Source organism: Theobroma cacao, chromosome 10 (assembly GCF_053813885.1).
Source record: "Theobroma cacao isolate CCN51 chromosome 10, ASM5381388v1, whole genome shotgun sequence".
NCBI lineage: Eukaryota > Viridiplantae > Streptophyta > Magnoliopsida > Malvales > Malvaceae > Theobroma > Theobroma cacao.
In genome coordinates, this window is record NC_142648.1 from 4276925 (window position 1) to 4347839 (window position 70915).

General features: G+C 32.4%; 7 protein-coding genes and 1 pseudogene across 10 annotated transcripts in view; 2 read left to right on the forward strand and 6 right to left on the reverse strand.

The window, feature by feature from the left end:
• The window catches only part of BME3 (Plant-specific GATA-type zinc finger transcription factor family protein), a 3538-nt gene extending 2061 nt beyond the window's left edge, over positions 1-1477 (reverse strand). The window contains exons 1-2 of one of the 2 annotated variants that reach the window (XM_018129603.2): positions 1253-1477; positions 380-458 (exon numbers count right to left, since the gene is read on the reverse strand). The gene's annotated coding sequence lies outside the window, so the exon portion shown is untranslated. Of the gene's footprint in view, positions 1-379; positions 459-1147 lie in introns of both variants that reach the window. The other variant, XM_007009792.3, reaches the window with a different exon arrangement.
• Positions 1478-15232: 13755 nt separating this feature from the next.
• LOC18586409 (protein ENHANCED DISEASE RESISTANCE 2) lies at positions 15233-26203 on the reverse strand. Its single transcript, XM_018129668.2, has 21 exons — positions 25685-26203; positions 23580-23654; positions 23414-23467; positions 23264-23329; positions 23120-23181; positions 22450-22580; positions 22326-22372; positions 22148-22248; positions 21383-21478; positions 21242-21306; positions 21081-21152; positions 19694-19840; positions 19273-19598; positions 18327-18390; positions 18035-18210; positions 16857-16958; positions 16667-16717; positions 16437-16580; positions 16241-16336; positions 15767-15868; positions 15233-15568 (listed from the first exon to the last, which is right to left on the reverse strand). The coding sequence occupies exons 1-21, from the start codon at positions 25820-25822 to the stop codon at positions 15476-15478; spliced, it is 2208 nt and encodes a 735-aa protein (XP_017985157.2). The 5' UTR covers positions 25823-26203; the 3' UTR covers positions 15233-15475.
• Positions 26204-33134: 6931 nt separating this feature from the next.
• LOC18586410 (Ribophorin I) lies at positions 33135-37673 on the reverse strand. The gene is made up of 8 exons (XM_007009794.3): positions 37492-37673; positions 37139-37183; positions 35846-36477; positions 35580-35727; positions 34867-35046; positions 34668-34736; positions 34284-34373; positions 33135-33522 (listed from the first exon to the last, which is right to left on the reverse strand). Exons 1-8 carry the CDS (start codon positions 37606-37608, stop codon positions 33400-33402), a joined length of 1404 nt encoding a protein of 467 aa, XP_007009856.1. The 5' UTR covers positions 37609-37673; the 3' UTR covers positions 33135-33399.
• Positions 37674-39099: 1426 nt separating this feature from the next.
• LOC18586411 (BTB/POZ domain-containing protein At5g03250-like) lies at positions 39100-43621 on the forward strand (annotated as a pseudogene). Its single transcript, XR_016023106.1, has 4 exons — positions 39100-39250; positions 39860-39929; positions 40675-41901; positions 42674-43621. The product of XR_016023106.1 is annotated as a BTB/POZ domain-containing protein At5g03250-like (transcript).
• A 636-nt stretch (positions 43622-44257) lies between these two features.
• Positions 44258-46884, reverse strand: LOC18586412 (uncharacterized). Its single transcript, XM_007009800.3, has 4 exons — positions 46703-46884; positions 45932-46054; positions 45127-45229; positions 44258-44773 (listed from the first exon to the last, which is right to left on the reverse strand). Exons 1-4 carry the CDS (start codon positions 46795-46797, stop codon positions 44528-44530), a joined length of 567 nt encoding a protein of 188 aa, XP_007009862.3. The 5' UTR covers positions 46798-46884; the 3' UTR covers positions 44258-44527.
• A 111-nt stretch (positions 46885-46995) lies between these two features.
• LOC18586413 (cytochrome C oxidase assembly protein) lies at positions 46996-49965 on the forward strand. The gene is made up of 4 exons (XM_007009801.3): positions 46996-47153; positions 48183-48397; positions 49441-49567; positions 49641-49965. The coding sequence occupies exons 2-4, from the start codon at positions 48204-48206 to the stop codon at positions 49716-49718; spliced, it is 399 nt and encodes a 132-aa protein (XP_007009863.3). The 5' UTR covers positions 46996-47153; positions 48183-48203; the 3' UTR covers positions 49719-49965.
• Positions 49966-50809: 844 nt separating this feature from the next.
• LOC18586414 (E3 ubiquitin-protein ligase WAV3) lies at positions 50810-56118 on the reverse strand. The gene is made up of 2 exons (XM_007009802.3): positions 55569-56118; positions 50810-53139 (listed from the first exon to the last, which is right to left on the reverse strand). Exons 1-2 carry the CDS (start codon positions 55809-55811, stop codon positions 51211-51213), a joined length of 2172 nt encoding a protein of 723 aa, XP_007009864.3. The 5' UTR covers positions 55812-56118; the 3' UTR covers positions 50810-51210.
• A 5919-nt stretch (positions 56119-62037) lies between these two features.
• On the reverse strand, positions 62038-68154 carry SYTC (Calcium-dependent lipid-binding (CaLB domain) family protein). Of its 2 annotated transcripts, XM_088802750.1 has the most exons (12): positions 67807-68149; positions 66220-66318; positions 66058-66108; positions 65856-65979; positions 65068-65186; positions 64868-64969; positions 64676-64750; positions 64465-64541; positions 63873-64122; positions 63383-63757; positions 62578-62706; positions 62038-62504 (listed from the first exon to the last, which is right to left on the reverse strand). In XM_088802750.1, the coding sequence occupies exons 1-12, from the start codon at positions 67915-67917 to the stop codon at positions 62376-62378; spliced, it is 1641 nt and encodes a 546-aa protein (XP_088658876.1). In that variant the 5' UTR covers positions 67918-68149; the 3' UTR covers positions 62038-62375. The 2 variants fall into 2 exon arrangements, with proteins under 2 accessions (XP_088658876.1, XP_088658877.1); XM_088802751.1 differs by lacking the exon at positions 62038-62504 and having other exon boundaries at positions 62590-62726; positions 67807-68154.
• Between the last annotated feature and the right edge of the window lie 2761 nt (positions 68155-70915).

A 70915-nucleotide genomic window follows, 5' to 3' on the forward strand; every position in this document is an offset into this window, starting at 1 on the left:
AATTATAAAGGAAGTGGGCAGTGCTGAATTGATTGAGCCGTGTGGCGCATGTTAGTATCAAGCGCCAGCTTTGAAAGAGCTTTAGTGACATACCACATAAGTAACTTCCTTTTGAAACTCATTATGGATTTATTTGTTTGAAAATTGAAATTTCAAATTTGGGTTACTCCCAATTGTGAGTATTTGTAAATTTTGAAGGAAAATGTCGGTTTTTTTTTGTTTGCAAAGGGAAGGTGGATGAAAGCTTCCAAAGTAAATTGGTGCAAGGTGGTCCAAGGGAAGCTGACATTTGTTTATTTCCCAAACAGGGGATTATTCTTTTTTTTTCAAAATTTGAAGGAAAAAACAAAAAAGAAGACAAAGGGATTCTGAAGCAAACCTCTGTTACTGGTGAGAAAAAACTTTCGGGGAAGACGAGATAATTTCTAGGAAAATGAGGAGAATTTCGCTTGAGAAACCTGCAAGAAGAGTTAACAAAAAGTGAAATTGTTAGTACATAAGACTACTTTGATAGCTGAAATAATACAGTGCTATTTGTATTTGAAAAAGAATGCAGCAGAAGCTTTTCTTATGTTTCAGTGTTCCAGAAAAACCAAAACCAACAGGGAAGCATTTTATTTTGTACTTTTTTTATTACATTACTCTGTTTGTTCCCCAAGAAAGTGAAGGAAAAAAGGAATTGAATTTTGAGAATATGATTTCCTTTTGCTTAATTGGTAAGACAAAATGTGAACCCAATTCAGTAAAAAAAAGAAATTGAAAAGTTGGTTTTAGTTCATAATTGGGGTTGCCACTTGGAATACTGAAATAATGAAAAAAACTTTAGTTCTCCAATTCAGTTCAAATCCTTCTCATTTCCTACACTTTCTCAGCTACCAAACAGAGTATGCTTGATGAAAAGGGGGAAAAAATGCTTCTCGAACCTAAAATTCTATAATCTTACTCCCTGCCGACACTGAAATTTTCAATGTAACACCAGTCCAAATGTTCAAAAGAAGAAGAACACACTGAAAAAGACTAAACTTGAACTCAAAAACTATAATTCCCGCCCAAAGACAAAAACTTTGATTGAGAATCCCAAAAGACTGTCCCCCCTACGAAAAACCCAATTCCAAAAACCTCAAAAAAGAATGAAAATTTCAGCTACCTAGCAATCCAAACAAGTTCAAACCCTCTTCATGTTTTGATTGAGTTGTAGTGAGAGAAGAAGTATGTATGCAGTACTAAAAGCAATGGCTTTGAACAACAATACCTTGATAAGAGAAGACAGAAGGAGAGAGAGAGAGAGAGAAATGGGAAAGTTTTGAAAGGAGAGAGAGGAAGGAAACAAAGGCTAAAAAGGAGAGGAAGGAGGGACTGAAGGGTTTATGGTAGGTGCGCCTCCTCCTTCATTGCTAGCTGTCTTTTACTCTCCTTCTCCTCTGTCTTGATGTTGAAGTCTTCTCTTTCTCTCTCTCTCTCTCTCTCCCTGATTACCCCCTTGGGTCCCACCCTTCCTCTATTCTTTTCCCAAGTTTTCAATTTTTTTTCACACTCAAATTTGGGTGAAGACAGATTGGAGGCCAATGGCTGGATTTTATACACAAGAGGAAGAAGATAAGCTACTTTTTTTTCTTCTTGGTCAGAATATTTTAACCTGACACAGGAATTTCCTCCCTTTTTTTAATTTTTTACATTTTTTTTAACCGCCTTAAATGGCCAACCAAAAATAGGTCAATACCAAAAGAAAACTAGGTCACGCGTGGAGATGAGAGTGTGGATTCACGTACGTCGTATTTTACTGACGTGGCGTTCTTCCATTGGGTATATTGACGTGGCACTGAAAAATGACGCGTGGATTTTATCCTCCACTTGGTTTTCACATTCCTAGTGGATTAGATCTGCCACCAATTTCCCATAAGCATACAACTATTCCCTCTTTCGGGCTGTCAAACAACCTAACGCGGTTGTTCTCTGCATGAAGCTTTCATATATGGCCGTAAAATTAAAAATAAAATAATTATAATTAATTAATTATTTATATTATATAATTAATTAAAAAAATTGATATATTTAAGCTGAATATGATCAATCAAATCAAATGAGAACGAAGTTTTACCCCCAAGATCTAGTGTGAAGCGTGTGGTATTGGATACAGGCAAAGGCAAAAGAAGCTTCTTTGGCTCTCCATTAATACCATTTTTGTGGTCATGTGTGTTTTTTGCTACATTTGTCTAACCAATTTGAATAAATGTATATTAATTGAGGTGATGGCATTGAATTAAATCCTTTTAATTTCAACTTATGTAATACGGTTTGTAGTTAATTGCATTACGTTTCGTGGAGATAATGAGAGTTGAATAAGCCTTTAATAATACTATTTATTTTATTTGCCTTAGAGAGTGCATCAAGTACATTGGATTGGATACATGTACACCACAAATCACTGCTCTATGATAAAATTATTTAATTTTTGTACGTATATGTATTTTTGAATCATTTAATTCCAATAATTTGAATTAAAAACTATCATTTTTTTGTTGGTATTGACTACTAATTATGAAATTTGATGGGAAAAACTATGATTACCATAAATGTAGTCATTGTAGGTATGATTTTGTTACCCTCAACAGAGTTAAAGCCATAACCAGTGGTTTATAATTTTTTTTTCCAATTTGAGAAGATTGGTCAATGGTCACTAAGTAAATAGAACTCATTTAATATATACTAATAAAAACATATATGAGCCGCGATATCATTATTTTTTAAAATCTCCTACTTGTTCGAAATAGAATTGAAACATCTTGCATAAATATTTTTGAAGTGTTTGACAAAATATCTCGTAAAATCTTTAACTTTGGTAATTAGATATATTTATAAAAAAAAATTATGGTTTTTTGAATAATTTTCTGGGTCCCTCCCACTCATTCTGAATTATTCTCTCTTTTTATTGCGAGAGTAAAAAGGCTGGAAATATTCACCAGCAAGTGAATAGCATTTGAGGACATTCCTCAAAATTAATTTTACTTTGTACTTTTTCTGTGGTAAATGCTTGCAATCTATAGTTGATAGAAATATTTCATCTCTTTTTGCTGTTGTTGTTTTTTTCTTATATATATTTTAAATTCTTATTTTTAAAATTATTTATTTCGAGACTTAACCGGTGTATTAAAGTCTTTTCCACTCTATTTAAAGTTAATTAAAAAGGGCAAACCTATGTAAAAAAAAGGCAAATTTGCTGTCACCGAGTGGGATTTGCCTATTCTATTTTTACAACATAACCCTACAACACCTAATGGAAATTAATTAATTTTTTCTCCTCACACCCTGTGGATGGGAGCCACAGGTTGTTCAAAATTGGAAAGATCATTACCAGCAAATAAAGAATACCAAATTTGGGATTTGTTATTAACAAAAGTGTTGATTTTTATATATATAATAATATGAGGAAAAGGTTAATAAAAGTGACTGCATAACAGAAACATGTTTAGGGTTTATAGCCTCTGAGAAATGATGAACCTCACTCACTCACTCAAGTCAAGACCCCATAGTCCCCCCCTTCTCCTTTCACTCTCTTTTAACTAACTTGAATTGTACTCTTTGCATCAATTCCTTCTAAAATACTCTCTCTCTCTCTCTCTCTTTTTTCTTCTGAAAAAATCTGCTAATATATTTGAAAAAGGGACTACATGCATATCCTTTGAATAACTTGGGTTGCACTCTTTGAATAACTTCCTTCTAAAAGACTTCTTCCCTTCTTTTCAAAAGCAAATTAGGGTGAAACCCATTTTATTTTATGTTGTAGGAGGTTAGGCTCTATGCACTATAAAAATTGGATTTGGTGCCATAAAATCCAACCTATGGGTTTCTCTTCAAACTATGGAAATGGGAAAATAACAATAATTCCATAGCTTGGTGTGGTATGACATCTCATTCTATTGAAAGAAAATATTAGGTCCTAAGAATTAGTTTCTTAATTAATCCATGTGTGTGTGTTTTTTTTTTGTTTAAAGTTTCTTTGTAAGGGAAAATCTATATCCTTATCAATTTTGTATTTGTATGGTGGGGCACTTTTCTTATTTGCAAGTTGAACATTATATGACAATTTAATTGTTAATGTGTGACACACATGTTTAATACAATTAAATGTTAACATAGCATTCTCATAAAGTAATATGATGGACATACCATTTCTTCCCTTTAAAGACAAGAGGAGGAAAGGTGTTACGTCTATCATTTTTTTTTTCAACAAATAACTTATGATTATAACAAAATGTGTTGGGGGCCATGTATTTATAACAACGTATTAATTCTTGACACATATTATTTATGTAAATAAGATAATTTATTTATTACAATTAACTACAAAATGAATGCATATCAACCCATTTTGTGCATGTTGTACCAATGGGTAGTTTTCTCCCTTTTTTTTTACATTATGTTTTGCTGTTCAATGTTTATTGCTACCATTTGCTTCATTGGAAGGGTAGGGCAAGGGTATTGCTTGGAGGTCTTTGAGGTAGGGTAGGAACTAATTATAGACCATACATAACAACATGAAAAAAAGCATAATCTTATGCAACTAGAAACTACCTCACCATCTTGCCCAAATAAAAATTTTTTTATCTAACTTTCATTAGTATACAAATAATGGAAAGTCCTTCCCCAATCCAAAAACCTCCATGTGTTGGTAAGGGGAAGAGAAAAAAAAATATGGCCAATGTATCTAAACCTATGGGAAGAAGCACATGGCATTGTGCCCTAAAATGGGTGCCCATCCATTGATTCGTTGCTTGAATATTTTTCAAACTTTTTTAAATTACAAATCAACTTCAAAAATATCTAAATCACTTGAGGAATTGCCTAAACATACTATTCCATTGTAGCTTTAATTAATAGCAAATCCCCATAGACATGGACTAAAAAAATTTTGACTCATTAACTATGTCCACTCTTGCTGGCCAATTGGATCGTTTAAACCCATAGTTTTTTTTCTTTAATTCAAAGTCTATACTCTCTCTAAAGTTCTACAAATTATACCTAAAAAGACAACATAAAAATTTTTGCATTAATGATCGATTACTAGTTGATGCTCACATGATGTGCTACTGTTCAATAGTCATATGCCCGTACTTATTTGATCCTTTTTTAATTAAATTAAATAAATTATTTTAAAAGAACGTAATACAAAAGTTCAACGATTCACTCATCGTCAATTTACTAAGAAAATAAAAATAATAATAAACTTTGCATTAGGAATTAGTTGTCACATACACATGGGGTTGATGAAAGAAAAGACAGGGCAACCTTCCTTATATTTTCATGACGAATTTACCCTTGGTAACCTTGTTCAATTTATCAATTTAGCATGGGCAAAATGATGAATTCTGTGATGTGCATCGTGCGTGCGAGCAAGTAAGGAGACCTTGTTGAATATGGCACCCATCTCGCACGTTCAAAAACCGTCGGTTGCACAGCGTTGGTTTTTTGCCAACGTGTCACGACACAGATTCACCGTGTTGCGGATGGAGCCCACAACAGCGAATCAAAGCTTGCTCAACTCCAGCTAAGTTCAGTGAAAAGAGAAAAATGGGAGCACGTGAGGTGGGGCCGAATGGCACGTGATTGGCCTTGGGATCCGAACCTTGGATTAACTTTGGTATACATGGACTAATCATTCTCTGCCACGTTGTCAGTGCTGACTTTTAGTAGACGAAAGTACCCACACGGAATCGTTTTTATTACCTTTTTAGGATCTTTGATGTTTCCCTTAGATCATGTGTTCGAGTGGGGGCCACTTTGGAGCATCAAGCCGTACGCAGACAAAATGTGATCTCAGGAACTTTGGTGGGGTCAAGAGAAGGCATGGTGGGAATCAAAATTACTTAAATGCCCTTCAATAAAATGATATTATGTGAAATTAAAAGATGAATTTAAGATCTTTCAACATTTATTTTTTTGAAATCTTAATTACTGATAAAATTATAATTAATATCATTTAAAATGAAGAAAGTAAATAATTAATTCAATAAAAAGAATAATAATAATTTTATAAATATTTATTTATTATCCATAATTAAACTGTTCGGAAGGTGGAAGCTGCTAGTTGTTTACTACTTTAAAGTGAAACTAGAACGTGCAGTTACATGGTCACAGCTGTTTTAATGTATTGACTAAACACAACACATTGAGCTGAGGGTGACAGGGGTTTTGTTGGTCAAAAAACATATTGCAATTGGATTATTGTTTAACTCCATTCAAACCTTCTTTACTTTGATTATCACGACATAAATCTCTATATCTTTCATATGGGAATTTTTTAAATATATTTATATTTGCTTTTATGATACATGAGGGGTGTCTCTTTGACTCATTAACAAACCCATACCCACACCTTGATTTTTTTTTCCTTTTTTTATTTCACAATTATTAGAACAAAAGTTTGCATGTAGATATATTATTGCAAAACATAATTAAATAAAATAAAATTATATTATTTAACGTCTAAATTGTATCGAAAAAGGTGACACATTTTATAAGATGTCACATGTTCGAAATTGGTACATTGAAACAATTTTTCAAAGACAAATCATGTAGCAAAATGTGGATTTGAGATAATTTAGTAATAATATTCAAAATATTATTTTTTATTTTAAAGACTTCACAAAAATTGTCATTTCACTTATGATAAATAAATTGTTATTTGTTTTCAAAATTTTTCTTTTGATTTTCGACACAAAATTTGCACGTACATGTAGTATTTACAGTTGACAAAATAACAAGTTAAATATAAGTGAGAAAGAAAAACACTTGAAATTAATTTGTGTCATGAGTGTAGTCCAAAAATAAATGTTCCTAACCTAAATCAAGCAAGCATAACCCATAGACAAAATAGATTGAAAAATCCATGATTGGATGGTTATTGGCAAGGATACTAAGGTTTATTTATTCTTGTTCTCTATTTTTCTACTATGGTCAGAATATGGATAGTCAAATTATTATTATTATTAATTTTTTTTTTTATGTGCAGGAAAGTGCAGGGTACAGACAGGTTGGTCCCTTTGACTAGGGATCCTTAATCTTCTAGGGTTTAGATAAGATATGGATGAGTGTACATTGAGCTTATGTTACCGGTTATTGCTAAGTGCTGGTTTGCTGTCCCAACATGGGCTACAAAAAGAGAGAGTGAAGAAACAAATTGCAATAAAAGCAAAAAAGAAATATAATAAAAAGGGGAAAAATATAAAAGAATATTAAAGAAAGGTTGGAAAAAGTGTGACCTATTTTTCCCACAAGATTATGTGGAGACTGGAATAAAGCATAAGATGCACTTTTCGGAAAGAGAGTGATAGTGAGAGGTGTTTCCCTCGCTTTACTAAATTTTTTTGTACGTGGTTGTTTTGTTTTCAATGCAAATCTCAAAAATCTAAACATGATCATTTACTTTATATTTGTCGGCTGAATTTGTAAAATTTTTTTAAATTTAATCACATTATTTTTTATATAAAACCTATTTTATATATTTAATATATATATATATATATATATATATATATATAAGTAAGATAATTGATTGAGTCAAATGATTGACACTTGTATTTTTAATTAAATTATTTTTTAAAATTTATATCAAAACTATATTGTTTTTGACATTTGAAGGGTTTTTTTTACTTTTATTTATTTCAGCAAAAATTATTTGAAAACAATAATTTATAACTTTTAATGCTTAGAGGGTAAATTCATTTAATATTTATTAATTACAATTTAATATTATTTTTTGTGTATATTCTCTTATTCTGCATAACCCTGAATCCATAGTTTTTAGAAATCTTTTTTATATATGAATGTTTAAATTTCTATAAATATTCATCTAATTCATTGAACAAAATAAAAAAGTCAAAAAGTCTACTTATTTCTCAATATGCATAGCACACAGTCATTATTGAATAAACAAATCAACTGAATTTAACAACCTTTAGTTATTCATTTTATATATAAAAGACAAATATTATTAAAAATTAATAACTATTTTATATTGATAAGATATTTATATTATATTGTTACCCTATAGTTTACAACTAGTTATCCTAAACTGCCAATAGTATAAGTTATATACTATCTCATTTCTTAATATTTTGTTAGATATCTAACAATCTCTATTAGGATTATTGTTTTTTTTTTATCAGTACTATTTTATAATCATATATGTAGATGCAGGTTTTCAATAATTAAAACCATAGTATATAACTATATTCAATTAATACCAGTTAATCTTTTTTTCTACTAGCAAGAACCATACATTCATATTCAGAAATACAATATAGCACAACAACAGAAACAAAAAAAAAATGGAAACAAATGTATATGGAAGAGCAAACTATCACTATAGTTAGACATATATAATAGTTGTTATATTCCCTTAATATTTAGCTAAGTACAAGTCTTGTATGTTGATATACATCATCTAAGAAAAATGAAAACCTCCAAATTACATATGCTATTCATTTTGTTTGAATAATATATTTTTATTAAAAAAAATTACTAAATGTTTAACAGGTTTCTTTTGTTAAGTACTATTTTAAAACCATATATCTAGAAGCAACTTTTAGTTAATGAAACCAAAGCAAATAACTATCTTCTATTAATAATAGTTTATATTTTTCTCTACCAACAAAAATCATATATTTATGTAATTAATTAATATAATATAACTCTTCCTATAAACTTTCTTGAAAATATCAAATTGAAATCCACTCAAACACAATTTATATTTCCTGTGATTTTTTTCATAACGTGACTACGAGCACTATTCTAGCTTAATTAATAATAATAAATTCATATAAGTATGTCTAAATATATATAAATATAATTGATAATTATAATGGTCGATGAATGAGGACCAACACAAATATTTCCAAATTATTAGTTTCACTCTTTTAAGTATTGATAATGATAAATTCAAAATTTCGTATAACAAATAATTAAGAGATAATTATAACAATAAACATATTATATATATTAAGATATTTATATATAATAATAAAAAAATTAAAAATTAAGGATGACAGGCGTTATCATCCACCACCACCTTGACTCCATGTATAAACATTGAATGAAGAATTAATTCAATTAATTAATTCGTCTATCTAAACTCTAAATACTTAATAATATTAGCACTAAGCAAAATATAAGTCCCTCGAGTCAAGAAGTGACATGGGATTTTGAAGTAACTTATCTGTCTCGATTGTTTAGTATTAAAGAGAGGAGAGTAATGGGGTCGAGATCCTTGATGGTTGCATGGACAAGTCCCAATCCAATGGTTTTTCAAGTCACGTGCACGCATGATCATGTAGTCAAGAACCTGTCACCCTACGGAAATGAGCGGCACCCCAAATGGACCCCACTTTACCACCACCAATCAACTCTTTCAAAATCCTCCGGGCCCACCACATTACCATGCACCACGAAACACCTTACTACCCTTTCCCCAAAAAAAAAATAGTGGCTACAAATAAATACTCGAATTACCGGGAATTAATCTGGCGTGTCGGTGCCGACACTTGGGGCACCGACAGGGTTACTGGGTGTAGAAGGTGATGGAGGTGGTACCCTGTTGCTTAACCGGGTGAAGAAAGGCTAACGAAAAAAAAGGGGGAAATATATCATTAATGGACCCGGAAATTGATGCACGAGAATGAGAAGGGAATTTTAAACTCGTCGGTGCGGGGATTTTTGACTCTCGTGAGAACGCCGTATCAGTAACGGTTTTCCGTTTTGATCCCCGGGTTTTCCACCGTTGACATTTATGGATTTAATTTTTTACATATTTAAAATTTTCTTTCATCTTTTATTTTTTTTTGGGGGGTGCGTGGGGTGGGGGAAATTAATTGCCTAAGGGATAAGGAAACCCATTTCCCTTTAATATTAAGTTAGTAAATTAATTACTCTAGTTAAATAAAAAAGGGAAACTTCGTAATATTGTTTATTATTATTTGTTTTTAAATTAAAATTTAAAGGATTTAAATTGTTTGCATTATATTTTCAAATATAAACATGTTTGATCTAACTTTTTTTTTAACTTAAAAACTATTATCATTCTCTTATAAAAAATAATAATTTTTAAAATTAAATTAAAACTGCTTGATAAATTGTTTAACAAAATAAATTATATAAGCTCTAATTTCGATTAAAATTATCATAAAAAATATTTATACTATCTTCAATCAGCTAATAAACTATAACGAAACATTTTAAGTTTATATACAATTTAAGATGTTAAAATCAAATAATTCAATAAATAAAAGGAACAACTTTCAAACTTATATAGTAGCAATAGTATTAGATTTTTGTTAATTTAGCAAACAATCAAATTATGATGCTTCAATTCCTAAAAAAGAAAAGAAAAGAGGAAACAATGTATTTAACATTAAAATTATTTTTGGTGAAGAAGAAAGAAAACTTATAAATAGTATCTGAATGCAGTTTTGAATTTTAAGTTTTATTTTCTCTTAATCTTTGTAAGAACAAAAAAATTTAGATTTTATTATTCTGCTGTTGGATCTTTTATTTTTTATTTTTTTTCTAAGTAGTTTAGTAGAGAAAGATCGAGGAGAGAAAGATCGCGATTTGCGTTGGAAAATAGTGATTTGCAGAGAGAATGAGAGAAGAAGGAGATTGATTGAGAAAAGGGTATTACTTGAAAAATTGATGTGTTTTTGAAAAAAGAGAAGAGAAAGCTTTTCTCTAAAGCTTTTCTTTAAATTCTTTTTTTAAAAATTTATTCTTAAAAAAAGTAATTTTTTTTTGAAAAAGTTTTTCAAAAATCATGTTTGGTATAATTTTTATTTTTAAGAGGTATATAAGTTGAAATAAACCAAACCAAACAGGTACTATATATTCTTTTTTTAATTAAAATTACTCCTTTCATCTCAATTTTTTTTTTCATTTTTTATGATTCAAAAAATATATATATTTTTGCATACACAGTACTTTTTTAAAAAACATTTCACTTTTCATCGTCAACAATTATTGGATATATTTTAAAAAAAAAATAAAGAAAAAATATTCCAAAATCAAGGGTTTTTTCTCTTAATCTCTATACCAAAAAATTAGTTAGAGTGAATCACCGTTTTATATGACTAAAATAAATACTTTTGAAAATCCATTATAAAAGAACAATTATACTTTGAAAATCGGCAATAATTTGTAGACCTAGTGACATACTGTCATGTTGAGAGCAATAGACAGCAGCATGTGATGGTGCCACGTGTATTTGCTATTTTATTTGTTATATTCATGATGGTGACGTGGACAATTATATGAAAATGGTGATCACCGTCAGGTTCGCCGGGAACACGGACAACTGAAAGCGATGCTTACATGTGATATTTTAGCTAAAAAAATGTTAACAGTAACATGACTCAAATTGAAATAAAAAAAAAAAAAAAAAGGATTGTAGCCACGTGCCACGTGGGTGACTCAATCAAATGACACAACGTGGGGACGACGTTCGGAAATGAGTTTTCGATATACGAAATGACGCTTTTGCCCATGGAGGTGAACTATACGGGGACGGCAGAAACGTGGGGAGAGAGGCGAAATTTTGGGCAGCGAAGGGTTAGCATCAACTGTAATGTTGAAAATGGTGCGAGGTTATGAAGAGAGTGGCATCCCACACTTTGTATTAAGGCCAATGGGAGACAACTTCCAAGGGGTAGGAAACAGTGCATCTTATGAAATTTGAAGCATACTTCCCCACACCATTTATGGCTTCATGATTATAATTTTGCCCATTCCTACCCTATATTTAAAATACCTAAATATTCATAATTGATTGGCCACAATTTTGTATGCTTCTGCTATTATATATAAAAACAAATAAATTGAAAGGACAAAAAATAAAAAAAAGAGGGATAGGTTTTCTTCCCAGCTAATTCATGTTAGCTACACTCAAAAGTCAAAATCGATATCGATAAACAGTAATGAATTGAAGATTTTATATGAAAAGTGATTAGAGAATAATGATACAAAATCATGAATTTATATATTAAATAAAAATATTTATTATTTAAAATAAAACTAATTAATTATAAGTGAAATGACGTAACATTAGTATAAATGGGAAACTTAGTACCATGAATGTCGACTTCCTTCCCAAGTTGCATGTATGGAAATTAAAGTATGATGTGAGTTTTTAAACTTTCACATGTGAAGTTAGAATATTGCTATATAAATTTTTTATTTATCATTTTAATTTATTATGATTTCTAAATATATTTGAATGGGATATGTGGTAATCCTTTAATTATGTTTTTAAAATTTAAAAGTTTCACTAACGATGCATTACATATTTTATATATCATTTAATGTAATAATTTGATTGATACATAAATACTTTATTCAATTCAATGAATTTTTTTCTTTAACTTTTTATAAATTGTCCTTTCTAAAATGTTGTAATTAAAAGTTTAAGAAAAAAGAATTTGTGAATCCAAAACTTGTTTAAGAACTCCTTATTTATATTGTGGATTGAGAATTCAATTTTGAGGATTGCAAGATATTCAAATAACAGCAATAATCATAGGAGTAATTGTTGTTGAATTATACAAGCAAACGTCAAATGTTTGTTGCTTTATTGAGGAGAGGCACATTGGCCCATTAACCTAAGGTTTAGGAGCAACAGCCCAATGGACTTAACTGTTGTTCTCATTATGTCTTTGGCTCTTTGCATCCATTTATCTCTTTATAAAAAAAATGGATCAAAAATAAATTAAGGCAATTAACTACTTGGGAAAAAAACTTATTCTCATAATATATTAAAAAGCCCTTGAACTATTTTAAAAAATTAAATAATTTTTTATTTTTTATTACTTTCAATTAAATTCTTGTATTTTTATTTTGTATCAAACAAGTTTTTACAATTAATGATGCTATTAATTAAAATGTTACTTGTCATTTTATATTAATATACATTGACATAGTAGGTATAAAATATCATGTGACCATGCATATCAGCATGTCACGCTATATCCATTATAATATCTCAATATGCCACCTTAGTTTTACACGTTAAAAAATAACAAGTGATAGTTTGATTAATAACTATTAATCAACCGTTAATTATAAAAACTTATTTGGTCTAAAATAAAAATATAAAAATTTGATTGAATATAACAAAAAATATAAAAAATTATTAATTTTTTAAAATAAATCCAAATTCTTTTAGATATTATTATTATTATATCTCTAAAATAAAGGGGGAAAACTCTCTTCCTTTTGGAGAACAAAGTCCTCTAGCTTCATGATTAATGTCATGATTTAATTGAACTGTAAATTAAGAAACATGATATGCCAACAAATATAGTGCACGAAAAAATTAGAAAAAAAATCTTTTTCCCCCAATATTACATTTCTTAGGACATTGAACTCTATTATGTTGCTATATTAGCAATAATTTCTTTTCTTGCATTAGGGTTTGAAAAGCAAAAAAAAAAAAAAAAGAAGATATACTTAACATACACTACTTTATGGGATTCATGGGCAAAATGGGGTGAAAGAAAACACTAGTACCATAAGCGTATGCATTTTAATTTTTTTTTTGTGATTTCTTTTATTATTATTTGAAACATTATTTGACACTTTATATGAGAAAAGAAATAAATATTTTTAGATACAAATGAAAATTCATTTGATTTGGATTATGTACTAGAAGGCAATTTTTTTCTTATCTCCTTTCTAAGATTCTGATTCGGAAATTTTAAAATTGAAAATTTTAATAATTTGGTTACAAGATATTCACAAAAACAGTATACTCTAAATGTGAATTCTTCTACATTTTTGCATCTTAATAACCAAATTTAAAATAGATGCATCCCCTATAGTAGTTGATCTACAAAATTTTTAAAATAATTGAGTTTACACGTTTTGAGTAATCAACGAGAAATTTTGATAAAAAAAATTCATGCACCAATCATTAAATAAATATTAGAGTGTATCGATAAAACTTTTCATACAACGAGATAGATGGTATTGTTTTATGCGTTATCAAGTCAAGTTAAATCAATCTTTTTAATGGTTTAATTTTCTGAAAAGAATGAAACCTGCCAATACATGTGGGAAAGCAAGTGAAAGGGACAGATTATTTCAATGGAACTAATCTGCAAAATGAGAAGCACATCCAATAAATAGTAGTAGGAACATTTAATTTTCAATTAAAAAAAAACAAATGCTAACAAAAAAAGGAAAATTATAGACATAAGACTCCATTAAATTGTCGAGTTTCCATCAAAGTTGCAGAAACGTGACATAATGTTCCCTATGCTGTGATTTGATGTGTGTCACATGGTTGAAGCGACTTGGACTTTGTACTTAAAAAGAGTACAACAGTTAGTACGTACAATCAATGAGAGAAACATGCACAGCCTGCCTGCTTAACCTAACAACACCCCAAGACAGATGACAATAGAATTATAGCAGTTTGGCAACGCAAAAGCCTTATGAGTTTTTTTTTTTTTTTTTAAATTTATTTATGGAAATTGTGAGATAGTAAAAGGAAAATATTAATGGTACTATATAGGATCAGAATAATGCTATGATTAGGTGGAAAAATGCTAAAATTTTACGTATAAAATTATTATTTATTATATTTATATCATTTATGAGTAGCCCGAGTTGAGCACTGGTATAATACTCCTGAGAATATACCATCCAAATTGCGTTTGTCGATCAAGGATGGGATGCTTTAGTCATGTAAACCCTGTAACCAGTATCCAAATTCTGAGGAGTTATTACAAGGAATATCTCTAATAAGTACATAAAACATTACCCTTTTTTTTTTTGAAGTAAGAAGGGATGATAATTACATTGGTAATGTCTACCATTGTTATATGTTTTTGGATTTATTCCAAATGTTCACTGTTTTACATGGTTGTACAGCATAAAGAGAGGATAGGTACGGACACAAGGGACACCATGAACAAGTAGTTCAAAATATTAATCATAGATCAAGACATTCTAACCAACTCTGGACTTTTAAATATCATTTTGATAACATGGTTTAATTAAGAATTAACTTTTATGAATCCGTACCGTCGTACTACAAGAACTTGCTATGTTGATCAAGTACTTTTATTTACAGTGATATTTTGATCTATAACAAATTTTATGAGATTTTCGATGCAGAGAATTGAGATCAAATTAGGACAAGGCTCGATATAACAAATTGAATTGGTTAATAGGAAAAGTTGTATTGCTATTTCTATAGAATTCTGCTGTAATATAATCATTTCATCTTATAGATTGAAAATGAGCCAATGATCATGGAATAACCACTTTACAGACTATATTACCCCACCAAAGAATCAAGTCAGTGGGTTCATATTTTCAATTCCAACTTGATTGAATGGTTAAGGGGGAAAGTTGAAAAAATCCTATACATGATTTGCTATTTGACTCAACCCTTCCTCTCAAAGAAACATGAAAAAAAGTTTTCTCTAGGTCATGGCATTGCTAGAGGTGCTTTCGACAAATCAAGACGATTAAGCCGGCATGTCCCCAGAAGGGTTTCAGGGAGCTCCTCCTGTGTATTACCCTGCAGAAGTAGCGTGGATCATAATCAAGCCATCAAGTACATTACACCAGCTAATTAAGTCATTCTTCAATTCTTAGCTTTTAACTCACTAAAGGTCCAAATTTTTTCTCGAAACTGAAGAGAAAATTTCATTCAGATTAACAATTTGACTTGTAGTAAGGACCTGCCTGCCTACACATGTAGGACTAAGAGTCTTACCTGTATCACAAATGCCAATTCTATGACCAAATTGTTCAGATATCCGAGAACAAGATTAGATACACCCCGTGCCACTGTTGAGGACCCAACATCAACTTCAACCTGGAATTTAAATATATTTGAGTATTAGCAGATGGTAGCACAATAACAAGTTAAGGAATCACAAAATCATTTCATGAAGAAAGAAAAAGAAGAATCACAAAACCAAAATACTGTAGCAGTGATATATTATGATTGGGGAATCGATGTTTACTGAGTTACCAAGTAACTTTTCCAGTTTTGAAGACTTGCTTTTATCAAAAGAATCTAAAGACTTGATAAAAGCATATCAACATTTGCAATACATATCAGTATCAGTTTTAGTTTCATAGAGAGAGAAAAAGCATTTTCAATAACATATCAGCAGGTAAAAGCAATAACAAAATCAGCATTCACAAGTCATATCATCCTTAGTTTTGAGGATTTGGAATCCACCTCCAAGTAATTTTGCCCACGAAAATAATGAATCTCAAGAGAATGTCCTATTAAGCATGCTTTCTTTCCAACACTTTGCTTGACTATCCATGATCCCTGAAGAGGCAAATTGTTAGGCACAACAGTAGAGTAAACAGCACGAAACCTGAAACTAGTCAACTACAGTTTTTATGCTATATATCAAAGCGTCGCTAACCTTAGAAATGTAAGGTATCAGCTTAAATCTTGAGTTCCTATAGGCATCATCTCCATTTACGAAGTTGTATAGCAGAGGGTGATCTTCCAAAGGAGTTTTTATCATGTAATACATTGCTAGGGTATACATAGGTGCTCCTGGAATCTGATTCATGATAGGGAATAGTTATATAATGCAAATCTTAATGAAAACAAAGACAGTAATTGAGTATATAAAACAATCGAACAAACCTGCATATTAACAATAAAGAAAAATTCTGGCCCACCTCGTGCTGCATATTTCTGCGTGAATATATATACAGAGTTATTTTTCTATCAGTGGTTTGTTTCTGATAGTTTGTCTATGTTTTGCATAGATGTTTAATGACATAGAATCAGTTGTTAGAAATTGGCACATAATGTACATAATTACAGTTCAAACCTGAACAATACCACCAAGTCGGCTGCCCAGATCATCTTCTCGTTTGTCAGATATGAGCCAGTCAGCCCCTACCATTTGCATCAATGTTCCTTTTGCCTTGATCTACTCAAAGAATACAGAGTTAGCATATAGATTAAAGGTAAACCAAAAATTCACATTTGCAGATCTGGAGAAGTTGTCTTCGCAAGTCATTGGATACATTTAAAGGCACCTAAATCAATATTTCAGCAATAAGGATATATTCTTGTTCTCAAGTCCAACTTTGGGGTTGGAATTTGGAAAGATGAAGTTATATGGATTAGGAAGCTATTTAATGTGAACTCAACTTGAATGAAGTCCTTAACATCTGAATTTTGTTCCTACAATTAAAATTCCAGAAATAATCTCACTTCAAAAGGCAAAGTGTTCTCTGTGTGTGTGTCCGTTGTCTCCATATTGTAACTTCAAATTTGGGTCAAATTATTCCTTTATTTTTGCCACCGTCATTGAGATGATTCAAATTTCCTAGTCTGGTTTCTTGTCACCTTATACCAATAATGTTAAGTTCTAGCAAAGTATTAGTTTCAGGAATCAACATTTACTATTAAGTATGGTACATATCCAAACAACCAAATCAAAACATAAAGCTGCTGCTCACCAACAAAATAATCTCCATTCATAGAAACAACGTATGTAGGACTTGATGCTCATCTTCCCAGTGAGAAAAGTTCATCATAAATGCATTTAGCAGTTCAGTATATCAATTAGACACTCCTTTCTTCACAACGTTTATTAAGTTCATCTTCTTCAAACTTATTGGTATTTCTATTTCTAATCCTTAACTTTTAAACCCAACCATTAATCGATAATTGTTTGAAATTTAATTTTCTACCATCAACTTTAAACAAGTTTCAATTTTGTATATGTTTGAAAGCAAGAATCCAACTTTACCAAGAAATGGTTAATATATACATGCACATACAAGCATGTTTATGTACATATGCATGTATCTGTATGTGTTTATTTACATATCTACACACATACACAAACATGTATGTATGTGTGGATTTATGCGGGTGTGCATGTATTAATACAAATTGCATAATTAGAAGGTTTGTGTGAAAGAATGTCTTGAAAGGTTGTAGTAATTTCAGATAACCTGCCTACATTTTGAAAGCAAAACTGAAGCAAATGAATACCTTTTGGTGGTCTTTCAGATAATTTTTACCACGTATCAAAAACGCAGAAGGATCGCCTGCAGACCAACTGCAAGGTAAAGTACAGGTTGGGTCCTTTTGGAGAGAGGTTCCATAGGAGCACATTATGCTGTCTTCCCTAGCCACCTCTTGTAAGTCCATGTAACCCTTCTTTTGAACTGCAGCATGAAAAATTGGATACTTGATGATCACAATATAATTATTTAAAAACAGATAAAGATGCATTTGATCCACTAATTATCTCAAGCAAGCTTGGCTGCATAATAGAACTTACTTGCAAGATCATGCAACTTTCTCACTAAACCAGCTGCTGATGTTAATTTCGGCTGTTGTATGTTCTGCATGTTTCATTGTGAAAAAAAAAGGGTAAATAAATTGTACAAATCAATAATAATGGTAAGATCAGATAAATCTCTTGATATAAAGTTCCTTTGTCAAGTCACATTTAGCACTTGAAGTTACAAATTGGTTTTGATTGCTATGTAAAATAAACTTCATCGAGCAACTTTATAGTACTAATTAAGAATAACAAAAGAGGGATAAAAGTTCCATCTCAGGTCTGCTTGAAACAGTTGATCATGAAAAATCCTATATCAGAATTGCAGTGCTAGATTGACCAAGCAAGTTTCTTGCCAACAAGATATCCAGAATCTATAGTGAAGAAGTTCACTATATTTTTTTAAGAAGGGTGTGATTTGTAGACACTTGAGGTCATCCAATTCCATTGACAGTTGCATGGAAAAATGCAGGGAAGGCAGGCTCCCTATAAAATGGGAAATTTAAAAAAGGTTTCTGCTACCATCAGACCATCAAATTCAGCTTCCAGATTCTGGTATATTACAAGGATATATGAATAGTCAGTACTTGGTCAAGTTATTGTGGTTCATATGGAGGTAAAGCATTAAAAAACAGGCTAGAACCATTGAGCTATGAAAGCATAGATTACAAAAAGGAAAGGATAGCCATTGCTTCACTGGCCTCTCTCCCTCTCTCCATATTTTTGCATTTGTGTGTGTAAATTATAAATATCGTAATAGCTTTGCATTTTACTTCATTTACATAGCAGACACTACTATTCGTAAGAGGAAAAAAATGAACTTTAGAATGAAGACAAAACAAGCCAACTTTGAAGTGAGATAGGAGAATAAAGCACTCAACCAAATAGTTTGTCTAAATTACTTGCAAAAGCAAGAATTTAAACTTAGAGACTAGGTGAGTACCGGGGGGCGCAGTTCTGAACTTGGTTCAGGAGGCCACTCACTCTCCAAGGGATCATAATCTGTGAACTCAGATGCTTCTGGAACATCAAAGAACTCATCAGGTGCTTCGTTCAGGCTCATTAGACTTATACGCCCAGATGCTTGTTTTTCCACCTCATTTTCAATTAAAACATCCTCCTCGATCTTTATTATCTCTTTGGGACTTTGAATTTCCATCTTAAAATCCTCTCTTTCAATTTGATGCAAGTCTATATCCCTTCGCCTCTCTCCAGCAAGGCATTCAGAAGAATAATTTCCTTGTTTAGCTTTGAGCAGCTCCCTTAAGGCTGCATATAGTAAGTGCAAGAAAACATTTAACACAACATTGATTAAAAACCTACCAGGAACAAAGTTCAACCATTATTAATGAGCAGAGGGATACCAGCAACTCTCTCAAGCATACGAATTGTTAAGGACCTAGCAGCTGATGGACGGAGATATAATTTCCAGAACCTCCAATCAATAGCAAGCATGTGTTTCACAAGTGACTGTTTTCCCTGGTTCACGGGAGTGATAACATATCCTCCACCTATGTATTTTCATAAGTAAAAGTTCAAAATGGCAGAACAAATTCCATCAAAACCATCTGTACAGTCATGTTTTGGACAATGGAATTGGGAGAGGAATAATGAATTGAGCTATTTAAAAAACAAAATGAGTACAGTTTGATGACTACTTAAGCAAAAAGAGCAGCCAGCTCAGCAGGCCTTGAAGCCATGTCTATTCCAGTGATTTCTTGTCATCACCCATTTCTATAATCTGGATCTGTACAAGCCTCTTAAAGTTAATGGTAAAACTTCAAGAAATCAGTTGTTTGTTGATCAAATTATCAACATTTTAAAAGTCTGAACAAATTAATAGGATAGCTAAGGTTAGCAAGAGCTCCAAAAATACAAACGTCAGTGTGCCTAATGTTTTGGTCAGCTCTGAATCTTTAAAACTGAATTTAATTCCAGTAACATCAGGGGTAATTAACATTCTGCTTATGATTGAATTGACTTACCTTGATGTTTCAAAATTAAATTTGATTGTCAACAACACAAAGAATATACAATTTGGGGTTAAACTATAGAAGTTGGAGTTCTCTACAAAAGCTAGCAATGTAGCCTATGAGCTAGAATGATTGGCCATAAATGCAGGGCATGAGAGCGACAAACAACCCAACTGAAAAGCGTCAAATTTCCTATGGATAAATATCATCTTTACAATACTCATTCATTATAAAGAAGCGATATAAGAGACTATGCAGAGTGAATGTAGTTTTCTTAACCAGGTTAAGTTTGAACAAGAAAGCTCTTTTGAAGTTATGGTGCAAACCAAGACACAGCATACACTAAACGAGAAAATCTTAGAAGTAAAAAGAGAACAAGTGGCTCCTCCAATTTTGAAACTCCTGGCTTATGGCTTGAGCATCATTCATGATTTACCATTGACAAAGGAAGTGAAGTATCTGTAATAACATTATAAATGGTGCCTATGAGTGTTAATTCCTTTATCTTTTACAGTACTATTGTTGTTCTAGTTGTCAAACTATAGATGTGAGTATATCATCCAGTTTGCACTATCTACATATATATATATAAATCTGAAGCATGGCCAAGATAGGAGGATAAAGAAACTGAATAAGTCAGCTCAATGAGTGAAGCTTGCATGTGTGATGAACAGATGACCTTTACGTTTCTTCCCTATATTTGACCATAAAACTGACTCAAATGCATTAACCAGAAGAGAATGAACTTTTTAAATTTCTAATCCAAAGCATACATTACTTTTAAGGCGAGCACGGACATAGCCACTTTGGGGTAGACACTTCTTGTGAAACACAGAGTGGTACAGAATCACTGTGACAAGAGCAGACACGGAATATTAAGTTAGAAGACAACATTTCCAAAAACTTCATTATAACAAAATTTCCTTAAGAATTTAGTACCATAAGTCCCATCATCCTCTCTTCTCCAATAGCGTTGAAGCAGTAAATCTCTTCGTTTCATTCCCCTGCACAAATTTTGTGATCAATACAACTATACAAAATGTAAGAAGTGAATTCTGTTTGAGAGGCATAGAATCTAACCAAGGTAGCCAATCACTATATAACTGCTTGTGAATGATATCTGTATGACCATCAAGGTGCTCAACCACACTGCCACGATAGAGGCAGAAGTCCCATCTGCAAGACAATTGGTTATTTGACATCCGGAATGAGACAAGTCCAGTAAAACAAGTAGATATTATGGATATTTCTTATCTAGAACAGATACAGCATACGAGGTTTTGTGTAATCAAAAATCATCTGGTAACTGAAATCCAAAATAAGGTCCTCCCTTCTGCTTTATAGAAGATCTAGATCCACCCATAACTTAAGAAAGCAGGATTAGTTTACTGAAGTCGAATTTTTTTTTCTCTCTATAATTTCCTTGGGAAACAAACTGGGGAATGTCTGAGAACAAAAGTGAAAAATCTAATGAAAAAGTAGAGCCTACCACATCAGAAAACTCAACTTTGGTGCAGTATTATTAGAGTGTGAGACGTTTGGCTTGAACGCAAATCAATACAAGTTCAATTAGGTTTTAGAAACCAGGTATAGCCTCCCAAATTTAGGACTCAAAACTAACTACCTTATTTCAAATGAAGGTAACAAAATGGTGGTGCTATTGTTGAGCATTTCAGCATAATTTTCAGTCAATAGAAAATTTTTTAGGGACAGTCAATAGATTTGATACTTAGATGGATGGATGAGCATTTCTATGATATTTATGATAAAAAAGGGAAGGAGAACTTTTACAATACAAAACTTGTTATATATATAGAATGAGAGGTAAACTTGCAGCATTCTTACTCTGATCTTGCAGGACCAAGAGACATGACCGCACGGAAAATGGTCTCTGAGGTCCCATCAACCACACCAACAGCCATTATTGCCGGATGATCATCCCAATGCTGAGAACAAGAAGTTTCTTCAGCCAAAAAAGAAAAGATTGAGTACAACTATCATGAATATCCAAAGGGCAACCTACCCCTCCACGCGAATCCCCATCTTTTGCTTCTTTGAAAAGTCGTAACCCTGTGTTAGCAACACTATTTGTCAATGATGCATGCATTGATCCACTTGAATTGTGATTAGAAACTTACAAATATTACCATTCTGACAACCAAATATCTTCCAAGGTGAGGGTGCAATAACATCAGATGTCATTGCCTCTGCATGAACAGATGAGCGAAATGGCCAATCAACAAAGTTCTTAATTTGTGCTGTTTTTGCACTACCCAGTCTGTTGGTACAGGAAAATGGAATTTAAAATATATACAGAATAACAAACTGAATAAGGCAAATACAGGGTAATCACATGCCACATCTGCTGCACGAATGAATTAGACTGTACTCACTAGTCTATTGGAAGTTACAACATATTTCAACATGTAAAAGACCAGGAAAATTTATTATCTGAGAGAAGAGTTTTCTAGTAGCATTATTCAGGATATCATTTGAAGATGTTTCAGCTTCAGAAAGTAGGAATGGATAGGCCAGAAATGCTAGAGGTTCACTAAAAAGAGTAAATTTGTGGTTATAGCAAACAAAAATAGGGAAATTCCATTCTATGCACAATTAATTTCTCATGTGTTTGAGTTATTAAAAATTTTGCATGTCAATCAACATGTGCAGTAGGTATGTGCTACAAAATATTTCCAGAATTCCATGCATGTCTCTCTATCCATTTAAAGCGTAGACAACTACAATAATTTGCATTTCAACCACCTAAAAGTAAAAAAATATTGTAAACGAAATCAGGAGATTATCAACTATTATTACCTCAGAGATGGCCATCTCTTCTTAGGAAAAGCTACAAAATTCTTTGCTTGACCTCGAGACTCCTAAAAGGAAATCAAAGAAGTAAGGCTTTTCATCATGACAATAGCCATTAAACTCACAGGTTGTAACTTAATAGTGTCAAACCTTTAGTGCAGCATCCTTCAAGCAACGGATCCATATTGCTGCTTCCTCTGAACTCCTTGCTCCTAACTGTAAAGTTCAAATATTAGAATGACTTGCTTGCGGATAAATTTTGATATCAAAATGAATAAAACCAGCTCACAGTTCACACACCTTAAGCTGATCATTATGATCTAAAGTACTGTGAAGGGTGAAAATGAAGAAGACCTGCATGTAGTAAACACTTCATAAGCATTAAATATCGACATTGCAGCACTAAAAATATATATATATATATATAAATTCTTCTGGAAAATAAATAAGGGATCTATGATCACACCTTTTTGTGAATGCTCTCCCTTCCATCGTCTGTAACCCGAATGCATGAATCTATCATTGCACTTCTAACAGGCTCCTGTAAAAGAAGAGTTTCAGATAGAACTTATACTTGATTTTCTAATATAAAATCCTTGCGGATATTGCAAAACTAAAAATAATTACGTCTTGATTCAGCTGGTATTACATATTTTAAATGGGACCAAAATTGGTAGATTCCTTGTATTTCAATGACAGAGGTCTAGTTAATCCATTTACAAAATTATTTATATGTAATTATGGCAAAAAATGTTTGGGAGTGGTACTTGAAATCAAGCATCAATCATTTCACATATATTACTTGAAATGTTTCTGTCCCTTCACCCTCCAAAATAACTTTTGCTATTGTACCCCATTCGCTGCTCCATCCTTGAAGTTTTTTCTTTATCTTCAATCATATTTGCTCTGTTATGGCACTCCAGCTTTGATCAGACTTCTATTTGTAGCTTTCCCGTTTGATCCAGGATGTGAAAGTTTTCGTGACATAATGTGAGCAACATTCACCAGCAAGAAACCTCCTACTGCTATTCATGAACCCATTATGAGAATCTCATAATGGTTTCTTCGGCATTATAAATCATATTCTTTAATTACAGGAAGGAATTGGTACACCAAGATCTGACTTTGTGGCCAACCACGTTCCAAAGATGTAGCTAAGGTTCTATACATGAAAGGGTTGAAAACATCAAATCTCGGCTGCACTTTTAAAGCTATTAAATTGGAAGACAACTGCAAGCCATCTATTGCAAGGTTTAGTCCATGGAAGTTGGATCATCTGACTATAATTTGATCTTTAAGTTCCATCAGACCTATATCCACATGTAGCATTGTTCTCTGTGTCTTCTATCTTGTCTTCTCGGTAATCTCATTTCATTAATAAGAGGTGTCTTGGGTCTTCACCACATGGCTAGATCTCACTTCTACTTATCCAAAGTGTTTCTGTTTTCTTTTACATTATCAACACTAGAACACATCAAACTTTATTCAGAAATGTTGGTAGATCAGTTTGGTCTCATCTAGATACAGGACTTCTAAATTATCAATATTTCACCCCGATGAACTTGCACTTGATCACAAGAATCGTTAGGGGTAGACAACCTCCAAGATCAGCACAGAATGGTAACGAGTATCATTCCACCAAATTATAGCAGTTCCTTGTATAGAAAAACTGAGTACCATGAACCTGGCTGCAAAGAATTTCACAATTCAACTGGCAAACCTTATGTGCCAGTTGTGTATTCAAAGAGTGCCAATACCATGGATTCTTAACAATTTCTCAACTCATCTACGATTGTAAAACATGTAACATGATTTATAATCAGGAGATTTAAGAAAAAGGGTAAAATTAAAAAGAAATAAGACAAAAATCTCATAGTGTTATTGATTTCAAGTTCATCTATGTCCTGCCATCGACGAAACTCAGAACCATAAAAGATGTTACCAAGATACAAAAAAGAAGAGGTGAAGCCTATGATAGCTCTGCAATTGTGGAACAGAGGATTCCTTAAATGTTAAAGCCTTCAGCAGAATTTGAGAAGAAAGAGCCTAAATTGGATAAATACAGTAATTTAAAATGAATTGCTAGTCCTCTGCCTTTCTATGTTACTTGTTTCCTATGGTCATCAAGAAACCAGCCATAAGATATAAGGATTAAATTCATTTTTTTTTCTGTTTTTTTTCAAATACAAGAATGAAAATTGAAAATGAGCAAAACCATTAAACCTAATATAGACAGAACCAACCACTCAAACAAACCTGAAATCCAGAATATATATATATATAGAAACACATACACATTCATTTTACTCTCAAATTTCGAAGGAAAACAAATCACATCAGAATATAAAACCAGAATTCAAACACCATTGCCTCATTACATCAGAAAATCCATAATTCTCATCAATACAGAACATGTCCTAATACCAAAAGACCAGAAAAAAAAAAGCCATGACATTTTTAGATTCTGCAAAATGGGTTCTTTTCAAACATATCAAAATCCATAATTCAATCCCAAAACCGAAGAAGAGAAGAAGAGAAGGATAAAACATGAAGGGAAGAGAGAAAGGATACCTCTTTATCAGAAATGGGGATTGCTTTATAGCTCTTGAGAACATTGTTATGAAGAATGAAGTAACGTTTGCGTGAGAATTGTAAGCCAAAACGATTGGAACGTATAGTATATAACCAACCTTCCATTTTAGCTTCCATTTCTTAGAATCATTCAAAGAAAAAAACAAACCAAAGCCTTCCTCTTCTTCTTTATTGTATCATTGATACCACTACCTTCTTCTTCTCCTCCTTATAAAGTCTTCAACTTGAAACCAGAATATTTATTGCATGGCTATGATTTTTATTTATTTATTTACTTATTTATTTATTTTGGCTTTGAATGTAGACTTTGAGGGACCAACGACAAAATGATCCTCTGATCCCAACTAAGGGAATCAGAGAATCAAATTGAAGGAAAACCAGACTTCTTTGAAATTTGCAAGGAAAACCAAACTTTTCTTCTTTTCTTTTTTTTTTTGGTTTTGTTTTCTTCGTTTCCTTCTGAGTTTTCCCTTTAAACTCTTCTGTTTTGTTTGTTTCTTTTTTTGAAGTGGTAACTAATTTTGGGGACCTAAAAAACAGAACATCGACATCAATAAATCATTGTATCCAAGCGTTAAATTACTAAACTGCCCTTTCCTTGGAAGCCCACACACAAAAATTCTAAAAGCTTTGTTTTTAATTTACAATTTTTTTAAATTATTAATAAAAACCTTTCTTTATTTAATGGGTTAAGAATTAACTAAAAAAAAAATGGTAAATTCGATAAGTAAATTTCATGGTTTTCATTAAGCTTTGAGTTGGACACGTGGCCAAGTGCAACACAAGGGTCGTTAAGAATTAATTAGAATGGAGAATTGGAAGAAATTGATGTCTAATTACTAGTTTTAATCATGAATTATATTCATTAATGCAATATTTTATATTAATGTTATTATTGTTATTATTATATTTACATCCAAATATTTAACTTAAAATATTATAAAAAATTAATTAATTATAAAATTTTCTCTAATAATATTAATTTATTCTATGCATGTACTGGTTAATTTTTTTTATGTTCATATATATTTTATATAAGGAGTAGCTTGAATTTTCATTTAAAAAAACAAAGACAATATTTTTTAAAGTTTTTAAATTATTTAAGAAATTTAATAATTTATTACGTTCAATCAAATTTTTATATTTTATTTTTAATTAAATAAATTTTTATAATTAACAATCGATTTATTGTCATTAATTAAAACATCATTTGTTATTTTTAATACCACATGATGCTGACGTGATATTGATGTAAAAAATTAAAATATCATGTAATTATATTATATCACGTCATTAACATTACGTGATAAATAAGTAACATAACTATTAGTTATAAAAATCTATTTGATTAAAAATAAAAAATAAAAATTTATTAAAAAAATTTCAATTAATTCAAAAATATTTTTACATATTAAGAAAGGAGATACTGTCCTTTTTGTATTAAAAAAGAAGAAATGGCAGTCCTTCCAAAGATTGTCCAAATTCCATGCAAAAGCTTCTCTGGCTTTTTCCTTTCTTAATTACTTGGTCAAAATAATTACCGAAAAAGAAAAAGAAAAAGAAAAAGAAAAATCCCTATAATCACAGGTTGGAGAAATGGGTGTGAGCCAGTGACAGTTGCATAATTTTAGACATGAAAAAGACTTGTGGTAAAGGTTGGCAGGTAATCCTACTGTCTCAGTACTTAGATATTTGACTTTGACTAGGTTTTTTTTTTAAAGTTAAGTGATTAAAAAGATAATTAAAACTTAATTTGATTTTTATTATTTATCTTTTGTTTTATATTCATTTTTTATATTTTCTTTATTTTTTATTAATTAATCAAAATATAACTATGAATGAGTCAATAAGAGTTAAGTAGTGAGACTAATTTGTGTTAATTTTTTTTGAAAGGTAATTTTTAATGATAAAAATAATTAGTTTGAGAGAAATATAAACTGCTTACATAAAAATATATATGGTTAATATTTTATATTATAACGTACCAAATAACTACTTAATATCATGCTATCATAATAAAGATTTAAAATAATAGTGTAATTTCGTAAAAAAAATGACAGGTTTTTTTTTTTGAGAAAAAAATTGACAAAAGACAAAAGTACGTAATTAATAACAACCGATAAAATTATTTTTTTTTCTTCAGTAAAAAAACATCTTAGATTAAGAACCCATATGTTGTTAACATGTCTAACTTAATTAAATATCAACCAATCTAATATAAATAACAAAGATACATGTTATGGCAAAGTAAGATGGACCATATTTTACTTGAAAATAAATTAAAATTTAATAATTAGAGAACAAAAAGTAGTACAATAATTTTTTGCATAACATCATAAACCCTAATAAATTATAAATTAAAATAAAGAAGAATGTTGAAAATTATGTTTATTAATTATTACCATTAACTAAAGATAACCACTCATTTAAATTGTTAGGTAAGAGTTTGGTAATTATTTAAATCAATCTTATTTTACAAAAATTAATATTAAATATATCTAGTTTGTTTAGGTATTCAGTAAATTCAAGTGTTAAACAAAAACTGCCTAATTAATAATAGTACTTATCAATGGACATTAATTAATTTTGACAGCTTTGTAGGTAATAGCAATTAGATACAGTTAATAATGATCTTTATGCCATTAAAAGATAATATCAAAAGTAAGAATAAAAGTCATTCCTATTGAAGAATTCATTCAATGGTTCTTTCTTTCTATTTTTTGAGTTGGCATAATTAAAGTTAATAACAAGTACTAATATTCAAAAGTCAGATTTGTTAATTTAAAGAGTATTTGAATTCTATGTTTTACATATATTATCTTTTTAGACAAAATGTTTTAAAAAAGTCACTAAAATATTTTAAAAAATTTAAATAAATTCTTAATTTCTCTAATCTCTATAATTATATTTTGGATGCTATAGACTTATGACTAACAATTAATTAACTACTATTAGTTAAAACATCACTTCTCGTTTAATGCTCACATGATGCTTGCATGAAGAGTGAAACTGTTATATGATTATGTTATTATGCTATATCAACATGTCACATGTTACTTTTTAATATGACATGTCAATATATTATATTAATATCATGTGATATAAAACAATCAATGATGATTTGATTAAAAATAGTTAATCAACTGTTAGTTAAAAAAATTTATATGATTTAAAATAAAAATATAAATATTCGATTAAATGTAAATTAAAAAAATAAAAACTTATTTACGAGAAACATTGCCAGTATGATGAAACCAAGAAAATTAATGAAAAAAAAAAACTAGGTTGAATTCTGGAATTGGTCCCTAAATTATCTTGCAATTAAAAACAATTAAAAAGTCTACCAACTTTAAAGCATTAGAACTATTCACGTGGGCACTTAATTATTATGTTCTAAATTCAAGACTTTAAAATAAAACATATATATTTTACTGTATTCAAATTGCAATTTTTTATTCAAATCTCACCCAGTGTACAAACTCTAATTAAACGAAATTATCTTTTTCTATTAAAAATGATTTGAAATATAAAAAAATAATTAAATAAACTAAGAAGGGCAAGATAGGAATTTGATTCATTGATGAAAACAACTAATGTTAGAAATTACACGCCATCATTTTGTTAAAGGGAAGACATCTAAATTTTATAAACTATGTATTGTTAATTAATTATTTAGCAGAAAATATCTATTGATAATTCTTTTTTTATTTTAAGAAAAGATGCTTACTCAAACTTGACTTTTCGTATAAGGAATACCGAAAAACTTATTTGACTGTCTAAATCTGAACTGACCTGATTTAATCAAAAAAAATTAATGACCTGAATATATTTAATCCGAACTCAAAAAAAATTTTAATATGAATAGATCGAATTTGAAATCACTCAAATACAAAATGATTTAAACTAGAATTATATGAAAAATAAATCAAAATAATTTAAATCTGAATAATTTATTTAAATTCAATTTAATTTAATTTTTTTAAAAATTAATAATTTAAATATAAAATAACTCAAACTCAAAACAACCTTAATAAAAAAATATCTTAAATTAACCTAAAAGGATCCGCTATGAAAGGAGACACTCACCTACCACCTTAAAGAATCGAGGAAAAAGAGGATATCCTTGTCATAGACTTGTGTCAATGTCATTGACTGAACCTTTCATGACATGATACATCTACTCTTAATTTCATTACAATGCCTTTTAATTTGGTATAATATCTAAAAAAGAATTTTTAAATTATTTAAAAAATTTAAATAAGTATTTATATGTTTATTGTCCTCAATCAAATTTTAGAATTTTTGTTTTTAATTAAATAAATTTTTATATTTTTATTTTAAGTCGAATGAGTTCTTATAATTAACGATTGATTTAATTAAAATTTTATTTATCATTTTATGTCATGTGACGTTCACGTGACGTTCACGTGATATACTAACATATCATAATTAATAATGATATGACATATTGATAAATCATAATAGATAATAACATCACATACTAATTTGACATGATAATATAAGTATGTGGCATTTCTCACTCTTTACATCAACATCATCTCAGTGCCATTTTGATATAAAATAATAATTAATATTGTCACTAATGATAATTAGTCAATCAATAATTATAATTATAATGATTTATTTGATTTAAAATAAAAATAAAAAAATTCGATTAAACGTAATAAAATAATAAAAACTTATTTAAATTTTTGTAAATAGTTTAACGGTTTTTTTAGCATTATGACTTTTAATTTATAAAATTTGGAGCATATAAATTGTGTTGTTTTAGTATAATGTAGAAGTAAAGAATTATATCCTGCACTGAATAATATTAAAATAAATTATTGATAAAAGTATATGAATTCGAAGTCATTTATGTCAACACGAAAACCATATATCTTATAAATTAAGCCAAATTATTGTTGGTGGAGTACTGTGAATTGAGGTAACAAAATTTCAAGCAGCAGCTTCAAATTCCAGCCCTCCAACTTTAAATAACATTTAAAGAACTATGTTTGAATTTCTTAACTTACCTGAAATTGTGCCTAAAAAGAAGAGTAGATTCAATTTTTTGGTAATAATTAACCTCATTTTAACAATTAAAGGCTTGGCACACTAGTTATTACCTCTTCTTAGGAGATTTATTCAAGGTCTGAATCTTCTTTCTTTCTTGAACCTCCTGGTATGTACTAGCAGAGATATAGATTTTTGGATGAAATAGTTAAAGAAATAGGTTAAAGAATCAATAAATAATACATTCGTGCCAAATTTATACTTGAAAGAAGCATATAATTGCGATATTGAGAAAAAAAATATAATATCTAAATAAGTTCACGAATTATTAAAATAAATAAATAAATAAATTATTATTTTTTATTATTTTTAAGTAAATTTTTATACTTATATTTTGAGTCAAATAAATTTTATAGCTAACGTTTGACTAAATGTTATTAATCAAATACTACTTATCATTTCATGCCACATGAATTGATGTAATATATTGATATATTATAATGGATAGTAATCATGTAATTTATTCACCGTCCACCTAAACTCTAATAAAATAAATTCCTCACGTATTTACGAGGAAGGGAGAATGATATTTTTTAAAAAGAGAAGATAAATGAAAAATGATTTATCCGCAAATCAACATATATATATTTTTTGTTAAATCATAAAATAATTTTTATTTTACAAAAAAATTTTCTTTACAAACAAAAAAAAATTGAAATTTTTTTTTCAATAACCTTTCAATTCCCCACCCTCGTGGTAGGTAACAAGGTGAGATCCATTTAATTGTATGAGTGAGATTCGATTACCAAAGATTGCTCTCAGATTTCTGTGCAATAGTATAAAAAGAAAAAGAAAAATCATTTTCATCTCGTTTACTTTTAACCACAAGAAAAAGTCATTTTCATCTCGTTTACTTTTAATTACAAAGCTTTAATTGGAAAATTCATATGGTTCCACACAATGGAGTAAAGAGAGGAGAGTGTGTGAAGAACGAAGTGGTAGACTTTTAGTAATGAAGTGACAAAGTGCCCAACTAAATCATTTAATTTGTCAATGAAGTATTCATCTTATATTAAATAATTTTCAAGGAGTAGTTGATTAGTTAGTATATATATATATATAAAAGTTTGGATAGAAATCCTCAATTCAAACTAATAGCATTTTCCACTTATAAATTGACATTATTAACCTTTTAATTATAGCATGTCATGCTCAGTTTAATGTGTAAAATCCTTTTCATGAAATGGCCTGGTTTTGTCCCAGAAATCTTCCCAATTCAATGTTTAATACCCCACCCATGATCAATTAAAGGGACACAGAGAAAAAGAAACTCTGCCCCCATTTCTCATGGAAGATAGCAACCGATTTCAATGCGCAAATTTCCAACCCCCACATTGCATTGAATAAATGATGCAGTTAGTAGTCTCACAGGCTTTCCAAGTACAGAATTTGCTACCAAATTGCGACGCTCAAGGAGACTTTCCAAATCCGAATTTGGCTTAGTTGCCAGAAGACTCTGTCAATTTTGTAAGACAGATTGGTTACCAGGATCCATTGTTTTCCTAGCATGTTCAAAACTTGCTTGGTGGTTGAAACTTGGAGTCAGCTACAGGTAAACCAACATCCCCTAAACCCCATCCCTCCTTTCCCAGGATTCTTCTATCCACCAACATAGAGACAATCAATTGGTAGGTTTATTATGCTATGCTTTATCCTAGAAAAAGCACAATCCAGATTTAGAGTTATATTGGGCTTTGGGTATAGTTGCAATTAATTGTTGTCGGATAGGCTTTGGATGGGACAGTGCTTTGATTCCTTCTGCGGTAAATTCAGCTAACTGAATGCGTAGTTCCTAGTACCTTCTTCAGAGTCTTGAGAATTTAATAGAGCTTGTTGGGACGTGCAAGACTTTGTCTTTCATGCTTTGCCTGGGGAAAATGGTTCAGTTACATCAAACATGAAGCTTTAGACCCTGCAAAACAAAAATAACCTTATGCTCATTTCCATCACGATTGTTTTCAGGAATATTCGCCCATCCGAATTTCCTTTTCCTCTTTCATTTGACCTTTTTCTCCCTCTTTTGGAGACATGGGAATTTATAGAACTTAACCACAGAACTGAAACTTCAGAAAAGTTGATGAATACGTATGTTAGGCTTCATTTGGTCTCAAAAATAGTGGAACCCTATGTAGCAAGCTTCTTCATCTTTTGCTGTTTCACCATCAAATTAGGCAAAGAGTACACAATTAAACATTATATACGGTTATCCATCCCAGATGAAAGACCTAATAAAAGCATAGATGTCAAATGGTACTAAGAACTAAGCCCACCATCGAATCTAATAAAATTTTAAGAAACAGCAACTCCGACGTGTAACCCACCACAGCACTTTGGATATCACCACGAAGATAAATGTCAGAAAAATAAAACATGTAGCTCACTGTTGAAACAATTCTGTGTCATTGTATAACAAGAGTTACAACAACAAAACTTTAAAATGGCAAAACTATTTTCGTTGGAGAAAATGTTCAGAATTTTAGTACACAGAATAGTTACTAACAATGTCCTAGCTCCAGAGTTGGTGTGTGTTCTAACCAAGGTAAAGTGGGATCACTGCAAGCTATAGAGTGACAGTTTGGAACTATCTGCTAATTTACCTTCAAGAATCCCACAATCTTTCACTTACGTATGGAAAGATCAATGTGTAGGTAAGCTATGCAAGCAACGAAAAACAAGAAGAATGCTGAGGCCAACATCAGAGGCTCTGCAAGCATGAATATTGGCTTGAAGGTATAATAAACCTGCCAAGAAGGGTAAATGAAAAGACATGAGATTGAAGAACATTGTGTTCCAGTAACAACAATGGACAGGTTTTATATTATTATTCATTATAGCAAGAAGAAAGATAACATGTTTAAGATATTACAGGTGACAGAACTGATCAAATATGAACATGAAGGCTTGTTTACAGAAGGAACCACAAGGTCCACATCATAGTGGTTAGCATACCAGGTTTGACCAAGTTTTTAAACTCAAACAGTCCAAAAACAGACACATTAAAGAGCATGAGTCTCCTACTCACAGCTCTAATCGACCAAACCAGTCCAAATGTAATAATTGAGGTTATAATTTAATAAGGACAAATAGGGCATCTTCCCAGGTTTAGCGAGCACATGTACATCAGGTAATGAATTAAACAAAGCACAAGCAACACAAGTGATTTTTTCCATCAAAAACAATCTCTAGCATATTGCTGTTATCCTAGGACTTCAGTCCATATCTTAAGATAAATTGATATAGAGTCTAAAAAGTAGCTATAAATAAAATTAAGTGGCATTCTCAATTGTATGCCTCCTCATGTTCTACATGTTCTCCAGCAATAGTTCGCTTAATTAGGGCAGAACAGAACAGCCTGCAGAAAGCACTTTCATATGTGTTTCAATCATGGTACTCCATCCACTAATGTTTATAATATCCTAAAGTGATAGAATCATTATGGACAAAAACAAAATTGATACCAATGCAGAAACACATAATACAAGAAGAAAAGTTGACAAGTTACCTGGAAATGAGAATTGTGCCCAGGAACGACATTTTTCTTTTCCAAGACCACTACAGTCCTCCCCACAACATCAAGGTAAGAATATTTGGTCTGCAAGATTCAAATGTAACAAATCTCAGTTGACACAGAAGACAAAATCTTGATGAACTACATGCATAAAAGCAAAGCATTCACATTGCAGGAGAACAGTTTTCAATGCACTGCCTCAAAGCAATCCAGTAATTTTATTAAAGAAAATAATGATATCATCTGAAGTTTGGGCATTGCCTCTCTGTTAATGGGCACAAAGAATGTATATGCAACACCCACTGTCTCTATACATGTACTAAATTATATGAGAACAAGCAAGAGAAAGAGATATATTATTATATTGGGAATAATTACCTCAAGATGCTGGTCCACGGGGAACGGAACAACAGCAGAAGGGTCTTTTGATCCCTCTGGTAGCACAACCTGAAGCATACATATTAATTCCAGTCATAGTTGAATTATATTTCACCATTTAGGACAAAAGATTAAAGCAACAAATATAGAGCAATTATGTTTTAACAATATGAATGCAAAATCATTATACTAAACCTACTTTGATGGTTAACTTGTCTACCACTGTCTCCATAAGGGGGCATCCAAAGGTAAAATTGACGTAACGTCTGTCTTCAGATGACTCAAAAAGAAAGTCTTGCAATGGTAGCCCATAACCAATGACAAAAGTTGCTTTCCAACCTCCAAATAAAGGATATCGTGGTTCAATTTCCAGCTCTGACTGTAAAAGCATTAATTTAGTCAACATACATGAAAGCAAAAACTATGAGAATGAGGCATATGAAAAAGCATTAATAAAACCTTTCCTATTATGTTGACCTTTGCGTCAACTGGAAACATGATAAATGCTGCACTAAGATGTAAATGCATAATAAAAAACTGAGTACCGAGCCAGGAAAACGAAAACAACTTGCATTTTAATACACAAGATTTGATAGACTTCTTGCCATTCTAAATGCATACTATTCTACAAGGAATCAATGGGGAAATGGAATAATGCCCATCTTTGCAAAATATCACGTTTCCAATTTATTTCAAATGGAAAATCACACGCCATCAAGGAGAATTACAAATACAAGCGTTTCAAACATTTCCTTGGTTACACATTCAACAAACTGGAATAAAAATGTATTATTTTTACAAGTAACTCATAAATCACAAATTCTAACATTCACAATGCAAGTGATTTGATTGTAAAAAACAATATTTTGCTGCTAGAAAGAGAGAGAATAGAAGAGAAACACATTGGAATACCTTCCGAGAATCTGTACGCAGGTGTGATGATGAGATGTTTCCTATTTCATCCCGGTAGTAGACAGAATGAACCCTAGGTGGTAGTCTTGCCAGAAGGTATCTGAATGAGGATACACCATTAAAAGATGGCTTTGATTGGTAATCAACCCTGCGAATGGTACACAACAGAAAATGAATATACAAATAAATCTTAAAAAATGAAAAAAAAAATTCTTGTTTTCTTGATGAACTTTCAAGCTGCATCATAGCAGCAGTAGCTACTGTACCTTGAAAATACACCTTTGTGTCGAGCACCGGCATGAACCAACTTGTACTGCTCTGTGACCTGAAGGTTGCCCCAATGAGATATTTCAACTTCCCGAACAAGCTCCTCAACAACAGCAAATGGGCTATTATTCTCAAAATGTACAAGAATTGCAGAAAAAGAGTATGGAGTATGATCCTCATATGGCCCATACTTTATTTCAGTGCCTGCACGGTTTGTTGGTTCCACCCTTGTGAACGAGTCCACCTTAGTACTTGGTGTCTTAATAAAAGTTGTTTGTTGCTTAATATGATATGGTGACAATACCAAAGCACTATCACGATAATATACTAACTGAGATTCTGATTGGCCTATCTCCGCTGGAAAAGGTTCTAGGGAGTGTGTCAACATATACAACACTTCTAGTGTTATGCTTTCTGCAGAATTTAAGGGATTAGCCAAATAAATAGTAAAATATTTAGTGTCATTAGGTGCGTCAGGCAGTTCCGTTGGTTTTACTTCCAGACGGACAAAAGTAGTCTTCTTCCGCTTGCCTTTAGTTGCTAATGCTTCAACTGTTGCTAGATGATCAACTTGGCTGGGCGGGAAAGCAAGAACAACTTCTGAAGCAGGCGAACTGCCAGCATTCTCGACCTAAAAGAGAGCCATACATTAATATTCATATTAAAATACATGCAAAAATTAGATATGTAGAGATTACACAATTCCCCCATATTATCAATGCAAATACTTTAGAGATGCCTTGAATTTGTTCGCCTGAATAAACCAATGTAAAATTATAGGCTCCATTTTGATGTTACTTTGGCTAATTACCTTTTTTGCTATTGTACATTTTGCTTCCCCAAAAATTGCTAAATACAAAAATGCATTTGATTGAAAATGAATAAATACCTAAAATACAACATACATTGAAACATAATTGTTTCATATAAAAGTAAATCATGAATTTTGCTATGCAAGAATGTTAAAGCTTTTTAGGTTTAATTCTTCAAAAATATTAGTTTCAATTTTTTGTAACTAAACCCACTATGTTTTTCACTTTCCAAAGCAAAAGGTAAGTAGGAGAAGTGCAACCAAACAAAGCCTCAGATAAATTGGCAAGCTCTAAATGGATCTACATGATAACTCGGGAGGCATAAAAAGGAATTGAATTAAAAAAATCTGTACATCTTATAGGAAAAAAAATACTAAAAATTCAGGTAAATGTGAAAACCAAGTTTCAAACTCGAATATAAAACCTCATCCTATACATATATATATATCAATAAATTTGCAGTATTAAGAAAGAAATTACCTTCAAAGTCAAGTAAACTTTAACAATGTGTGAACTCAAGTCAATCTGCATCAACCAAAAAATATATTTTTTAAAAAATGAATCAAACAAGAAGCAAAAAAATGAAAAATTGCAAATAAATAAGATAGAAAAAACCAAAATCAATCAAAATACTGAGATCAAGCATAAATATTACAAATTTTTACAATTGAAGCTTATAAAATATATAAATAATAAAAACTCCTACTTGAAATGATTTCCTTAACCAAAAAGACTAAAATTAACGAATCACATATCATAGTTTCGACAATTTCGAATAGATGTAAGATTAAAGAAAATGAAAAAAAGTACAAAAACAAAGGTTTGGCGCTTACTCTACGCTCGGCGTTGGAGATTAGGAGGTCATGTAGAGCAGAGGATCTGGAGAGGAAGAATAGCAGAGAGAAGAGTGTGAGAGCTAGGGCTTCTCTAGCTCTGATCGGACCCTCCATTGCAGTTGACGAGAGAGTGAAAAGACTGGCTTTCTGCCAAGGTCGAGGACTAAGGAGAAACAGAAGGGGAGAGAGCAAGAGAGAGAGAGAAGGTTGGTTGGGTCCGGTCAACTCTTTTGGGCTTTCCAACTATTGGGCTAGCCTTTTTTTCTTTTGGGCTTTCAAATTTTTTTTATCAATTTATAATAATATCTCTTTACAATTTCAGGATAATATTAAGAAATTCTATACATAAGATTATTATTTACTGAATAATTATAATCCGACATAATTAATAGATAATTTCTTAAGAAATGCCATTTGAATTTTGGATTACGTGGTCACTTAATTTTTTTTAATTTTATTTTCTATAAAGAAGAGTAATATTTACTTTTGTAATTAAAAATAAAAAATTCTATTTAATATCATTATTGTAAACACTGAAAAGAAAAAAAATTATAAAGAGCTCAAGTGCTAAGTCTTTCTATAAATTATTGTGAATTAGTATTATATTATCTTATGTAATTATCTTGTCATTTAAATTGTAAACCTCACATCTCTCTATACGAGTTCTTTTTATTTTCATTTTTTTCCTAGAAAAAAGACAATTAAAGAGAGCCTAAATTGTTAATTAAAGGCTTGACATTTTAAAAATCAAGAAAGAAAGTTATTTAATAGAAAAAAATAGAAAATAAAAGAAAAAATAACCTTAAAGAAATTAATCCAATAAGTAACAGTTTGCAAATGGTCGATTTAGTGTTACAATTTCAAAAATCGAAAGAATTAAACTTGCTTTACGAAAAAAATTGAATCCAATTGAATGAATATGTTTAATCAAATTGATCAAAAACTGAACTATTTCCATTGATCTCACTGTAACAAAATTTTTACAATATTTTACTAGTTTTTAAAATATTATATATATATATATATATATATAAATTTTAACACGTTTAAATAAATTTAAAAATAACTAACATTCCAAAATTATTATGAAGTAAAGTAAAAAAAACCGTTACTATATACATATAAATATATATTGAATTTTAATTTGATATGTTCAATTAAGAATTTTTTCAACCCAAAATCGAACTAAACACCTCAAAAACCTTCTAATCGAAAAAAAAAATCAAACTCATTTCGATTTATTAATTTTTTTGGATTCAAAATGATTTTGCTCATCCTACAAACAAAATCTAAGCAAACAACACTTAGCTTAGAAGTGTAACTTATTTGATTATATTAATTGCTCTCACTACCAAACGTTAAAAAAAAAAAAACTGACGTAAATAATTTAATTAAATAGTAACACAAAAATAACAGCAAGGAACCGATTTTGCTCCCGGATTTTCCCCTTTAGACTCGGGACTTTCTCCATTTTCCTATGTTTCCACTTTGCTTTTGTCACACATAAACCAAAAAAATAAAAGGAAAAGAAAAGAAAAGAAAACCCCAAGTTTCTTTTATTGATTATTTTGATGAGTATCATTCCACAAAGAGTTCATTGTTTGGTGTAATGTAGAATATGTTTCTTTGTCTTTCCTTGTGTGTCTTTTTGATGGTGACAAAGGAAACGTTTGGTTTTTAAAGTGAAGAAAAACATGGCATGCATCATGAGGCTGGGATCTAAATCTGAAGCCTTTCACCTTGATGGCCAAACCTGGTTTGTTTTTCTTAATTTGTTTGTTTCCTTCTTGCTTTTGCTGTTTCTATGTTATGAAAAGATATGGGTGTTTTCATTTTGATAAAAGCATGTTAAAGTATGATGAATATAGAACATGGGTTATGATGACCATTGTTTCTTGAGTTGCACGTAACTTTCTTTCAAACCCCAACACCTTCTTATGAGTTAGAAATGGAGTTTTGGCCTTTAGGCGTCGTCCCAATGAGAAATTAAATATGGGATACGTGAGGGTAATTGTTGTTTCACTTTGGAAGTCAAAAGAGAGGAAGATAAGAGCGTTTGAAGGGAAGAAATTGGAATCAAAGAAGTTCTCTTTTAGCCTGGTTCTTTATACAAAATAACTGAATAGAGAAAATAGTCATTTCTGAGGATAATTATGATTGTTGAAAAAATGTGTGTTAAGCTGAATCCTCATTATTGGATGCTGGTCTACCTATGTGTTTGCTAAGTAACTTCTTCTATTCTCTGAATCTTTCTTCCTGGCATTAATTTCATTATTGAATTGGCAGCTTATTTCTTCGATAGTTGGATCTCAAATTTGTCTTATGCGCATGTCATAACTATATGTTCTCTTTTCTTCTCTTCCAGGTTGTGTTCAACTGGTCTTTCAAGCGATGTCATTGTTGAAGTAGGGGAAATGTCCTTTCATCTTCACAAGGTGCTTTTAACTTTGTCATCCATTTGTCACATTTATATCTCCAGAGTGTAAACATCATGCCTTGTAAGGAATCAGTATAAAGTAATTCAGCGTTATCTCAGAAGTCAGGACCTTTTAAAATGTACATATGATTGTTGGAGGTTTTATTTGGGGTATATACTTGGTAAAAGTTGGCTCTTTCTCATCACGAAAACAAGAACTGCGTTCCTTTTTTTTTTGGCTCTAATGTTAAGTGTTAGGAGAACTGATATGCTCATTTTGGAAAAATGAGCTTTAATTGATTAAAAAATTGTAGCATTCATATATACAAGTTGCATAGTTTATCTTATTACTTCATCAAAATATTGAGAGTAAGTTCAGTTTATAGTTTCTTACTGATTACCGCGTAGGATACTTTCTGGTATGACTGGTAAATGAAACCAGTTTTGGGATGATTAGTAGATTCATATTGTTGTACAAGAATGCTTCCTATTTTGTTTCATTGAAGATATTGTCAATAGAATGCCTTATTCCCTCAGCTTTCCTAGTTGCTTCTTATTATTTCTTTTTGGCATTGTACCATAAAAGGAGAAACATTTGTGCTTACCTGCTTTTTAGAATTGTGGTCGACATCTTTTTTTTAATAGCAGAACTGTGGTAGACATTAATGTGTCTGTTTTAATAGTTCATATTAGAATGTCTTTTTCTTTTTAAATTTACTGATCAGATTGTATTTTCCCTTTCCCCATCTTGTCATGTTTATCAGTTTCCGTTGCTGTCCAGAAGCAGAGTAATAGAGAATCTTATTAAGGACTATTCTGGTGGGGATGAGAAAAAGTGTGTTCTGCAATTCCATGACCTGCCTGGTGGAGCCAAAACCTTTTTGCTTGTAGCCAAATTCTGCTATGGCATCAGATTCGAACTCACTGCATTAACTATTGTCAGCCTTAGGTGTGCAGCCGAGTATCTTCAAATGAGTGAAGATCATGGGGAAGGAAATCTCATAGCACAAACAGAAAATTTTCTGAATGAGATCTTCGGTAACTGGACAGACTCTATCAAAGCTCTTGAAACCTGTGAAGAGGTTCTACCATATGCACAAGAGCTTCATATTGTTTCACGATGCATAAATTCCTTGGCAATGAAAGCTTGTGCTGATCTGAGTTTGTTCGGTTGGCCTATGTCAGGAAGTGGTACTGCTGCACAAAGTCCAGAGGACACTGTCTTATGGAATGGAATAAGTGCAGCAGTCAAACCACCACCAGTGAGTGAAGATTGGTGGTACGAGGATGTGTCCGTCCTTAGATTATCTCTGTATAAAAGGTTGATTCTAGCTGTTGAATCAAGTGGCATAAAGCCAGAGAGGATTGCAGGTTCCCTTGTCCACTATGCGAAGAAGCATCTTCCTTTGTTGGGTAGGCAGTCGAGCTTCCAGAATTGGGACCATGCTGCCTCTGGATCAACTGTGTCTGCCCTATGCGATGCAGATCAAAGGAATCTCCTTGAAGAAATAGTGGCATTAATACCTAATCAATCAGGTGCCACCCCAATAAATTTTTTGTTGAGACTTCTACGAACATCCATGATTTTACATGCTAGTTCGTCATGTCAAGAGAAGTTAGAGAAACAGATTGGGGCTCAGTTGGATCAAGCAGCTTTGGAAGATCTTCTGATACCGAATATGGGGTACTCAGTGGAGACCCTTTATGACATTGACTGTGTTCAGCGGATTCTTGATCACTTTGTTCTGTTAGATCATGAGGCAGTTGACTCTGGTTCTAATTATATAGTTGATGAGGGGCAGCTTATGGGAGGTTCCCATCCAATGACCCCAATGACATTGGTAGCTAACCTGGTGGATGGATATCTGGCTGAGGTGGCACCTGATGTTAACCTGAAATTGCCAAAATTTCAGTCACTGGCAGCTGTTATTCCGGACTATGCCAGACCCTTGGATGATGGAATTTACCGTGCAATTGACATATACCTTAAGGTAAGATTCTTCACGTTACTTGGTTGATTCCCAAAATAGATCATTCATTTGGATCACCAGATTTGAAAACTATGATTATGCATTCATACCAAGAATTTGTGTATGGCATGTCGACATCATTTCTGACAGTTTTGTTGCATTGCAAAGGTAAATGACTGCTTATTGTTCAACTTTAAATCTCAATTAACATTTGATATTGTTCTAGAGTATAATAGAGATATAGGTAAATTATGTGCACAAATTTTCCAAAGGATAACAGAAATTTGTCATTTCTTTTATCTACCAGTGAAATTGAAATTTTTTTAAACTTATATAAAACATCCATGGATTGTTCAAACTGCTGTCAGTAAGATTTGCAGTTGGGGATCACATCGAGGAATATAAGCTTTAGTGCCCCCAAATATGAATTTTCTTGGCATGTTTCTTCTGTTCTTTTATTTTTGAAAGTTTTGATTTTTGAAGAAGAAATGGAGGTGAACATGCTATCCATTGGCACTGAATATTTGTCTTCTGATCTCAAATGGTTTTGTTTATTTAACAGATATATGTTACTGTCAATTCCATGAACGAATCATCACCTACATAATAATCTTGATATTGCCATTACACTTTCCTCATCCTCAAGATTAAAAGAATGGAACAAAAGTTTTCAGTTGCCATTAAAATTAATTTTCTTTCTCATGTTTTTTCAAAAAGATGCTTCCAAGTGCATGTTAGGCTAGTCCTTCCACCCTCCGTGCTAAGTACTTAATACTGTGTTTCTCAACTTCAGGCACATCCCTGGCTGACAGACTCTGAGAGGGAACAAATATGCCGCCTCATGAACTGCCAGAAGCTCTCATTGGAAGCCAGCACTCATGCAACCCAGAATGAGAGGCTACCTCTCCGAGTCATTGTCCAAGTTCTATTCTTTGAACAACTTCGGCTCCGCACATCAATTGCTGGTTGGTTCTTTGTCTCTGACAACCTTGGAAACTCACAAAATCCAAGTGGGAATCTTGAGATTCCCAGAAATAATGCGTCTGCACATGTGGGAACTACTCAAGACCACTTTTTGGCAGTTGATGACATAATGGAGCGGGTTTCCGAGCTTGAGAAAGAGTGCTTGAGCATGAAAGAAGAACTTGAAAAGCTGGTTAAAACAAAGGGTGGTTGGAACATTTTCTTGAAAAAATTTAGTTTTAAATCGAAGTCTAAGTCCTCTGATCCAAAAACAGCAAAGTCTTCTGATTCAAAAAAACCAAAGCCCTATGATTCTAACACAGCAGCAACAGCTTCATTCACAAATGGAAGAGGAAATCACAACAAGGGTGAGTCCGGATTACAAGTTTTGAAAGAAAACTAACAAAGGGCAAGCCTTCTGTTTAGTGTTGTGTTTCTTCATCTCTTTCCTTCTGGATGCTAGTTAGTCATTAGTCATTCGTTGGTTTGTAGTTGCCGTAATTATGTTTAGACATCTTTAGATCATGATAGGTTCTTCTCAGTGATTCTTAACAACTAAAGCTGTCATTGTCTTTTCTTCCGTACTGATATTTGGTACCTTATGGAGCTCCTATTTCTGAAGCTTATTTTCCCCCTATTTGCCCCAATCAAAAGTTTTCTTCTCCTTTGTTCATTGCCTATGTTGAGTTGATGCTTAAATACCAGTATAGTTTAGAGGGTTGCAGAGATGAAATATTTGAGCTAAATGATTTGAACTCTCTATGAGATCTTAAGCACTGGCAATTTGTACAATTTAGAGAGGCCATAGGAGTTCTTGTCTTGATTTCTTTAAAAAATGATTAGATTAAATTCTTTCAGGTAATAACATAGTTGCAGCCATTCTATTTCTATCCATGAACAAATGGCCCTGGTGCCACCATTTATCATCTTCTTGAATATACAGTCATTACCAGATCCCTTAATCTACAATAACCTGTTTTTGACTTCTCAAGCTTTCAATTGTAGCAGTAACCTTTTCAACTGCAGATCAGTTCTATAGATTTTGAAGCTAACATCAACTAATAAAAAGTTAATTACACATTTAATATCTGTAATAAAATGTCATTTCATACCTAAAGTTTAAACATTCACAATTAAATACTCCAATTTCACAAGTGACAAAAAAAAAAAAAAAGAATGCACCACATGTTTAATTCTTCTTGGTTGTTTGTGCAAATATCAAATTGAGTATTTCACTACAATTCAAGTCCTAAATGTATCATTAAAAAAAAGTCCAAAATGTATAATTAGTTCATTACAAACCTACAACATTGTGCTACAACTGCCAAAGATGCAACAGGGATAAAAACTTTGGTGGGAAAAAGAAGATTGGAAAAGATCAAGAAAAGAGAACAATCAAATGCATCCGTTGGCATACTTCAAAAAAGAAATCATGTTGCATTTGCAGTCGGGAACAGGATCCCCGCACTTATTGCAATATCTGAATGTTTAGTATAAATACGAAGATAACAAAGTTCTAACATTTATCAGATGCAAGGGATTTAGTACTCAGTCCAATGCTTCCCATTTCTATATAATAACTGATTTAAGCAGAAAGCAAAAAAGTAGTAAGAAACTACGCTCGCCGACTAATTAAAGTTCTGGTTACTATCACTAAGCACCATGTCACCAAAAACATGTCATCTCAAAAGCCATCCCCACCCATTCTATCCTGCATCTCAGCTCTCCTCTCCTCTTTCAGCTTCTCCACAATTTTCAAAGTCTCAGGATCAAAGAAACGATCGCGCACAAACTTTTTCTCCTCCGCTTGTATCTGCTTGATAATACTAGCATATGGGTTGGGTGGAGGTTTCTTTCCTTGAAGACGGGCAATTTGTTTCAACCGAGCATATGCCTTCTTCTTCTCCTTTTTCTCCGTCACATATTCCATCTAAATGTGATACCAATAGTTAAAGAACTGCGGATAAAACAGAAGAAAGCAATGTTTTCTAGGTTGAGATCCCCTCCATTTTTTTTTTGACCAACACCATCAAATACACCTATTATCAACATCCATGTTTATAGAATGCACCATGAATTATAAGTTCATGGCATATGAATGGTAATGATGAGCCTATTAGGTACTATAGGTCAAAAAGTAATGAAGGGGAGCCAGACCCCTTTTTCTCCACTTCTATTTGCTTAACAACCATCAAAGAATGGACTGGCAATTTAGAAACAGAAAAAACAAAGAGAGAACAAAAGAAGTCTTGAATCATGAGCTCAAGAATGTAAGAAACATACATCAGCTACAGCCATCGCTTCCTCCTCGCTGACTCCCTGCTCTTTCAACTCAAGCACCCGCAAACCGAATAGACGGGCTGGAGGTGGATCAAAACTGGATATTCTGCAAAGGAAACAAACATAAATTAATCCACTCATCACGAGTCTCTAATATGAAACCAAAGCAAGAGATTATTCAATGAAAGTAAAAAAAAAAAAAGGAACAATTACAAGAAGCAAAAACATAGAGATTATGTTATTCTCAGAAATATCTGCTTGGATGTCAATCAACAGGATCCACTTCTACGAGACAGATAAAACAACCAAATTTCCTACATAAGGAATATTTACTCAGTAGATTCATATAAAGAAACACCAAGAAGTTCTCGTCTAATTGTATCATGCTCCCAAACAAACCCAAACTTACATAGTTTCTTCATTTGGTGATAAAAAAGCTCTCAAATTCCAGTCATTTTCAAATTTCAATATGCAAGCAAATAGTTTTATCTGAACACATTTGCAAACACAAAACCCTTCAAACCAAAATTTTAAGCATGGGTTTACCTGACTCAACTCTTTGCATAAGATCATATTCCAACTATTTGATATTGGCATAGTATGCAGTTAGCATCTAAAAGACCAAACTCAAAATGCTTGCTTTTGTTTCTGATGTCGAAAGGTTTAAAATGAAATACCAAAATTTCATTATTAACACAACGATAACGAAAACCAAATTCACTCTGAGAGTGCATATCTAATGGGCTTCATACCATAACAAACACAAAAATGAATAATGAAAGCAACAGCATATATAGCAAAATAATACTTGATGGCATCTTCATGCTTTGACTCTGGATATTTCTCAAAGAATTTTTTTGTGTACACATCTTCTGGGAGACTGATCCTCTTAACCTTTCCATCAGCACGAGGAAAGGTTGCAGGTGGCGCCCTGTATGACATGACCAAAAACACAATTATATTAAGTATCATTCACAAATGAACGCAGCTAACATCTACGCGGACAAATGCTAAAGACAAGCCTAAACCAAAAGCATAGGCATCATAATCAAAACTATAGAGCTTCACATACAAGCCATAACAAACAATTTCATCGACAAAATGAAGTCTCTTGATCATATTTCACATATTACAAATTACAAACTCACCCCTTGATTGACAAGAATAATTTCTCTTCAAACAAATAAGTCATCAGATAATTTTTTTTTTCTTTTTCAGGCATTGCAGATTAGCAAGTGACAACATTTAAAAAGAGAACCCGAAAATGAACAAGTAGAGTCACTATTCTAAAGCTACGAAGAGACCAAAAGTTTCTTGGTTCTGCTTTTCAAGGAAAACACAATGTAATCAATCAAAATTGTTACATTTTCTTCTTTAAAACAATCTGGGCCATTTTGATTACTCCATTTTCATTACCCAAATAAAAAGTTAATTTCTTTGAACACTTCAAAAGAAACCCAGTTGTTCGAATCCCAAAAGAAGGGTTTTAATTGCAAGAAAGTAATAAAAGAATACTAAGGTTAATCCCAATAAAAGGAAAGAAGGGAAAAAGGTGGAAAAGGGTGAGAAAGAGACAAACTGTTCCATGGCTTTGAGCCAAGCAGGCTCAGGTTTGGCTAAACCTTTGACGAGTTTCCTTGCTTTCGTTAACAAATCTCCTTTCATGAACGACATGTCTGCGTTCCCTTCGCTTGCTTTGCTCTTGTCGTTGATTTCTTCTCAGTTCACAAGTATGCAAGGAAAAGTTGCTCAACAAAGGAGTTTCCCCAAGCGACGTCGTTTATTTGGGTTTTAGCAGCTTCGGCTTGGGCTTTTCTGCAACGTTTTTATTTATTTATACATGGGCTGACACCTTGTAAAGGGGCTGGAGTTGCAGGTGGCAGCCCATTCTTCTTCTTCTTCTTCTTCCTCTCTCAATTGAAACTTTTCAAGCTTTGATTTTCCTTTTACCGTCTGTTGAAACCCAAATTTTTATCAATAAAATCCAAGCAGATTGCGAAAGCTCTTTCCAGCATTCCCATATCAAGAAGGTATTTAGACAAATTCCTATGCTTTTTTTTTCTTGTAATTTTATAGATATTGCAACGTTCAAATTTTACCCTTCCCCCCCCCCCCCCCCCTCCTTGAAAACGCAATATTTAGCAATCAATTCGGATTTTTCCCCCTTTTGAATGTGTTTATAAGTTGAGAAATGTAAAAAATAAGCAATACTCGCTAAACAAAACATTGAATTTATTTATTATATTTAAAGGGTATATTCAAAAGTTCTTTGTTCTATTTTTGTTCTTAAGAAAAATGAAATTTTTAGTATTCAATTTGGGTTTTTGATGTGTTGCTGAGATGAGAAACACGAAAATAAGAAATACCCATATAGCGAAACATGTTAAGTATATACTTAGAATGTGAATAAGGGTAATTTGAAGTTAGTTGAATAAAAGAAATTGATTTTTACTGTTTGGTTGTTATTGGAAAAGAAGAAGGAAACGTTTGGTATAGAAATATTGGAGAAATCTTGTGAATGATTTATAACTTAAAATTTGCTTTTCTAATAGGTAAATGAGGTTACATTGGAAGCAATTCTTATGCTTTCAAGACCAAAACTTGTAAGCAGATTTTTTTTTTTTTTTTTGTTGAGAAAACAATGGGCTCAACTTAAGTCTTTATCCCAATCTGTTTCAGTTGGAGTTTGTTTCTATTTATAAGGTTATGGTGCTTGTTGTTTAATTTACATTGACATTAATGCATTTGAAGTGAAGTTGAAATCTGAAAAAGCTTGGCATATTGCGGTAGATGTCAATGTTAATGGGTGCAGGCAGGCAAGGAGTTGGATGGATTTTTTGTATGTTTTCCTTGAATAATCACTTATCTTTTCAAATTACAACAAGCAAAAAGGTTTTAGCTTTCTGGGGTTTATTTTATGGAAGTCACAATGAATGTTGCATCTTTAATAAATTCCCATTTTTCTGGTTTACATTATTTTGAGTCCGTTTTGGCTATCTGAATTGAATTTGGCAAGTTAAAGTTGCATGACTTCTCTCAGAACTGATGCTTTGATACAGGTTGTTTCATGATTTGCAAAAATGACATCCATTGAGGGAAAGATAGGTCAGCCTCAAAAAACTAGTAATCGGACTGCTAACACTGCCAAGGTTCAGAGTTCAACTTCATCCTTTAGAAGGTGGGGTAGGAAGTATCCGTTTATCAGATATGGGCTTCCAATGATTTCGTTAACTGTGTTTGGGGCAGTCGGCCTTGGTCATCTCTTGCAAGGCAGGTTAGTTTTGGTCCTTGGATCTATATTAATTACCTAATTGCAAATAGATTTTGGGAACCACTTCTGCAGATGAGACTTTTTGTTTCATCTGGGAGTTGATACATCCAGAGTGAAAACAGAAAATGATAATTTTCTGTTGTTGATCTGATATGAAAGCTTTATTAGTATTTGTTATGTAACAATTTTAAGCTCTATTATAAGATGATTGATAGGAAAATATTTTTTCTTTTGCACCTTTTGTTTTCAGTTCATTTTTGGATTGCTACGAAGGCTTTCCACAGTTAAGCAATGGTGTTAGTTCCAAGGATGGCATTTGTACTTAACTTGTAAAGCTAGCTAAAAATTTCAGATCATCATATGGTTGGAATTGGAACATGTTTCATATTTGGAGTGGAGATGGAGACTTCTCAATACCCTTTGTTTGCACTCAGCCTAAGACAAATATTATTCTTTGTTAAGGCTGCCCATCTTGGCAAGGTTTTAAGGCATGATAAGTTCCAAATTCACTCTACTTTAGGTGATGGATAAAATTTACCACCCATCTTTGAACCGATATGATTTTACTATTATACTTTTTAATTTGATTCAACAATGGTCAAAAGGTAGAATATTCTAAAGAATTTATCATTATATCCTCGCAAAATATTGTTTTACCATCAACTTTTGACCATTTTTGAGCCAAATTTAAAAGTACTATGGTAAAATTACGCCCATTTAAAGATGGGTAGTAAATTTGATTCATCACCCTAAGTAGAGTGAATATGATTATCAACCAAGTTGACTGATCTAATTCAATTAATAAGTTTATTGATTAATGTTTGTATTACTGCTAAACTTATATATATCTGGACTTTACTTGAGGACCATCTCTAAGCATTCTCCATCAATGCTATACCAGAGAATTTCCAATTATTATTTGACTTCTTTATAGGAATATCTTTTTCGTAATGACTGTTGCAACACCTCTAGTCTGTATTCAAAGTTATTATCATTAGTTTGCTACGGCAATTCCTCTTCTAATGTAATGGGACTTTGTAGTTCAGCAAGGATATTGCAAAGGTGAAAGATGATCAAGAATGGGAAATTATTGAGACCAGGAAAGCACTATCAAGAACAGGGCCCATCGATGCATATAACCCAAAAAAGATTTCATTGGAGGAAGAATTAAAGGTATAGTCATTTTATCTGCAACCTCAAATCGATCGGAATTCATAGCTTACTTGCCTTTCATTCTCTTTTCTAGGCTTTGCAAGTGAAGGTTGATATAAACAACTACGACTACAAAAGAATTCCTAAGCCAAATGAAGGCAAGTCAGGATAGGTTTGGGCACTCTATCCAAAAGCTTAATTTTGTAGCTGTAATAAACATATTAGTATTTGGTGGTAAATCTAAGTGTTTATGGTTTCACTACATCTTGATATATACTTTGTGTAATCTAGTCTGCTTAGAATCTGCCTACGCATGCTGCTTTTGGTTGTTGCAAAATCTGCATACAGTTTTGATAGATAGGCTGATATATGTAACCAATGATATGGTATTCCCTTTGAGAATTTATAAATTAGCCAAAGCTTGTTGCATGTCATAGATCCATATTAATGAGAGATGAGATGGGTTTTTTGAATTTATGACTTACCACAACTGATGGAAATTGATCAATGTTTTCTTTGATTTTTGATGTAAAAGAACATCTCCAAAGCTTTGAATATTTTCTCTGTTTCTGGGTTTTGGTTTAAAGTGGATGAAGACGATGATGAAGATAAGACTACAAATGAATGAATCAAGCAATCTGTTTAGTGTTATAAGATGGGATATCTTTTTTGAAATCTATTGGAATTAAAACTGAATTATAACAATACCTTAAAAGCTTGGGTATATTTTACCCTAATCTACATTCCATGAATTCTTTGCAAGATGCACTAGTTTAGGATATGGCCTCAACTTACGTATGCATACATGTAACCAAGATGTCAAAGGGGAGGTGGGGGTCTTGGTAGGAAGATAACAAGACAAGAGCTGGTGAACAGACCACAACAGTAGAGAAAATAGAAGTTAGAAGTGAAAGGTAATGATGAGCACATCATTACCATGACTCCAAGGGTCCGTAAGGTCCTGCAGCGGGTGGACCTTCTGATTTTAACCGCAAACATGCAACAAAAAATAAAGGTGCTCTTGGACCAAGTGAGATTCTGATGAGTTAACAGTTTCAGACCATGTTCAGTTCTTGTATTCTTTGGTGAAAACATCATAACTTGGCATAAATCTTATTCACCAAACCGCAGTTCAAAGGGCCAAGGCCTGAATCAACTTCCTACAACCTTGGATCCTTGCATTAATCATAAAAATACTTGCTAATAGTGTGCGGTTGCTCTGAGAGAGAGAGAGAGAGAGAGAGAGAGAGATAATGTACTGAATTAGCAAAAGAGTTAATATAAAACTTTATAAAAAGAATAGAAGCAGGTAATTATATATCAGCTGAAGTGCTCACCCAAATCGTTTCCACAATTACAAACATATACCCAGTTTCTCCCAGAGAGAAAAGACATTTCTCTTTATGTACACCTCCAACAACAACACAAACGAAAATACAAATGGTGTGAACCCTACCTACCCTCCTCTTTTCTACTCCCAAATATATTCTTTTGCCTTTTCCCAACTTCTTATTCATTTACACATGTAAAACAGACAAAAATCATAGCCAGAAAGACCCTGTTATCCTTCCACTTTATCGCCTCCCAAAACAAAATTTTGCAAAATATAGGGGAAAAAGCTCTGGAAAAGCTATTTGAAGATGGTTGCCACAACCTCCAGAATATTACCTTGGCTTTGGTTGTGATGCAAGTGACCATAATGGTTGGACAAGCCTTTGAGTTGATGGACTACCAAGTAAGGTTGCCTGAGATCGAGTTAGCATCTCAACCATTAATGGGGTTTGATAAGCCTGAATCAGACTTGAACCATCAGTGGAATCACCTCTTGCTGTAGCTCGTTGCCATGAGTGTGAGCTCAGTCCTGAAAGGATATATGCTCTCCCAGATGCCTCATAGACATGCCTGCTTGCCATCCTCTCTTGCATCTCCTTCAGCTCAGCATCCAATGCAATGCAAAGTCGGTCATGAGATTTGGCTGAAACAGTCTCGGACAACACCCTTCTACAAATTTCAAGGATTGAAACAGCACGTGCTAGATCTCCTTGCTCAGCTGTGGTTCTTGCCTCTGCCATTGCCTCTGCTGCTTGGAACCTGTTGCGTTGCCTGTCTACTTCAATTGATACTACTTCCTGCCCAGCTATTTCAGGTCTTTGAATCCTGACTGCATCACTCTCCAAAGTTGTCATTTCTTTAGTTAAGGGATCCCTATAAATGCATTTCACCTTTAGCAGCGATGTGTCGCATCCAGAAGAATCTGCTGGGACTTTAACTGCTACCAAGAAATCCCTCTCTTCATCAGCATAGAGATCTCCAACATCAATAAATCCAGTTCTTCCATCAGATGTCACGCGGCTTGGATAACTTCCTGCTTTAAGCGGGCCAAGGCAGAGACTTGGATTCATGCACTCCACCCCCACTTGCAGCTCTTGAACCACAACACTTAAAAGTCCACCGATGCATTGTGCAAATGCATCCTGGATCACAGCTTCAGTTTCAATAAAAGAAAAAGTCCCTCCAGAGATCTCTGAAATTGAGTGCATTGATGAAGCATCATGATCTGCACCAAAACCAAAAGCATGCACTGGAATTTGGAAACCTGTGTTGTCACCACCGTGCATTGATAGAGGGACAAGCAACTGGTAATTTGGTTGAGACTTGTTTACACCAACACCATTGACAGTATATGTATCCTGCCCATCGGACAAAAGTATTATGCTGGCAACTGGATTCTTTTCTCTCCGGTCTTCCATTACCTTGGCACCTTTTCTCAGGCCTTCAGCTATGTTGGTACCACCATTTGCAACCAGAGAGTTAACAGCTTGAAGAGCCTGCTGCCGCCCTATGTCAGACATTCGACGAAGGGGAAAGAGGCGGCGAGCTGTTGAAGAGAAGGCAATAACTGAAAGTCTATCGTTGCACCCAAGGTTTTGTATTACAAACCCCATTGCCCGTTTCAGTAATGCAAGCTTGGTGCCAGCCATGCTACCACTGATATCAAGCACCGTGACTAGGTCGACTGAAGCACGAGGATTTTGAGAAAGTTGTGGCAAGCTAGCCTGATTTCGGCTGGGATTTTGACTTGCAACTGCACCAGCAGCTTTAAGATGAACCAGAATGGTGAAATTATCATAAGAACTGGACCTTGGAGCAGCTGAAACCTCTGGGTATGTTTTGATCTCCATCGTTCTGAGAGACGAGCAATCTGATGAATTCTTACTCTCAGCAATCACAGGTTGGTGATCCAAGGATTCATCATCATTGAATATGCCTGGCTCAGGAGCCTGAAATAATGGTACAACATGTCGTCGACTTAAATCTCGACGAGATGGAGGCAATCGGCGGACTACAGTCATCAAAGCATCATTTCGAGGCCAACCTACTGGATCGATTGTCGCCCTGCCTGGGGGAGGATCCAAACAGGGGCTCTGCATGGGGATTTCTTTCCATTTTGCTCTACAAACTGGACAAATTTGATTACCATGCTTTACATTGGAAGCAATACAATGGAAGTGGAAAGAATGTGAGCATTCTGCAGTGAAAATAGCATGACCACCTCCTTGCTTCATCTTCGTCAAACATATTGAACATGTTTGCTGAAACAAATATTGGAAACAAAATTAGCATCTACTGCTCTGGATTTTATTCAAAAAAAAAAACCTTTAGAATGCATTCAGCAACCAGAAGAAAAAAACAAAGCACATATAGTATCAAACATAACCCATTTCATTGGTTGCTATGTGTTGTATTTTCATAATCCGTGAGTGACAAACCAAAAGAGCACAGTACAGAGTGTTAATGATACTAGATAGTTGTGCAAATTTAAATACAATTTGTCCAATCAAAATTAGAGAAGGATATAATTGGAGAGCTATAAACATAAACTTATTTCTAGCGCTTGACCAATGACCCACATTCTAGTACATGAACAAGCCTCAAAAACAATTTGATCACAAGGATATAAGAACAAGCCCTACAAATATATCAGTTGGAAATATTGTGTAGATAAATATACGCAGCACCAACACCTAGGCTGTGCTACTTTACAAACAGTAAAGAGCATCCCAAGTGACTCAAAAGTAAAGAGGCACAAGTTTTATGCTCACTAGGTTAGCATAGGAAGGAAATATGTTCAAAAAGGTTGCAGTGCTTAGTGTTTTATGTTACACCTTTTCTTTTGTTCATTTTCAATAAAAACAGTAAAGGCAAGAAATCATCAAAAAAAAAAAAAAAAGTTCGCCAGCCAAAAAGAATAATTAAAATTGTTGGGTATTTTAGGTTTAGGTGTGAATGAATTTTTTACTTTGGGCCAAACCTAAAAGTAGCTTCACCAAAAAAGGGAGACAAATAAACGAGGAGTAATTAAGCAGCCTAATAAGCTCAAAAAGAAGTCAATTTTAGGTATCCAACAAATAAAGGGCGTATCAGGGAAATAAAGCTAAGAATCAAAGGAGTAACTTTTGAGAAATAATCAAGCAAACTGTTCATTGATACAGATGAACCAGAGCTTTAGAAGAACTGGGGACAAATGTTGAAAGCCCCATTTTATGACGAAAAGGAAATCATAATATGCTTTTAGGTATTTCTTTTTGTTTCCTTTCTTTTACTTCTTTGATGAAATTAAACTGCTAGAGAAAGGTTGCAACTTTAACAGTCAGCAGATGAGGCCATCAAGCAGGGCTGCTTCCTTTACTTCCTCACAAGGGCAGGAGAAAAAGGAAAGGTAAATCTTGTAGCCCTTTTTTAACTAGTAAGGCAACTTAAAATGGTCCTGAAAGAGACTTGTGCGTTAACCCCACAACCCAAAGCTCAACAACTTAGGTCAATAAACCCACTTAATCGTACGTAAATGATAAAATAAAACCAGAATGATTAGACCACAGTCCAACCTTAATTATTGAATTAGACATTTTCCTAAACACATAAGAAGGAAAAAGATGCTATAGCTGGATAAACAGAAAAACACATCCGCCAACCAAGAAAGAAAAGATTAATAAATTTCATTCAATTTCATCATCGGATAGAAACAAAGACAAGGCCATTATTGACAGAGCAGGCGTACAAAACGAAAACAGGAAAACAGTATGAAAAAAACATTGAGAAATTTCAAAGCCTCCATCTCTACAGCTTTCAAAGGGAAAATACACAAACTAAGTTCTAAATATAATTGGTTCTGGAAAAGCAACCAATAGATTTTCTTCTGGCAATCAATAAACAGAAAGTCTCCAATCCAATACAGCAATCATTTGAGTAATAAAGCATATCCAAGTATAGATCTTCATTATCCGAATAAGGACAGAAAAAATGATGCTCCCATTTTTTCCTTGTGCTTTCTTAATAACCAACATACAGAAGCTGGAAAATATCAGCATCAATAACTGAAATCACAAGCCTAGAAAATAATACTAATAGCAATTACAAACACATACCATCGACGGCAACCTAGCTAGCTGCCTTTAGCTTTCCATTTTCTCAAATAAACACAAGACCAAATACCTAAAACTAGATTACCTTTTCTTTACCACCCATGTTACTTCCTCAGTAACGAAACAGATACTACTGTACCCCCTCAAATTCATAAACCATAAAATTGAAAGCCTAGAACCCCAAAACTTCATTTCTCTCCTTTCCCCCTTATTCTCTTTGCAACAAACACGGCATAGCCTAAAATGACCAAAAGCCCTCAAGCACACAAGACTAACCCCATCAATATACAGAAAAGAAACTTATAGCAAGCAATCAAACAGAAAATCATCAAATATACACAAACAGCAAAAATGCAAAACCGAATCAAAACACAGTCTGATACAAAAAAATTCTTTCGCTTTCTGTTTTTCTCCCCCATTTTCTAACCAATCGAAAACAACACAACTAGAAACCATCCAAAAAAAAAAAATAATTACCAAAGGTTTAATTCCTTTACAACCAAAGACAAAGCATAGCTCAAATAGCTCAAAGACATAAAAAAAGAAGGAATGTTTAAAAGAAAAAAAGCTAAGAACTTTAAGAAAGGAGAGAACCAAACCTTGGATGATTTGCTAGCCCTTCTAGACAAACTTTTAGACAACCTTAAACCATGAGAAGAAGGCACAGGAGTCATTGGCCTAGAAGAAGCCATACTTTCCCAGTTTGAAGGAGATAACAAAGCAGCATCAGATAATCTTTCACTAGAAGGAGGTGCAGAATAATCATCATCTAAAGTTCTGGGCAAATAAGCACAAAGATTCAAGCCTAAAGCCAACTTTGCTTTTCTCCATTTACTACCCATTTTGACCAAAAAAAACAAGTCTTTTGAACTTAAAAACAAAAACCCAAAGTTAACTAATGGATCTTGAAGTTGATTCTTACGTCAAGTTGCTCCCTCTCAGAGTTTTTCTTTGGAATGGGAAAGAAAGAAAGAAAGAAAAAGAAAAAATGGGTCTTTAAGAAAAGTAGAAATAGAACACGAAAACCAAGAGAAAAATATAAAGAAAAGAAAGAGAGAGAGGTTTAATGGGGGTTTTTGTTTTTGTTTAAACTTTGTATATATAAATGAAAAGAAGACTGATGAAGCTGTAGTTTTCTGTAGGCTAAAATGTCAAAGGGACCAAGTCACAGCAAGGAGAAATGGCTGGTTTTTAAGAAGGGGAGGATTGCTAGCCTTCTTGTTGGTGTTGTTGGCAGCCATTAAGAGAAAGAAGAAAGGTCTGAAAGGCAGAGTTGAGGTTTGAGTTGAGTTATGGGATTTATTGAGATTTGAGAATTGTTTGACCTTTGTTGGGTGGAGGTATTGGTGTTGGGACTTGGGGAGAGGCAAAAGGAAGGCCATTAATAAAAGCACGTTTTGGTTGAATAGGGGAGAGCACAGATTTTGCTGCTGCTTTTTGAATAATGCTTCATTAAACAATTACCATATCACAAACTGCTACTGCTGTCAAAATACTGTATATAATTATAAAACCTTTTGATTTGTTTTAGTATTAATTTATTGGAAAATCTTCATCACTGCCTATTGATTTTCTCAATGCATTACACGAAAAAATTAATTTTTAAACTACTTTTAATATTATTAGTAATTAAATTTAGCGAGGAAAGTTTGTATCTTGGAACATTTATCTTTATGCTACCAACTTCATTAGTGTCTGGTTCTGCAATGGCAAATTGGGTATTACCTAATAGCCCTTTGGCAAGGGGAAGAGCCTGAAAGTTCCCTCTTTAAAGGGGTTCTGTAATTCTAAGTGTCTTTCTACCATTTGCTGAAGAAAATCAGAATCATTGACTTAAAACAATTGGACTTTAAAAAGTTTATAACTATTATGCTCCTAGACTAGAAAATTTACTTCAGAATCCTTTGCTAAAAAGTTTGTGAGATTCCTATTAGTGAACAATTTTAAGAACAAAAATTGAATTGAAAAACATAATTTAACAACTAGTTTGGTGACATTTTCAAGTATTGTTTTGATTTTTCCAAATTTTGTTGAACAAAAACCCCAAGTCTTGAGTATTTTGATGCTCAAATTTAAAAAATTGACATTGAGTTTCTCTTGGTTTTTGTTGATAGCTATCAAACTTTTGTCAGTCTCTTTGGAACTTTACCAAATGGGTGAGACATTGCATCATTCATTTCTTTATAGTATCAGTGTATTGTTGCCATATACCACTGTCTCTTTGGCTTGAAATTTCATACTTGATGCCATTCTCTTTGTTGCTTTACTATATGGAAGTCATTGCTGCAGGCTAACCTCCAATGGCGGCTTGTCTAATCCCTACCAACAATTCCGCCCCCTCCTTTGACCTAATTAAATAATTTTTATTTTTGTTAATGGACTATGTTTTAGGTTTATTCAAAGATACTGTGCTTGTTTCTAGATGGAGGTTGATGATGCCAAATGGGGTACATGGACATGCATGCATGCATGCATCCATGAGTGAGTTTTGATGAATGGTGGTGAGAGGAGTGGGTCCCCATGGAAGTGCCCATGAATGATGGGTGTTGTTGGGCAATGGGGGCATAGAGTCAAATACTCAAAAAAATTGGCGGGATTTTGGCAATGATGTTGAATGTTGCATGCACTATTTCCACATGACATGATGAAAAATTATGCCACACGTGCACATCATCACTGTAGCTTTGCTGGCTTCTTCCCATGTCAACCCTGTTGACCATTCTAATTAGATTCTCTTCACATGGCTTAGATTTCCCACGACTCTTTTTTATTTTCTTTTTTTTTTTGGGTTTCCGCCACATTTTTTTAAAAATTTAGTAATAACTGAAAGAATTTTATTAAAAATAAAAAATTCATATTGTTATTAATTAAATTAATTGTTATTTTCTTTGAACCCTTCCGTATGGAATTTATGTAATTACTTGTCCATTTTCTTCTCCTAATGGGACCAGTTTGTGGCACCTTCATTTTCTAATGGGAAGCTGCATATACTAGCCTGCATTAATTTTCTGCATAATCTTATAGGTGAAAGAGGAAGATTTTAATAGAATTCTTGTCCGACAAAGTTCCCTAATTAAATTGCCAAATAATGACATTGATTTGTGGTAGCTAGCTAAGGCCATTGAATTAAATAAAAAAAAAAGTTGAACTTTCCTAGGTCCCATTGCCCACCATAAAGATATACTAGAACTTTTCCACCTTAAAATGATGTGTTCAACTTATTATAATTGCTCTTGATAAGCATGATTTTCATTTCTTTAAACTTTCTTTTGGAAACCCAATGATATCTATCCTCTCAATTTTCCCTTTTGAAAATTATTTTTTTATTTTTAAAAGCTGTTGTGGATCTTGCTAACCTTGTTGTTATTGTTCCTTACAAATTCTTGGTCCATGAACCCCCCCCGCCCCCCCCCCAACCTCCTCAAAATTTGGTATTCAATGGTCAAATTTTTTGGCACACATAGAAAATTTCAACATTGCCTTTGAATTTTGAAATTTATGCAAAATTTATGTAATAACTTTTGATTTTGATGAATATTTCTCGATATTTTTGAATTTTTTTTGCTTGAATCACTCCTCGATTTGGAGCGTGAAATTTAGAATATTTCATGTTTAATTTTCCTTTTAGATGTATTGACTTGACTAAGTCATTGGTGTTCATATTTGTATTAGTCTTCCATGCATTACTATTGATAACCTAAATAAGGAAGTGTTCAAAATCTTGTGCTCATTGACATTGTGATATGACTTGGCTTATTATGAAATTTCAATGGAAAACACGATAAAAGAAAAAAAAATTAGCAAAATAAAAGGGATTATTATGTGCATGACAGAGTTAATTCACTATATTGATGGTAGGAGAAGATTTGGGAAGAAAAGAAAAGGATTCTAGAGCATATGTCTCCTAAGAGGATCATTAAAATCATTCTTAGGTCACCAATACAAGTCAATATGAGTTGAAGTTGGGGCCAACCCACCCTTCATTTTCAGAATAGTATAAGCATAAATATGTGAATTCTTGTTCTCTCCTTGGAAAAAAAAATCTAATAAAAAAGAAAAAAAAAAGTCCTAATACTGTACCATATCTCTCTTGGTCTATTAAATTGAGAATCGCATTTTTACTTTGAAATTTAATAGGAAGATCCTTTTGTGGTGGAAGAATTTTTCTTCATTTCAATGGGCATCTAAGAATAATAGTAGTGAGAATCTTCAAAACATTCATCTCCACATGTAACTGTGAGAAATGAGCAAATGGGTTTGTTTTTTTTTTTTTTAATGTCAACTCTAAATTCAATAAATCATAATAAAAATATATCCATAAATTAATGGATCAAATTTATATCCATATACTAGTATGAAGCTATATTTATCTTAATTATAATTTCCCACCTCATTGACATAAACTATGTACATGAGATTTAAAAGAAAAGGAGTAACATGATATGGTAAGGGCATTGAGTGGAGTTCCCTATTCCCACTTACTTTTACACCCTTCAAAAGACAACCTTTTAAAAGGAAAAATGCCCTATCTTTTTAGAATGGCAAAAAGTTATTCCTCTCCCCCACTAAAGAACATCAACAAGGAACCAAGACAGTGACTTGTTTTAATTTCACCCCTCTTTTTGAGAGCACACATGCCTCACACAACTACTAAGAAAAGAGAGAGAGAGAGAGAGAAATTGATGAGAGGCTCCTTGCAATGAGTGGAGATCCATTAACAAAAGAATCCTTCATTAAAAACCCCTTTGTGGGAAGGGATAGGATTCCCCCCCTCCTTTTACCACCCTCTAAATTTGCCAGACTTTCTGGGGCAAGTCAACTAGAAAGCTGAGACCTCTCTTTTAATAACAAAAAAGAAGGAAAAAAAAATCTCAATTACAAAGGAATTCCCCCTCTCATGGTGCCCCCCACTAGGGTAGTGATTTTAAGAAGTATGGAGTATGGACTGTCTTGCACTTCCAAAACATTGACTCTATAAATACACTTATTAAATAACTTAAACCAATACCATATTATACTGCTATTACAATCCCCGAGGGACATCGATGATCGATTATCGATAATCTCTTTTTGGATTAGCAAATTAAACATGATTAAGTTCACAGTATAGTGTTTAGTGAATCAATTTTTATTCTTAAACTCTTTAAAATGAAATATAATAAGATGTATCATAAACAGGCCTGAGGCAATCCTTAATGATGATGTCACATGCATATGATCATCAACAAGTCAAACCTAATCCATGCAATTAGTGGGGTCCAATTCATCATAAAATTGTGTCCTCCAAATTTTGCTGAGGCTTTTCTCTTTTTTTTTTCCCCTTTAAATTGTCAGCTTATGCTTTGTTGTGAATGCATGTAAATGTCAAATCATTTTACCTCTTAATGTCTGACAGCCCACAAGAGATGAAGCTCTTTGCTTATTGTGTGAATGTTAGAGCGCAAATGACTCCATCAATTAGGGTTTTTCTTTTTTATTTTTCTCTTTAGTTTTTTTAATTAAATTAGGTGTTGTAAAGTGAGATTGATTTTGCAAAGATAACAAGTGATTGGTAAAAGCTGAAGAGCTTTTCAATGATGACTTGATGAGATAATTAGATAACAAGAAAAAGAGAGTTGTGATTGAGAGAGAGAGACAGAGAGATAAAGTTGTTTGAAATAAACTATGTAGTAGTTATTATAGATTTCATTGTCCATGCAAACTCACATATAAAACAAAAGACAGAAAGATTAGGGCATGCTACTTATTGACCCCTCTTTTGTATTGATTCATCCAACAAGATCAAATTAAAGTAGAAAAAAAAAAGGTATAGCTTAATAATGTAAAGCATTAGGTCTAGCTATCAGAACTTGAGATTTTTTGGCTAAGACCAATGTGTCAAGTGCATGTAGTTTAGGTGACAAAAAAGGAGCCAAGGTTATAGCAGAAAGTCTTGAACTTCAATCCTAGAGCTACTTTCTTTTAAAAGGGTAAATGAAACTCACTTAGATGGTGTGAGGGATGATCTTAAATGCTTTGGAAAACTGCACAAACAAAAACATAAATCCATTATTGGTTTAATGGTTTCAAGTTATTATGCAAAAAATGTAATTATATTAGGAGAATATAGATGTAAGGTTCTTTCATATTGTAAAAAAAAAAAGGGGTTTTGGTATAATTAAGAAACCACTTGGAGAGAAGATTGAAGAATTGATTTTGTTGCTAATTAATTAAGAGAAAAATATTTCTACCAATTTTTCATTAATGTACTAAAATAAGTTTTTTCTTTTGTCCCAAGAACGTTAAGGACAGCTTGAACACTTTGATTGCTGTCAAATTTTATCTTCTTTTCTTTGTACAAAGTCAAAATTATAATTGATTGGATTATATATATATATGTGGCATACTTTTCAATTGACTGTTCCTTTTCCCTTGGGAGAAACTCTTTTCTTTACAGTCATATTAAAAAGGCCAAGTAGGCTCAAGTTTCAAATATTCTTCCCTTAGCTGCCTTTGGGCTTTGGGCTGTGTTTCCATGAAAACAATGTCTAAATCCAATTTAGAACGATATTCATAAAGAGATTATGGCATTTGTATATTGACACTACTAAATTTTTTTGCTCCTTAATTTGCTACTGATTGATTAAGAGGTGGGCGTGATTTGGGTGAAGATTCTTGATTGGACTTGAGCAAGCACAAGATGTGTCCAACTAAGTGTGCTTAACTTAAGCCATGAAACATTGGTGTGAAGGACCCGGGCACCATCACAACCCAATAATAATTGGTCCCAAAACGGATATCCCCGAGCTTCCTTTTAGCAGAAGATGAAAGAACAATTCATCCCACCATGACAAAAATTTCTGCATTGCTCATTAGATACAGCATCTGTAATGCTTGGACCGTTAAGAGTACCCTCAAGCTAAACTTTAAGGTTATTATCACTCTGTCATCTGCTGCATGGTTCTAACTTCAAATCCATTTTGCTGAATTTTCAATTACACAAACTTAGGATCATGTAATGATCGGGTTGCCTACTTACAATGCACTCAATTAGATAAATTTTCATGGTTGAAAATATAGAAGAGTATATATGCATAACTGTATATTATTATCCCAAAAAGTTATAAATTCAATATTGGTTTACTAATTATAAAGCTCATCATTACCTTCATTCTTAACCCAATGCAAAGATCGACCAACTTTGGCAAAAATGCGGCGGCTCTCAAAATTTATTTGGGATTATATACATTTCTGTTCTGGTTTCAGCCTCGTGCTGAACTTTCTGCAGTAATCTTTGTTCTTGTGTATTTTGTGTACAAGTTGCATCCATTGTGTTCTCATCCTGTTCCTCAAACTCCTAGTAATCTTCAATATTCTTGCAATACTTGCAATACTGATTTGCTTCAGTCATATCTTCACCCTGTTTCTCAAACAGTTGTCCATCTTATTTCAACATGTATCACTCCGTTCTTTGAATTGATTAGGTGGTATTTCTGGTTGATGCGCCCATTATGGACAACATCAGTGAGATTGATATCCACAAATCCCAAAAATTCCTACATTGAAGATGGTTTGAGAAACTAACATTACAGATAAAATGCCACAATGAGAATGGAGAAAGTTGCATACCTTCGACCGGAAGCTAATGCCTGTCCGCTTGCTCATAACATCAATATGAATATTCTCATTTAAAGGAGGCTCCTCAAGCATAAACTGAAATTCCTCATTCCACAGGGGATCACGGGTTCTCTTGATCATCTGAAAACACCATTTTTGTACTTAACCAAAAAAAAAAAAAGATAAAACTTTCTGTGGAAGAACTTTATAAATGTTATATTGACTGTTGAATTTCAACTATCACTATTCACTAAAGCAGTTCAGAAACAGCAAGAGTCACATTATGATAATGAGGGAAGGGTATACAAAATGCTCATAAATGTTTAAGAAGGCTTAAGAAAGGGATATGCATTCGCCTTCCATTGATTATATCCTCCAAAAATGAGTGGATTAACTAGAAAAGAATTCTTTTAAAACATACGAAACCTATTAAAGGATATTTCAAATATATAGAAATATTCTCTCTAGGGCTTGGTTTAGTGAAAAATCAATGTCAAGTTTGAAATCCCTTGATCTAACACAAAGGCTTCACCTACCAGAAGATGGGTCCAAAAATAACACACCCCTTTTTCCTAATTTGCAAGCTTTGGGGACAGTTGCACGTAGCATGCCAAGTTAAGAACAGAACTTGAGATTCAAGAATAAGTGAAGCAAAACAGAATGCAGGTTAACTAGTAGGCTTTTTAGGTCTCCTTTTCACTTTCTATGACTCCATGATGCAACTGTGAATCTCTTTTCTGTACATTTGCATGCAACAATTTTTAAAGGATAATTACAAGAAATTATATATATATATATATAAATTAAAAAAGTTCACCTTTGTCTTTTTTGTTTCTCCTCTGAAAAGGACCACAGCATAAGGATTATTGTGGCGCTCACCCTCAACATCCTCAGCTCCTTGAACCATAACTGAAAGCAGACCTGCTCCACTGAAGAGCTCACTGTCAGATGGCCTGTCAAATCCACTTTCCTGCCTCCCATATCCATCCTGAGGCCCATCTATTTTAATGCTTTCTTCTCTAAAAGGTGCATATGTCAGCTCGACCAGAATATTCCCTCTTTTCTTCTTATCTTGAGGATCAGTAATTATATTTGTGTGCTTCAGCAAGTCAAGATTAAATTCTGTTGTCTCGTAGGGTGTAAGAGTTTTCAGGGGGACTAACTGCATTCCCAGATGGTCATGAGTACCGACCTGTGAATAAGAACACAGTGGAAGAAAAACCAGCTTCAATCTTGGTTGAGATAAAATCTCATCTGTTACCTTTGAAATTCATTCTATTATTAAGTAAAATGGAAGGTGAAATAACCTTGTCCCAGTCATATACTTGTAAATGAAGAACTTGAGATTGGGGGTCCTTCACAATAAGCTTGAACTTCTCATTCCATTCAGGATTCAAGTTCCTCTTCTTGATGGTTGTTTTCTTTGCCGGCAGGCTCTCTCCAGTTAGAAATAATTTGACATAAGGATCTGATGTGCCTAGAATGTCCTTCTTTAGTAGTTTTTGTGCCCGCACAATCTTCACGTGTAGTATTCCAACAGGCTTCTTTACAGCCACTCTATAGAGGATCCAAAAAAAAATACAATAAATTCAAAAATCATTATTTTTAATAAGAAATGAATGAAAAAGGTAATGATTTAAGCATTTAGATCTTGTACATATGATTTGCCGAGGACCCCATATGTATGTGAAACTTCAACTCTTCAAGAAGCTTGTGACGATGTTCAATAAATATCACATCATCCACTCTTATTTTCATGGCATCTTTTCTTTAAATTTTATTATCGAGGAAATTTCACCAAGCTCTTAAAAGTTAAAAGAGGTATGTACATATAAGTTCCAGAAAGTTCTGTAAGAAAAATGTATTAGATACTGACATAGTATATTCATAGGAACTTACGTTGCAGCATCAAGAATAGGTATCTCTAGTGTTTGTGGCCAATGATACAGGCTTGCTACTTGCTTTTTAATTGTTTTCTGCAGGCAACTAAGATTGTTAGCTGACTCCTCTTCAGACAAAATTCTAAGTACATAAACCCTCTGCAATTATCCAAATTCAGGCAACTAAAAACAAACCAACTCTTTTCATACAGAAATTACCAGTACAGCACCTGGACAAACTGATAAAGGCCAGGAATAGCCATAATATCCCCTCCAAGTATAGTCATCCCAAAGTCTACCTCAGGCTGCAGGTAGGTAGTAAATATCATCATTGGAAAATGATTGAAGCTTTCGTTTATTTTTACAATAGGAGATAATCATTTTAATTCTATACTTTCCAATCTTCAAAAAGTTTAACTAACCTTCTCCAGCAGAGATACTACAACAGCTGCAAAACATGGTAAAGTAGGTACAAGAGGTTTCAAAGTTATCCGTGGTGCCGCAAATATTTGTAAATCTACTAACTGTGAAGAAGCATAATCAAACTCGTGGAGAAACACATCTTTCATATAAAAATAGAAAAGATATATTCTTCTGTCAATTCTATCTTCAATCTTCTGACCTGAAGTGTGATTCTAAAAGATAACAACTTCAACACCAAAACTATGTTTGGATTGCCAGCCCATCTAACTGCTGGTTCCATGACTAGTTCATTCTCATTCGTTTCACAGACTTTAAGACCTGCAAATGGTGCAGTACAACATATTGAGAAAAAACCACGAAGAAATATAGGGACGTATGCTCAGTACCTCCAATGCTTAAATGTTTGCACTTACTATCCTATGATTTTGGTGAATAATAAACATCCAATTCTTTTAGAAGAATTCTATCTTACTTACATGCTTTCCAGTCAATGAACATATTGTAATTCTACCACAATAATATCTTGAAGAGTGTTATTTAGACATAATTCTAGGCTTAAAGTGCATACCTGTATGTTATCCCATTTATTCCTTTATGGGTTACAATGCACCAGCTTAAAAAAGATTCTTGGCATAGATTTTCTGACAAAAGCTCAAAATAAAAAATTGATCTCTTTCTCTTTTCCAAAAATTTTGGCTCAGCTTGTAATTAGATAAAATGATAAATACACCATAGGAAGCTCAAGAATTGGAATGGGATTTGCAAGTTATTTTTAATGCTTCCCCTGCTTTGTGATAATGGAATCCTAAATGTGACAATGGGCTTAGGTACTTTGTTCTATGAAATAACACTTGTGATTTTCATGGCATCTTCATGGGTAATGAGATGCAAGTGAACTTGGCTTTTAAAGGCAGACAGCATATTTAGTGCTATTATTTGCATTAACTCTCATCACAGTGAATGTACTAAACACTGCAGAGCAATTACCATGAATTTCTGGAGGAAGAGTTCCAAGACTTAGATTATCAAACTCAATTGCTTCTATCTGAAACTTGCCAATATACTCTGCAAATATGGGTTCTGTCATGCTTCTTATTCTAGCACAAACTGCCTGTAGATTAAAATTAAACTCTGACTTGATAACTAAAAATAATAGAAAATCTCAAAACTATTTAAGTCATCAAACAACCTTATCAAGGTATGGCCACATATAAGTAACAAACTTGTTCAACCAATCTACCTGCATCATTGCACAATTGCCATCAATATAGCAACTAGAGGAAAAATAATCAGTGTTAAAATGTAAGTAATTTAATAACTACGATAAATAATCCTATCGTATGATACTTACTCTATCATAATCAGGGCACTTTACCCATAATGGAATATCAGGGAGAAGATCCAGCAAAGCACTATTATCTAGCTCATAAAGCGGCCTATGGATTGGTTCCTGTATCAGTTAATCCAAATATGAGCTTAAAACAAGCATAACTTAGCTGGAAAATAACATCACTATCAACATTAAATTTTGAGTCTCAAAGTTCACTGAGTTTTCTACCATGCAAGACAGTGAGTTAATCAGATAAAATTACTAAAATGAACAATTGAAACCATAGAATCTGAAAATGTTCATCTGATGTTTCAAGGAATACAGAATGATTCCATTTCTTGTTGAGAATTCAACATCACATCTGCCATGACTTTATTTGATATGATACAATCTGCCTTTATCCATTTCAAGGAAATTCAACAATCACCAAATCATCCAAAGATTTAGACACTCCATCCCACCTTAAGTGACAATCAGCATTTCTTTCTCAACTACTTGAGCTAAATGATAGCAATGGAACACCTAGAGGCATCATTAAGATGATAATATAATAATTGCCTTAATATAATTAATGTTCAAAACTTAAAAAACATGAATGAGTACACTATATAAAAACAATATAGACCATAAATAAATGACATGTGCATGCATGATTAAGGACGTCTTTAGAATAAACTTTAAAAGCAGGAAAACGAAAAGATGGTCCATATCCGTTCGTACAAAATTTCAATTTATTTGTTAGCTTAGAACCCCACTAAAAGAACAATTCAAAACCACAAATTCTTTACTATTAAAATGTAATAAAAGGCCCACTTTGCTTTTCCTCTAATGCTTGACTTTGATAACAAGGAAATTATTCAGCAAAACATCTTAAACATGTTTCTGTACAAGTAAAAGAAATCAAACACATTAAAAATGAAAATTTTCTTTCACCAAATTAAAAAAAAAAGAAGAAGTACAGCATTAAAATTTTGCAAAGAGAAAATAAGAATAACGGGAAAGCATACAATTTTCGGTTCTAACATTCCATCTCTGATGCCAAAAAAAAAATATATATATATATATATAACATGATTACAATTGAAGAATTTCTGTCATTGAAGTAAGTACAAGAAAAAATGCAGAAAACCAATAATGGAAAATTATTCCACTTTGACAGAAAAAATGGAGAAAAGAAAACAGATTTGCCAAGGCTTAGAAGATATCAATGAATACCCAGATGAAACCCAAAATCTTAAGAAAAATTATAATAAAACAAAAAGAAGAATAAGAAAACACTATGAAGCTCCGATACATTGTTATCTCTAAACCAATAATGGAAAAGCATTCAACTTTGACAGAAGAAAATGAAAAAAAAAGCCATTTTTACAAGAGCTATGAAGAAACTAACAAATAACCTGATTGAAACTTAACAAGAATAACCAGAAAATAAATGGAAAAAAGCATTCAACTTTGACAATATAAAGTGAAAAAGAATGAAAAGAAACCATTTTCTCCAGCAAAGGCTATGAAGAAAATAATAGCAAAAAAAAAAAACCCAGATGAAATCTAAACAAGAACGATAAACAATGAAACAAAACTTGAAGCTGGGATAAATTCTTTGTTTACCATTACAGTTTTGGGCTTAGAGTAAATGAAGAGAAAGAATCCAACCAAGAGTCCAAAAGGAACTCCAATTCCAAAGCCAATAATTCCAAACAGAGTGCTCAACAATCCCATATCCCCCCCTGTCTGTCAGCTTAGTGTTTTTCTTTTTTTTTTTTTTGATCAAGAGAACACGAAGAAAAGTAAGGCTGACTGCAAAGACAAGGAAAACGAAATTACATAGGGTTGGCGAGAAAGTCCAGAAGGAAAAAAATGTTGCTTGTTTCAGAAACGTATCAAAGGGGTGTGCCTTTGAGTCCCGGGATAAAACCGCCAAAAACATGGACACGTCGCCAACTTTACGTTTTCGCTTCAAAATTGAACTTATCAAGGTCAAGGCTTGCTTTCATGCACTTGACTTTAATTTTATATCCAAAATCTTTTAAAAAAATTTTAAATTATTTAAAAAAATCTTAAATAAATTTTAGTAAGTTTTTATATTTTATTTTAAATTAAATTAAATTTTTACAACTAATAGTCAATTATTTATCCTTAATCGAAATACCAATTTTTCTTTTGATCATAATTATTTATTTAACTTAAAATAAAAAAATAAATATTTGATTACATATGATAAAAATAAAGATTTATTTAAATTTTTTTAATAATTTATGAGTTTTTTTGAACTATTATGTCAGTTTCATATTAATAATTAATGTTAAAATGTTTGACAATTAGATTCGATAATTCAGTAATATTATTATTATACAAAAATTAAGTAAAATATTTATGTGATTACCTGATTGGGATTTGTCAAAATAAATATAAATAAATTTTCATGGAATTTGATATTTATTTGGCCAATAAAAATAGTATTATATTACAAATAACTGTTTGTAAAATGATAGCAAGGCCCTTTTTAGGAGGAAGAAAATATAAATGGGAATAATTTTTTTTATAATAAAAAAATTAATTAACTGCAATAAAATAAGGTTTGATTTAATCCCTACTTCTCAACAAATCATGGAGATTAATTCTAAGGGTTTTTTTTTCAATAAATAATTGCTGGGTCAAGCCTTAAAAGGTTAATTAAGAATGGTTTATTGGGGAAGGTTATACCTGGAACAAGCATAGCTTTATTCCTTACTTACCATAACCAAAATATAATTGTTCTTTCTTGGGGACAAGAAGGGGAGGCCAGTTCTTTGATGAGAAGCCCTCAAAATTTTGCTGTTTGTTTGATATCTAGGGAAGGCAGCATTTGTCATACTAAGATGGTTTAACAGTTGGCCAACCCTTTTGTCTTTCAATCAAATTAGCTGGAAAGTGCATGCGAATGTTTCAAAGTTAATATATATATATTGTCCCTGACAACACAAAAATAAAATAAATAAAGATATAGAATAGATGGAGAGAAGACAAACTTAAAAAATATATATCTTTTTTTTTTGTCAACTCAATTATTTGAATTTAAAATTTTAATAAAAAATATAATACTTTTAAAAATCCAAAATTATTTTTAAAAATTTAATTAAATTTTATATTTTTATATTAAATTAAATAAACTCTTATTACTAATAATTGATTAATTATAATTAAAAAGTAACATTTGTTATTTTACATCATATTATGTTAACGTGATATGTTAATATTTTATAATGAATTATGATGTGATATGTTAATTTGATGTAAATAACGTGATTATATGATATTTTTCACGTTTTATGTTAATATTACGTGAGAATAAAATGATAAATATCGTTGTGATTAATAATAATTAATTAATTATTAATTATAAAAATTTATTTAATTTAAAATAAAATATAAAAATTTGATTAAATATAATAAAAATTAATAAAAAATTTTAAATTTAAATTATAAAATAAATAAAATTTACTAGATGAAATGAAATAATTCAAAGTTCTACGAGTGTCCGTGCATTTAAAAAAAGAAAAACCAAGACGACAGACATGAAATTATTCGAATGGTCATGGCATTAAAGCAAATAGGTAGCATAAGTTAAATATATGACTTTCCTCTATACGTATATATATTTTGCTGCATATGGAAATGGCCGTCATGTGGCCATAATACAACAGAACAAATGATGGCTCATGCAATGCCATCGGAACTTGCACCCTTTGGAAACAAGTGATTCCTGAATATATGCTGACCTCTCTCACACATGAGATTTTTTGATTCCTGCATCGAACTTATTCTGACAAATGAGATTACACACCTATTATTAATGCAAACTACACGTGTGGTAAGCAATTAGAGACAGGAAGTGACGGTTGTCATGTTCACTGATAAAATAATAATAATTTTATATAATTATCTTTTAATCACATCTTTTATATGAAATTAAGTTGCTGTTAATTGTGTCCCTGTCATTGCCAATAAATGTTCCTGCTTCAGTCTTGCATGAACTTGACAGGAATAGGAGGTGGCTTTGGGGTAGCTCCCATGTCCTCATAAATGCAACTTCCCGAACACGTTTGTCCTTCCTGCCGACTATGTAGTTCGGCCCTGTATAAGCAGTCCTTTTCAAAAACGTATAGTCAGTACATTAATCATTACATTAGTTTACAATATCTCAATCTTTATTAGTCCTTCCTGTGTTTTAAATTAAATATTTATTATTTTTTCAATAGATAATTGTATAGCTTTTTTTTTTTAATTTTGAGAAAGTGAATATCGTTTTGAAATATTCTAAAATAATAAACTAAAATAATTAAATAAAACTCATGAACTATATTAAGCCTTTAAAATTTTTGTCGTATTCCTTTATATATGTATTTTGATTTATATCCAATTGAGTTTTTATTATTTTATTTTACTTAATTGGGTCTTTATCTCATAGTTGAATTTGATCCGATTTTATTCTTTACTTCCTGGGAGGCTCAAACGGAAATCATTTGAACTGGAGTCCTTTCTTAAGGTGGTAGGATTGTATTTTATATTGAAAATATTGGAAAAATGGATGTCACTCAAGTGTGAAATCATGAGATATTAATGTATTAAAAAGTTGTCAATTTGATATAGGAGATTATTGACTCCCGTGATTGCCATTTTCTCTTACTTGAAGAAACTATGGGAAAAAAACAAATACTTTGAGTTTGTTTATGTTCTC

What these genes read in the sequence shown, in the direction of transcription:
- LOC18586409 (XM_018129668.2), bottom strand. Translation starts at nt 25,822, where the DNA reads ATGGAAGCTAAAATGGAAGGTTGGTTATATACTATACGTTCCAATCGT. An exon ending in AGAGGATGATGGGACTTATG is followed by an intron (nt 21,153 to 21,241) that starts GTACTAAATTCT and finishes CTCTTGTCACAG; the next exon opens with TGATTCTGTACCACTCTGTG. An exon ending in TGATACCTTACATTTCTAAG is followed by an intron (nt 16,337 to 16,436) that starts GTTAGCGACGCT and finishes TTGCCTCTTCAG; the next exon opens with GGATCATGGATAGTCAAGCA.
- LOC18586410 (XM_007009794.3), bottom strand. Translation starts at nt 37,608, where the DNA reads ATGGAGGGTCCGATCAGAGCTAGAGAAGCCCTAGCTCTCACACTCTTC. An exon ending in TAGACAAGTTAACCATCAAA is followed by an intron (nt 34,737 to 34,866) that starts GTAGGTTTAGTA and finishes TGTATGCTTCAG; the next exon opens with GTTGTGCTACCAGAGGGATC. An exon ending in CCGTGGACCAGCATCTTGAG is followed by an intron (nt 34,374 to 34,667) that starts GTAATTATTCCC and finishes TGAATCTTGCAG; the next exon opens with ACCAAATATTCTTACCTTGA.
- LOC18586412 (XM_007009800.3), bottom strand. Translation starts at nt 46,797, where the DNA reads ATGTCGTTCATGAAAGGAGATTTGTTAACGAAAGCAAGGAAACTCGTC. An exon ending in TGGCTCAAAGCCATGGAACA is followed by an intron (nt 46,055 to 46,702) that starts GTTTGTCTCTTT and finishes CATGTCATACAG; the next exon opens with GGCGCCACCTGCAACCTTTC. An exon ending in AAGCATGAAGATGCCATCAA is followed by an intron (nt 45,230 to 45,931) that starts GTATTATTTTGC and finishes TTTCCTTTGCAG; the next exon opens with AATATCCAGTTTTGATCCAC.
- LOC18586413 (XM_007009801.3), top strand. Translation starts at nt 48,204, where the DNA reads ATGACATCCATTGAGGGAAAGATAGGTCAGCCTCAAAAAACTAGTAAT. An exon ending in GGTCATCTCTTGCAAGGCAG is followed by an intron (nt 48,398 to 49,440) that starts GTTAGTTTTGGT and finishes TTTGTAGTTCAG; the next exon opens with CAAGGATATTGCAAAGGTGA. An exon ending in CATTGGAGGAAGAATTAAAG is followed by an intron (nt 49,568 to 49,640) that starts GTATAGTCATTT and finishes TCTCTTTTCTAG; the next exon opens with GCTTTGCAAGTGAAGGTTGA.
- LOC18586414 (XM_007009802.3), bottom strand. Translation starts at nt 55,811, where the DNA reads ATGGGTAGTAAATGGAGAAAAGCAAAGTTGGCTTTAGGCTTGAATCTT. An exon ending in GGGCTAGCAAATCATCCAAG is followed by an intron (nt 53,140 to 55,568) that starts GTTTGGTTCTCT and finishes TATTTGTTTCAG; the next exon opens with CAAACATGTTCAATATGTTT.
- SYTC (XM_088802750.1), bottom strand. Translation starts at nt 67,917, where the DNA reads ATGGGATTGTTGAGCACTCTGTTTGGAATTATTGGCTTTGGAATTGGA. An exon ending in GCCTTTATCAGTTTGTCCAG is followed by an intron (nt 64,542 to 64,675) that starts GTGCTGTACTGG and finishes AGTTGCCTGCAG; the next exon opens with AAAACAATTAAAAAGCAAGT. An exon ending in GAGAAACAAAAAAGACAAAG is followed by an intron (nt 62,707 to 63,382) that starts GTGAACTTTTTT and finishes TGGTGTTTTCAG; the next exon opens with ATGATCAAGAGAACCCGTGA.